Genomic DNA, 72089 nt, shown 5'->3' with positions numbered 1-72089 from the left:
CCCAGGCTGGCCTTGATTTACGATGTAGCCCAGGCTGTCTGTGGAGTTACTATGTAGCCCAGGCTGGATTTGAGCTTGTGATCTTTGCGAGTATTGAGAATATGGGTATGACTACCACACTCAGCTTTGTCTCTGTTATTATAAGTGACTCAGCTGTGGCCCCTCATTTGCCAGCCTCCCTCAACATCAACAACAGCATCCACAATCACCCACTAGGATAATCCCATCCTTTAACTCATCTGTTAAGGTCAGACTTTAGAGGACAAAGAGTCAGCAGGGTCCTCCTCCTTATTAGAACACATTTGTGTGGAGGGATTTGAGTGATTGTTTGAGTGAGACAGTCATACCTTAACCTGGTTCTGATATTATGAACAAGACGGAAAAAAAAAAAGAATAAGAAAACAAAAGTAAAGGAGATGGGTCCAACACCAGGACTTGAACCTTAGCAGTTGAGGAGATGGCTCACAGGTCTCAGGTAAATGATGGGTAGGGTTTGTGGCCCACATAGAATCCCAGTCCAGGGTGGTAGAGATAGGACAGATCCCCAGAGCAAGATAGCTGTCAAGACTAGTAATATTGGTGAACTCTGGGTTTGCTTGAGAAATGCTGCTTCAATGAATAAGGTAGAAGAAAAAATGGATTAGTTCCTACATTATACACTGCACATGCATGTATGTACACACACACACACACACACACACACACACACACACACACAGGAACAAAACAAAACAAAAGAAAAAAAAAAAACCTTGGACTTAAGGCATTGCCTCACTGTAGTAGCACATAATAGGAGGTGGGGATCTAAATAAGTGTTCCTGTCCACCCCCACAAAGACCAACATACTTATGAACCCTCAGCCCTGGATCTGTACAATCTGCTGAGGACTCCCAGATGTTTAGTTTAGTCTCCTTGCTCTCTAACATATTCTAGTGTTCTGTTTCAGGAATCCTGAGCTGGGGCTCGGCTCACTTGAGCCTCACTCCCAGTCTTGCATCCAAGACAACTTTCAGCTGCCATGTACTGATCCTTGGAATTCCCTGCCAAGGTACCCTTACTTGCATTTCTCACGAGGCCATGCCATGAAGCCAGAGAAAGTGCGGCTGTCTTACTCTGCCATTTATTAGCTTAGAGTATTGGGAAATTGGCTCGACCTTTAAACCTCACTTCCCTCATGTATATGTGAGCAGGTGAACAATTCCAGTTCATCAGATCTACATTAGGAGTGAGTTAGAAAAACACATCATAACGATTGGTGCCAATGTGTTTTATGAATGATAAGCAGTATTATTTATATGATTTGTAACATTGGAAATTATGGTACCTGGAATGTAACGGTTTTCATTATCTTTGCTCAGATAGTGCGAGGAAAGCATCTAGGATGCAGAAATGCATCCTTTTTTCTTTTATTTCCAAGAAGCATTTTTTTGTGCTCCAATTATTTTCTTAAAACTTACTTTCCACTCCATCTCGCCTTAGGTGATTGGGTTAGAACAGGGTTTGGTGAGAGGGGTTATAAAACATGTTACAGAATATATCTACAAGAAAAACTGTTGAGTTCAAATGGAGGCACCCTCCATGGATAAGCCATGCTCCCCCTGAAGGTATTGATTTCTTTTCTTTTTTTATTTTCATTGATTTCTTGTGATGGCTAGTCTTGGAGGAAAGAACCTCCCTCGAGGAGCTTCCTCCATCAGATTGGCCTTGCCTATGTCCAGGTGGTATTTCCTTGACTGTTCACTGATTTTGGAGAGCCTGGTCTACTGTGGGCAGCACCGCCCTATGCGGGTGGGTCTGGACTCTGTAAAGGTAGTTGAATGTGAGCTTAGAAGCAAGCCAGTGAGCAGTCTCTGTAGTTTCTGTTTCACAATCCTGTCTTGGTTTTCCTTGATGACGGGCTGGAACAGATAAGATGAAATAAAGTTTTCCCTTCCCAAGCTGGCTTTGGTGAGTGTATTCATCAGAGCAACAGAAAACCAAAATTAAGCAAAAATCACAGTGCCCGATGTGGGATGTCTTCCTGAAAGTTGCTGACCAGCGAGATCCCAAAAGCCCTCACAACTTTACAGGTTGTGGCCATTTTTCTTCGTAGCCCTCTACAACTTGATGGTAAGACCCTATTGCTGAGGACACTGAATCCTTTTGGTCACAGGTCACAGAAGGGTCAATCTGAAGCTGAGGTGGAAGCATCCTGTATAATGGAAAGCCTTCATGGTTCAAGAAAGTAGTATGTAGGCTTCCAGGGGAGAAAATCATCTACAACCTTACTCGGGGGTGAACCATTCAAGCTAAAATATCAGGCAAGATGTGCCCCTAATGTGTTAGTGGCATTGCAGTCATGGGAGTAACCTGTGGATTTCCAATTGGATACAAGGCATATTCCACACGAGGGAATACACACCAGGTTGTGTAAACTGGTCAAGAACCTATGGTTAGGGTGATATAGGTCCTATGAAAGAACCCAATGCTAAATACATTGTCGAACTTCCTTCCAAACATCCATATTTGTATCTACAGGTCAGCGTCGCACTCAGCTCTCATCAGAGAAGAAGCCTCTGACTACCATGGGCAGAGACGTACAGCTGGACAAAGTGCTGTGTATCAGTGGTGTTGGACTGTTCAGGTCGAAATAGGACAGCTAAGTTGTCTCCTCCACAGCTCAGAGAACATCATGAAAGAGTGGGTGGAAGGAATATAAGAACCAGAAGATGGGGAAGGGGACAGCAAAAGGATATCTTTTAGATTGTACCTAGTCATTGAACTCTTAACCTGATTGCAGCTATGGTCACGGGCACAAGACTGGGCCCCTCAACACTTCATTACAGAAGGGAGAGGCCATAAAGACCCTCCCCTCCTTTGGCAATCAACATTTACTGGAGGAGGGTTCTATCCTGGAGGCTTAGATTTTTCAAGACCTACTTTAGTAAGAGTTCTTAACCCTTTAACCTTCCTCTACCCCACCACCCACCAAAGGTAGTGGAAAGGAAAGGATAATATGCCAATCAAAGGACGATGTGGACCTTCTTACAAATAGTTCTCTCGGGCAATTTCAATCTTCATCATCAGGATATCAGTTCAGTGTACGTGAATCATCAGAAGTAGGTCAATCTACTTGCAAACACCATTCAAGAACCACCATGGACATTTCAACCCAGAACATATTGACGAGATCTTCCAATTGGCCTGGGTTCGAGGACGCAGCGAGAAGCCACCGCAATGTCACCACAAGAAGTTCTCTGGTGCTTTTCTCTGTACAAAGCCATGACAAACAATGGTCAGTGAGGAAGGAAAGGTGAACCAATGCCACAGCATGGTCCATGAAGACCAGTGTCATCAAAGTCCATTGAGCATCAGCGAAGAATGGCAAGGCAAGCCAATGCCGTGGTGTTGCCCACTGTTGTCCAGGGTTATACTCGTACCCTTTCTAAACATCACGTGCCCTTTTCCCAGGCAGCTACGAGAAACACCATGTGTTTGTTCTCAGTAAAACATCCTCCCCTAAGACAGTTTCCAGAACAACATCCATGACACAGTTGAGTCTCCAAACAAACCAGAAATTTCTGCTTCACTCCCTTCTTCATTCCTGTACCCTAGATAAGCTGTTCTGTCAAATTCCTCTGTACTCATGTAATTAATTAAACTTAGGGATTACACGCAGAAAGGAGACATGAAATAGGAGGGGGGATTTATTCAGAATATCGGTGCCAATTGGAGAGGGAATGGCGTGAGAGAAGGGGTTGACCGAGGGGATGACAGAGGAGGATGAGGCAGGAAGCAAGGGAGAACTGAATGATGGGATGGGAGAAAGAGGGAGGGGGATGAGGGAGGGGAATTGGGAAGGGAAATACAGAAAGGAAATGACTAAAACTCATTATATAACTATATGAAATTGTTAAACAAAAACATCAAAATCATCATTAAATAAAAGTTTAATGTTTCTCTTTATAGAAGGTCAATCATTACAGCTTAGGGCTTATTTTGTTGGATCAATTTTGTCTTTAAGGTTTTTTAATTCCTTGGAGCAAATTGTCAGATGTGAAGTTTTAGTTCGACTCAGTGCCGTCCAGGGTTCTGTGTGACTGAAAAATCAAGTCAATAAAAACTTTGTATTAATCGTCAAAATCCCAGTGAGTTCTCTCCAGTAATTTTCCTTTTATCATACTCCACCCACAGCCCTTCTCAAAATGCGGGCTGAATTAAGTACCTGCCACTGAATGGGACACAAGTTCAAACCAGTGGAATTGGGAAAAAGCAACTAAGAGCAAACGAAGTAACAAACAGCAAAACTTCTTTCCTCTGCATCTGGGATTCCATTTTATGGTTTTGGAAAGTCTACTACACTGAAGAAAATGAAAGAGCAGAGTCTGAGGTGGTGTTTAAGTTAATGAAGAAAGGCAGGCATAGCTGCAAATGGAGGGGAGGTGGGGGCAGGCTGACAGGGCGGTTCCTCTATAGATGATGTATGTAAACACCAAAGCTGAGAATGAAGAGAACCTCCAAGTGAAAACAGCGATGCCAAAATTTATGAACACAAGAGCGTTTGTATCACACTGACTGAACATTCACACAAATAAATCACACCCCACGTGTAGTATGCGTGTTTACACATATCAAGTGGTGCTGTGTTTGTGGGGTTGTATAAACAATGATTGTGTGTGACTGGAGAGGTGTCTTGGTAGTTGGGAACCGTTACTGCTCTTGCAGAGGACCTGAGAACAGACCCTGGCACCAACATTGTGGCTCAAAAGCATTGATTTCTCTTGTTCAGTTCTGTGCCCTGCTCCTGTCTCCTGTATTGATGAATACACATGTGGTCGTGAGGGAAACCGGCTTGAGCCCTGTGGCCTCCCAAGTCTTATTGACAGCTATACCTGCTTTTCTTCCCTAAGTTTCTTCTGGCTTCTGTATATGTATCTTTTATACAGATTCATAAAAGCAAGGGAAACACCCATATATGGAATTTAAAACAAGGATACAAAGAAAGAAAGAAACAAACAAAGAAACAAAGAAATAAAGAAATAAAGAAACAAAGAAATAAAGAAACAAAGAAAGAAACTAACAAAGAAATAAAGAAACAAGGAAAGAAAGAAAGAAAGAAAGAAAGGAAGCTGAACACCATCCAGGTCTGCAATGTGACCATCACACTCCAGTTGCTATGCTTTCCCCATCATGATGGATGCTACCAGCTCAAACAATGCGTCAAAATAAACACTTCCTGTCTCTTTTTTATTGGTATTTTATGTATTTAAATTTCAAATGTTTTCCCCTTTCCTGGATCCCCTCTCTCCCATTCTCTCTCCTCCTGCTTCAGTGAGGATGCTTTCCTTCCCACCCACTCCCATCTCAACACCCTGGCACTCCCCCACTTTGGGGAAATGAGCCGTCAGAGGACCAAGGGCTTCTCCTCCTATTGATGACAGACAAGGCCATCCTCTGCTATATATGTGGCTGGAGGGGCTTGGGATTTAGCTCAGTGGTAGAGCGCTTACCTAGGAAGGCCAACGCCCTGGGTTCGGTCCCCAGCTCCGAAAAATAGAACCAAAAAAAAAAGAACTATATATGTGGCTGGAGCCGTGGGACCCTCCATGTATACTTTTTGGTTGGTGGTTTAGTCTCTGGGAGCTCTGGGGGGGTCTGGTTGGTTGATATTGTTGCTCTTCCTATGGGGTTGCAACCCCCTTCAGCTCCTCCAGTCCATTCTCTAACTCCTCCTCCATTGGGGTCCAGGTGCTCAGTCTAATGATTAGCTGTTAGCATCCTCATCTGTGTCAGTCAGGCTCTGGCGGAGCCTCTCAGGAGACATCCATATCAGACTCCTGCCGACAAGCACTCCTGTCTTCGTTAAGTTTTTGCTTTGTATTTTGTCATAGCAACAACAAGAAGAATCAATATGTGACCTCTTCATGTCAGGGCCATGTGAGTTAGAGTCAATGCTTCACTGAGCCCTGTAGGGTTCTCTTGGCTCCATCCACAGAGCCTGGAGAGGGTGTGGACCCTCACACGGACCTGCTGTGGCCATGGACAGCATAGACGCTTGATGATCTATTCTCTTTGTGAGAAACAAAACTTCATGTCATTGATAAATACAATCAAGGAGAGTATCACATGCAGCTATTCTAGAGTCTATTTTTGCGTACTTATTCTCAACAGCCCTCGTTGGGAGTCAGGGACACTGCGAGGCGCCGAGAACATCTCAGTTCTATGGACCACCTTCTGCATTCCGTGACATCATAGACCTCGGCCCTGGAATGCAAATTCTTAGCTCAAATATCTAGCTCTTCCTTCCAGGTGTAGCTGTGTCTTGGGTCTATCACTTCTAACACGAATCAAAACCCTTAGGTTTGGGAGAAAAATGGTCTCATGTTAACGGGAAATGTATCTGACATGCATGCCTTCGATATAGTTATCCAAGTGAAAGTTATGGAAGGAAAGGTGTAATCAGACACCCAAAAGACAACCTAAATCCTAAATTCATATTCTTTGAGTATTTGTCCTAATGCAGCTCTCTGTGTGTGTGTGTGTGTGTGTGTGTGTCTACACATATTTCTGTGTAGTGCATGAGCAGAACAGAGGGAGACCCTGCACATCTTTTCATTCATCTTCCTCTTCTTTAGTTTTTGAGACAAAATCTCTTACTCAACTCATAACTCACTGTCCCAGGCTATCACAGGCATCCCACACATGTTATCCCCTTTCCTGGTTCTCCCCTTTCCCATTTCCCTCTCCCCTGCTTCTATGAGGATGCTCTTCCTCCCACCCACTCCCACCTCAACAAACTGGCATCCCCCACACTGGGGAACTGACCCTTCACAAGACCAAGGGCTTCTCCTCCTATTGTTGCAGACAATGCCATCCTCTGCTAGATATGTGGCTGGAGCCGTGGGACCCTCCATGTGTCCTGTCATTATCCCTCCAATCATGGGTTATGGCTGTCCTGCAGGGGCTGGTAATTTCACAGCAGGCCCTGCTTCCCACAAAACTATCTCCCCAGCTTGCATTTTATCCATGTTCCTGGCATGCTGGAGATCCTGTATTTTGTTTATTTGGCCCATACCTAGACACTCTTTCTTGGACTATAAGTCAGTGATCTACCTTCCTAATGCTGCCCCCTTTAAGACAGTTCCTATGTTGTTAGGAGCCTTGATGACACAATTATTCTTGTTGCTTCTTCATAGTTGTAATTTTCCTACTGTTATGAATCGTAGTCGGGAATCATTTTGGAGATTGAAGTTTGTCAAAGGGATCGTGACCCACACACAGGTTGTGAACCGCAGCTATAACCGGTTGGTGGCAAGATATATTTGAAGGACAACCTGGGGAAGACAACCACCAGCCCTGGGTCTTGAGGCCATCGTTTTATGGACCTAGCTCACCTCTTCACCTCCTTAAATATGGAGTCATGGGACGAGTGTTTGTCACTTTGATTAAAACAAACCTTAATAGAGACACACAATGGATCGTAGTTGCTTCCGTTTTGTAATTTCCTGCCCCAAAACCTCACATTTTAAACATCACCGAAAGCCAAGAAAATAGGCATAAAGATCTGTCTGTGTGAGGCACTGCCCAAAATTCATTTCGTTCACCTGGGCCTCAACTTTAGAAGACTGCAAGCATTAGCCTTTTGAGACATCCACTTCCTGCTTATATTTTGTTGAAAAAAAATCAAGCTAAATAGAACAATAGACATGGAGTGTACAGGACGGGTTGGATGTTTAGAGCTCTTAAGGAAAGCTCGAACAAAGTGAGGTATGTCAACACACCTCAGCTGACTCAGAAGCGAACAGGTGAGGACTGTAGGAAGCCTTGGGCATGCACAAAAGGGATGAAGGTGTCTTTCCAAGGCAGGGAGACAGAGCAGAGCATCCTTCTTGGACTAGTTGAAGTGAGGAATCTAGTGGTTCTCCACCTAAGTCATCGCACGCTGAGCCGGCTCATGAAGTTCTAGACCCGTCACTCTCCAGTGCCTGAGGTTGAAATGCAGACGTCCCCCCCAACCCCCATAGGAACAAGCACTTGTTCCAAGGAGAGGTGCTTGGAGACTTCATTCTTTGAAGCCATCTTCTCTGAAGGGCAGGTTTCCAATTCTTAGCAAGAAAGGCATCACGTCTTCAACCTTGTCGTCTTTCCAAATCTGCCATCTCTGTGAAGCCCCATCTCGAAATACTTGTCCAGGGCATCTGGATTTCTGAACTGATGTCTCCAACAGGTTTCCTAAAGTCTCAGCTTAGCATTTTTTGACCGATTAGCTGTGCCTTATCTAGAGTGGAAACAGGGAATCAATTCTGTCTTTTCTGAGTCCATGGAGGTAGTAGGTGCGTATAGACAGCAGGTGAAGGAATTAAAGACATGAAAGTGCTAATCCATTCTTCAGGTGCGAACTTCTCTAATTTTTTATACATTTTTTATCATTTAATAAAGTAAGTCAATATCCCATACAGGGTTAGTGTCTGGCTTGTGCACCAGCCTCTCTTTTCATCCTAACTCCTGGCTGCTCAGGCTGTGATATCCACTGGAAGGAGAGTCATTGCAGATGTTAGTGGTTATAATGAAGGCCACCCTGGAGTGTGCTGGGCCCCTAATCCAATATGATCATCGACCCTATCAGAATAGAAGCGTCAGTGGGCTGAATGGCAGGCAGGATGGATGGGACCCGATGTCAGGCTGTGGTTGACTGGGAGCTGGTTTTATTTCCCAACCAGGAGTTTGGGCTTTACCCTGAGGTTCTAGTAAGCACTGGAGAATTTTTATCAGGGATTCCCTTCAGGGATCCCTCAGGATGACCCCTGGGGATGTACAGAGGAGTACCTAGAGGAGGCTGCAAGGGCTGTCAGCTCAGGCAACACGGAAAGCTGTTGGCTTCGCAGGAGGCACATGCTGCAGAGTGCAGGCCAGCAGAGACAGTGACTGAGCAGTTAGTGCAATGTCCCTCTTTGCATCAGAGCACCCCCCCACACTATCCTTCTGCCATGACAGATTTACATGTTCAACAGACCGTAAAAACCCAGCCTGAGTGAAGGGACACCATTGCACTAAGGTACGAAAACTGCATAGTACAAGACACAATGGATGGTGAGATGTTTCACAAATGATGGGAAACTGAAATAATGTCAGTTAAGATGGTTTGCATTCCTCTCAGAGGTCCCGGGTTCAGTTCCCAGCAACTATATCAGATGGTGCCCAACTCTAGGGAGTCTGATGCCCTCTTCTGACCTCCGTGGGTCACTGCACGTGGGTGTACATGCATTCATACATACATACATACATACATACGTATGTACTACATATATACACATATATTACACACATACATACTATACACATACTACATACATACGACATATATATTATGCAAGTGGGTTACTCAGTGATCTGCTATCCTTGGTCAGTGGATTACTCATGCCCTCAGGAACCCTCAGAGGAAGTGGAACTGTCCATTTCTTCTTCTTTGTCAGTTCATTTCAGTGGTCTAGGGCCCTCTTATTGACTGAAGCCTTTATATGATCTTTGAGTTTCTGCAGCATTTCTGTAAGACGAGCATCAGGTTTTTTGAATCTCTGGTCTTCATAGGATTTTGAACATTTGAACTTGTGCCGAGTCCGTCTAAGTAGTCCTGGAGGTGGAAAGTCGCTCTGGTCTCTGCTTTTCAAGTGCTTCCCCCGTTGGGGTAGGATGTTATAATCCGGTTGGGGGACACTGAAGGTGGTCTCAGGGGGCGGAGGCTGGGAACCCTCAAGTTCTTCCCCCATTGGAGTCCGGGGTTATAATCCGCTTGGGGGACACTGAATGGGCTTCCAGGCTGTGGAGACTGGGAATCCTTCCACTGATTCCCCTGCTGCACTCTGGGGTTATAATCATCTCGGGGGACTCTGAAGGGGTTCCCAGGCCATGGAGGCTGGGAAGTCGCTGGTGCATTGTCAGAGGGTAAGTCCGGGATGAGGCTCTCTGTCCTCTCTAAACACTACCCCGTGAAGGGGCAGTGAAAGTACTCGGCAGTGGTAAGTCATGGTGAGCATCAGTCGAGCTGTATCCTTTGAGTATTTCTCTCTCTCCCGAGAATGTGGACAAGTCCGGAAGGCAAAGCAGGGAAATCTCGGGTGACCATTGATCTCAGGAAACAACCAAAGCTCGAGAGGGGCTGTCCTCGAATTTGCACGAGGCAGTAGCGAGGTCTGCACGGGCAGTCGTGAGGTCTGCACTGGGCAGTCTCGAGGTCTGCACGGGGCAGTCGCGAGGTCTGCACGGGCCAGTCGCGAGGTCTGCACGGGGCAGTCTCGAGGTCTGCACGGGGCATTCGCGAGGTCTGCACGTGGCAATCGCCAGGTCTGCATGGGACAGTCGCCAGGTCTGCACGGGGCAGTTTCGAGGTCTGCACGGGGCAGTTGCGAGGTTTGGGAATGGGGCAGTCGCCAGGTCTGCACGGGGCAGTTGCGAGGTCTGCACGGGGCAGTTGCGAGGTCTGAATGGGGCAGTCGCCAGGTCTGCACGGGGCAGTTGCGAGGTCTGCATGGGGCATTCTCCAGGTCTGCACGGGGCAGTTGCGAGGTCTGAATGGGGCAGTCTCGAGGTCTGCACGGGGCAGCTGCGAGGTCTGAATGGGACAGTCACGAGGTCTGCACAGGGCAGTCTCGAGGTCTGCACGGGGCAGTCGCGAGGTCTGCACGGGGCAGTTGCGAGGTCTGAATGGGGCAGTTGCCAGGTCTCCACCGGGCAGTTGCCAGGTCTGCACGGGGCAGTCTCGAGGTCTGCACGGGGCAGTCGCGAGGTCTGCATGGGGCAGTCTCGAGGTCTGAATGGGGCAGTCTCGAGGTCTGCACGGGGCAGTCGCGAGGTCTGAATGGGGCAGTCACCAGGTCTGCACGGGGCAGTCACCAAGTCTGCACGGGGCAGTTGCGAGGTCTGAATGGGGCAGTCGCGAGGTCTGCACGGGGCAGTCTCGAGGTCTGAATGGGGCAGTCACCAGGTATGCACAGGGCAGTCTCGAGGTCTGCACCGGGCAATTGCGAGGTCTGCACGGGGCAGTCGCCAGGTCTGCAAGGGGCAGTCGCCAGGTCTGCACGGGGCAGTTGCGAGGTCTGCATGGGGCAGTCGTGAGGTCTGACGGCCCAGCCAGGAGATGCCTCACTTGTCAGTTCTGCTTGTAGTAGCGGGCGATCATCCAAGCTTTCTGAATGAGGAGGAACCTGTCGACTGTCTTCCTTTGAGTCCGGAGTGCTACCTGTTTTGTGCACACTGTCAGGGGTCGTGACAAGTGACTCCTGAAGGAGCAAGATGAATGGAAAAGGCAAAGGGCACTTCGGAGACTGTGCTGTCAAGTGCCTCTTACACCAGCTTTGGTGCAGGGATGTGTCTTGGAACCTCATAACCGAGTGGAAAGACTGATCCAGACCCTTGCTCCTCAGAGACTGCAGGGACTAGAAAATCACTGGTGGACTGTGTTAGGGAATGAGCATGTGATAGGATGTGAATAGAGCATAGAATGCATGGGATTGATATTAGAATTCCATGTGAGTTCCAGGTGTTGCAGTGACGCTTCTGCCTTGATGTCTCACTCACTATTTTTTTCATAAAGCTTTTAATATTCATTCCGTGATATTTCTGAAATATTGAATATGATAAACAATGGAAAGTATTTTCTCTAGTCACATATATTGAAATTCTAAATGTCTCTTGACATCGTATGCAGTTGCCTGGCCAGAAGTCTTGGGATGCTTTCAATACTGGTAAGTTGATTGAACACAAACTGTTTGCGTTACAAGCTTTGCTTGTAAATAATTCTTTTGGTGACCCCCAATTAGATTGTAGAAATGCCTCCTGCCGTTTACAGACATATCTACAATCACCTTTGCTTGGAGAAAGGAGTTAAGTGAATGAAGAGGAAGATCTAAGTCTACACTCCTCAGAGAAACAAGATATCAGGTACTGTAGGAAGAAATACGCATCTAGGCAACAATAAATGTTCCAAGCTAACCTGTGCTGTAAAAAAAATGTATGGAAATTACCACTCCTTTATTTGTAATATTATTAACCATTGTATTTGTTTATATTTCATATATTACCCCCTTTCCATAAACCCCACCTCCACATATTCCTCCTCTTTGTCTCTAAGAGGGTGACTCCGTAAGCCCCATTCATTCTTTCCTCATCCCTCTAGAATCGCTCTTCTCTGGGACATCAAGCATCCAAAGGACCAAGTTCTTCCCCTTCCTCTGGTGTGAGATGAGGCCGTCCTCTGCTACATACGTAGGGTACCAGACCATGTATATTCTATGGTTGGTGGTTAGGGCCATGGGAGCCCTGAGGGGTCTGGGTAATGGATATTGTTGTTAATTACAGTCTCCTTCAGCTCCATCATCCCTTCCCTACATCTTCCATTGGGATCTCTAGGCTCAGTTCAATGGTTGGCTGTGAATATCTGCATCTGTGTCAGTCAGGTGCTGGCAGAGCCTCTCAGAGGACAGCCACACCAGACTCCTGTTTGCAAGCACATCTCAGCATCAGCAACAGTGTCCATTTTGGTGTCTGCAGATCTCCTGATGGCCTTTTTTACAACCTCTGCTCCATATTTACCCTGCATTTAAACTAGACACGAATAATTCTGATTTAATAAGAAACAGGTGAGTGGTCCCATCCTTACACTGTGGTCATCTCTATCTACTGCTGGTGGAGTTTTCAGGTTCAATTTCACTGTTGTTTTTGATGTTGGCTAACGTCATCACTCTTGGGTCCAGAGAACCTGATGCATCCTTAGTATCTGGGACATTCTAGAGGTTACCCCTATTCTCCAATGTACCTTCTTTCTATAATCATTCTCCTGGTCCTCTGTGCTTCTCTCCTGTCTCTTCCCACATCTCATCCTGCTCTCCTGTTTTTCTATTTAACTCCCCTCTCCCACACAGGGTCCTTCCTCCATCTGCCTCCCATGATAATTTTCTTCCCCCTTCTAATTGGGATTGAAGCTGTCCCTCTTTGTCCTTTCTTGTTAAGCTTCAGAGTGTATATGATTTTTTTGTGGATATTTTTAGCTCTTGGGCTAATTTCCACTTACAAGTGAATGCATTCAATGTGCGTTTATTTGTGTTTGTATTACTTCATTCAGGATGATATTTTCTACTTTCATCCATTCTCCTATGGCCTCCTTATGGTCTCCTGTAATTCTTTAAGGGATCTTTGTGTTTCCTCTATAAGGGCTTCTATCTCTTTACATCTGTTGTCCTGTATTTCTTCGATGTAATTATTTATTTCCTTTTTAAAATCCTTTAACATCATCATGTTAAGTGATTTGAAATAGAAACATTTCTTTTTCTTTTCTTTTGTGTTGAGGGTATCCTAGCCTTGTGTTGGCGTGAGAATTGGATTCTGGTCATGTCATGTAAACTTGGTTTATATTGCTTAGGCTATTATACTTACCTCTTGCCACCTCGTTATCTCTGGGGTTAGCTGGTTTTACTGTCTCTGATAATGGATTGATCCTCCTGTAAGCCTATGTGTCAAGACTCCAGGGACACTATTTCTCTCCTGAAGGATCTTGTGTACCAAGAGCTGTGGATCAGGTTCAGCGACAAGGAATAGATAGAAACCAGAAGTAAACTGTAACAGACTGCACCTCTGTTCCTGGATTCTGAGGGCTCCAGGCAGTTTCCCCTGAAAAGTGGTAGTCTCTCCTGTGATCTTGAGTGTGTCAGCACTCCTGGAAGTCAAGCCATTTCCTGGTGGGATATGGGGAGAGAGAGATGAGGTTTTGGGTCCTCTTGGTTTTTAGTATTTCACTGAAACAGCTCACGAATTAAATTTGTCTCCGTGACCAGTAAGCCCCTATGAATGATCATTTCTTTGTATTTTCAGCGATGGGACAACAAATGATTGGCACCAGAATTTTTACATGGGTGCTGTCAATAAATCTTGGTATCTTTTTCTTTCATGTCAAATATATTCCTAACTGAGATAATTGCTCAGTCAACAAAGCATTGCTATTGAATATGAAATAGACTATTGTTGACAAATAAAAATATTTAGGCAATGTCACCTAGGTCATTGAATTGTAATATATTGAAGAACTCACATAAATACTTAATGATGGTTTAACCAATGTATGGAATGCATATTCATTAAATCGAAGAATAGTATAAAGTTTATTTTTACAACTTACTGAATCATGCAATAAATTATAAGTCTCCAATAATGTACCAGGCCCCATTATAGTGGTATAGATCAGGAATGAATAAAAAATATTAGGAACTTTCTCTTAGAAAAATTGCATTATGATAAAAGAAAAAAGAAAGAAATGAATGCATAAATCAGTGCGTTGGAGTTGATTGTATGCAAATAATTGAAGAATCTATCTTAGAAATAAGGTCATGGGATGGAGAGATGGCTCAGCGGTTAAGAGCACCCGACTACTCTTCCAGAGTTCCTGAGTTCAATTCCCAGCAACCACATGGTGGCTCACAACCATCTGTAAAGAGATCTGATGCCCTCTTCTGGTGTATCTGAAGACAGCTGCAGTGTACTTATATATAATAAATGAAAAAAAAAAAACAAATAAGGTCATGGATATTGTCCTAAGGAAGTGACAGCTAAGTTAAATTAGGTGAAAAATAATTGAACTATATTTTTGGCAATATTACTATAAATATAAGGTCAATAAAAGGAAAAGAGCTTGACATATACAAAAAGTAAATGTGAAAGTAGTTTGTATAGATTAAGTGATAGAAGAGAGGACCAAATAAAGCTGAAGCTTATATATCACATATGCGCATACAGAAACAATATGAGAGATGTAAATTTTATGGAAAATGTCTAAGAAATCATTGAATAGTTTTAAATAAGTTTGTTTAACTGTCTCCGTAAATACTAAGGTACTCTGGTTACTTATGTATTATGAAATGATACACAGAATGATGTTTTTGAAGTCAATCTGGAAGTAGTGTCAGTGATAAAGAAAAAGATTCATATCAGACAGCTATGTCAAAAATTCATGTATTTGGTAGTAGACTGATTATGGGGAGGGCCGGGAGAAAGAAAGACAATGTCTTGTTTTGAGCAAATGAAAACATGTTGGAGTTATATACTGTGATGTGGAATATTTCATGATAAGTGTATTTAGGAGAATTTTAAAGTAATATATATTAGATCGATTTACTTGAAGATGCTTGAGAGAACCTCTAATTCACTAGAAATTCTTTTTTACTGTTCAAGGTTTGGTGATTTAAGCCAATAAACAGACCATGAATTAATAGCTGTTATATAACAAAAAATTCACTTTAATAGATGTATTTTTTTCCCATTATACCTGGTAGTTCTTATTTCATTAAGAGCAAACCTATGCTTACATTAGATACTTGTTTAGGACATGCGGACAAATAATTTGCCCATTTACTAACTGCATATATTTTGGATTGCAATTAGCATTTAATCCAACTTTATGGGAGCTGACACAGCACTTTGATTATATAATATAATAATAATAATTATAATAGCTCATGAATGTGAATTTCACAGAAAGAAGTGATTTGCTCATATTTTGTAAAGTTACAAACTCTAGAAGAGTAAAAATATTTAATAAATATCTAGCTCTTCTACGTTTTCTCTTTAGTATTTTAGCGTGTTATGATATTCATGCAAAAATTCCTTATCCTGATGATTTTTAGCTATAATATCCAGTACTATTACACATTTTCACAGCATTTTACAACTATGAATAACATATGCTTTCAGAAAATCTTCATTAAATGAGCCAGAAATTCTTCATGATTTCAACACAACATGGCCATTGGGAACAGAATAAACAACAAATAAGGAAATGCCGAAAGTGATTGACACACGCAAAATTCTTGGCTTTAAATTTAATAATTATGCTAGTTATGGGATAGAGCTTTGAAAATAGAGTCAATGACAGGATGAAAAACACTGAGGAAGAGTATTTAAATTGAATTTGTACTAAATAAAAGAAAACAGTGGATCTGAAGGAAGCTACATTTAACAAAATGACCCTGTTCTTCTGCCACTATTTATTCAACGCTTTGTTTTTTGTTCCTATATTATGTTCCAGAAACATCTCAATGATTCTGGTTATTCTTAAATAAATGAACATGCAGTTCAGCTGATCTAATATTCCACGTTGTCTTAATGTTCTTCTGTATCTTTAGATATTAAAATTATAGAGAATTATTTTGACTAAAATAAAATTTTATTGATTCCTTGTCATATGAGAGAAACAATTGTTTAGAGAGAATGGACACCTGATATTTTCTAAGTAATCTCAATAGAGGTTTAAACCATATATATTAGATCAATCATTCATACCTTCTGCAAATGAAACTCATTAAATGTTTCTACACATTTCGTACGTAAACGGAGTGATATATAGAAATAAAAACATCACCTGTGCAGACACAACCATCTATTTTCCCCAAGATGAAAGCCAGTACTAGGAAGAGAAGATTGTCCAGACACATTGCAGGAAAGATCAGCATCATTCAAAATGAAGATTGAGCTGGAAAGTGATTTGAAACAAGTATAGTTAAGAATAATGTAAATAAGCTTAATATTATGAGAACTAGTTTACCAGTTATGCTTGCCTTATCACTTCTTAACTTGGGCAGTCACATTTCTGCTCTGTGGAATGAAAGAGTCTCCACCTTCTCAGCCCTCACATATTTCAATTTGTCACTTGGTCCTCAGGACATCCATATACCTGGCGATGAATTTTTCTTCTTGGAAATTCGAAATGTTCATATTTCCTGAGTTCAGCGATAGGGTTAAATGCAAATGGGAAGTGAGTGAAATACCATAACACTTCTGTATTATTATCAAAATGGGGTTTTTTTGGGGGATGGGATACTTGAGGTGAGAAGAAAGGAAAGGTGCTGCTTTATTTGAAATACGTTCTTACCTCATTCTGTGCCCCTGTAAAGGGCCCAGCCTTATCTGTCAGGCCTGGCCATGTTCCTGTCACTACTCCACTGTCTTCCTCATGCAGTTCTTAATTCTGGATCCTGCTTGTCACTCTAGGTTTCATCTTGACAAGATTCATCTCATTTCCCTGTGATCCTGCTCTGAAACATATGAATGTTATTTTTCTTTTGTTCCATTTTCAAACATTTAAATGATTATATTAATTTTTGTTTAACCTGTTTTATGGAAGCCTTAGAGGAGAATTATTCATGGATGTCTGTTTTGATTGAATGAGAAAATAATGAAAAAAAAACTCTTTTTAATTTTACAAGACATTTTCATTTCTAAGTATTTCTCTTACATAAACCCACCATGCTAGTTTATCTCCCTGTCTTGCCCTGAGTTCTTTCTTTCCATTGCTACTTGAATACTGCCTCTTGGGACTTACTGCAGAACTGTAAATGCTAGCATATATGAGGAAGGACTTGATTCTTCTACACTTTTCTAACACTTTTTTAGATGTATATTCCTACTCTCTTGAGCTATTTGAATTAATTTGGAACACTGTTCTCAATATTATAGTACTGTAGTGCTTGGGCCTTGAAAATATCTGTTATTATTGCCTTGTCATAGTTTTACAGCTCAGGGTTGGACCTAGTTACATTTTGGAACTTTAGTCCAAGATGTTTGTGAACTTGGAAAAAACCTAGAAAGCAGCTATCAATACTTTCAAATGGTTTTTTAATACATGAGGGCTATAAAAACCTTTAATAAATCATGGAAAAGCAGTCGGAGATTCCTTTTTCTGTAAACTACTTGAAAAACATGAAAGGAAGAAAGACCATGTCCCAGTTACTTTTGTCTTCACATAGGGTGCTCAAATGTGACTTTAGTTTTGGTGCCTTTTCTGGTTATAATGTAAATTTGTTTGTGGTAGTTTGTGTTAATGGTTTGCTCTATTAATATACACTTTTGTTATTGTTTTTGTTTTTTGTCTTCATCATTCCCATTAGGGCAATGGTTCCTACTTTGTACAATTAAATGTGGGTTCAGTCCAGCTATTATTGTCATGGGGAACAAACCACAATTTTGGGAACAAAAGTTCACAATTATATAGTTGGCCATGGTTTAAAATTCTTCCTTGCCATCACTTTCTTGTAGCAACATAATTGTTTACTTCTGCTCAATTAATTGTATTGACCACCCTATAATCCCATTATGTATCTGTGTGTAGGGGGAGAGGGATTCTTTAAATTTTCTGTGGTATGTGGTTTTATTCTTCCATAAATTATTTCCTACCACCACATGAGCACAGCACACTACCAGGAATTATTGCATGCTGGGATCATTGGGGAAGGGTAGTGTGAAATTCATCAGAGTTCTTTGTTTCAGAGATTCTTATTTTTAATAAGTAATCCATCCTATTGAAATAGCTAATTAACTCTTGTATTCTCCTTCATATATGGCTGCTGCTGTGAATAAATTGCATCTTTCCAGTGATAAACAATAACAAAATCCCATAAAGGCACGAACATACATAAAGAGGGGAAAGTATTCACAAAGAAAAAATGCATTTAAAATGGAGAAAAAATATGAGCAAAATGAGATCAAAAGTTATAGTCAGATATTATGAAATTAAAAATTTCATTATAAAATTACAAATTTGTAAGGCTAGATAATAAAAACATATACTCAAAGAAAGAGGAAAACATTAAATGAAATGTATGCACAAAGAGTTAACTCAAAATGTAGTATATAAACCAAGATTGGAATGGAGTACTCACTCTTGCTACTGTGGATGCAAAAATGGAAGAACTACCAATAGGTTTAACCCAGTCTTTATTGCATAGTAACAAATTATCGAGAAAGATGATGTTTCAAAAATACCACATTAATAAATCATCGATAATTTCAACAAATTCAAAAAATAATAAAATATTGAAGAGTAGCCCTAGTCCATGGTGATCTGATAGGATGCATAGAATTACTTCAATATTCTGGTATCAATTGAGGCCTGTTATGTGAATGAGTATATGGTCAAATTGGGAGAAGTTACAATGAGGTGCATAGGAAAAGGTATATTCTTCTGATTTAGGATGAAATGTTACCTAAATATCTGTTAAATCCATTTGGATTTTTTAAGTTATTAAAATAACGTCTGTTATTTTAACCATATCTGTTTAGTTTCAGTTTCTATAAACTGTCTGTTGATGAGAGTGCAGAATTGAAATCTCTCACAATTTATTCTGTGTGGTGCAATATTTGCTTTGAGCTACAGTTTTGTTTCTTTTATGAGTTTAGGTGTCCTTGCATTTGAAACATAGTTGTTCAGAATTGAAAGTTCATCTTAGTATTATTTTCGGTTTGACAAGTATGATTCCCTTCTTTATCATTTTTGTTAACTTATTTATTTATTATAATTATTATATTTATTATTATTTTATTTTCACTTTAATAATAATATTATATTATTAATATTTATTATATTATTATTATTATTATTATTATTATTATTAGTGTCTACTTGATATTTTCTATGATTCTAGTACTTTAACAGGTTTCTCTTTCTGGTTTGAGGAATATTGTTCCCAGAAAATCACATACAAATAGTTATTGTAGTTAATTTAATCTCATGCTTTTCATAGTGTCATGAACTTAAGAATCAGGGTCCCAGCTTCAGTTGGTTCTGATTGGAAAATAGAGATATTAATAGTCAGTGTCTAGGCAGGGCATACAGAGCAGGGATTTCAGGATGCTTGGACAAAGGTCCAGAGAGGGAGAAGGCATGGAGATTCTCCAGGACAGACTTTCAGGACAGAGAAGCATCTAACATAGAAGAGCATGAGAATAAGCACACCCAGTAGAGCTCCTCAATGTTGTCCAGAGCAAGAAGGATGGGATATAGATTTTAGCAAATAACAACGTGGGAATATCAGTGGGGGATAGTTTAGCCACTCGGAGGTTCGGAAGTGGCATTGCCATTGAGCTGTTAAAGGCAAAGAAAAATATAAAGACTGCATGTGTGTGGCCTCCATCCATAAGCCCCCTATCCCTATCCTCTTCCGCTGCCCTGTCTTCTTCAAAGGTGTTTCCCCCTCCACAAAAACATCCCCTTGCTGCCTCCCCAGCATGCCATTCTATTTACTGGAATGTCCAGCCTTGGCATGACCAAGGGCTTCTCCCGTTGGTGCAGAGCATGGTCATGCTTTGCTACATATGCAGCTAGAGCTACCAGTCTGTCCATGTGCATTCTTACGGAAGAGCTTTAGTCCCGCGGAGCTCTGGTTTGTGACCACTGTTGTCCTCACTGGGTTTCAAGGCACTTCAGCTCCTTTAATATTTTATCTATCTTCTCCAAAGTGGACCCTGTTCTCAGTGCAATGGTTGGCTGGAAGCATCAGCCCCGGTATTTGTCCCGATCTGTAAGAGCCTTTCAGGAGACAGCAATATCAGGCTCCTGTGAGCATGCAGTTCTTGGTATCAGCAATATTGTTTAGGCTTGGGGGCTGTATGGATGTGGGCTGGATCCCTGGTGGTATAGGCTCAGAATGGCTATTCCTTCAATCTCTGCTCTAAACTTAATCTCCATATCATGTCCTATGAATATTTTTGTTTCCCCTTTAAGCCAGACCACCTCACTTGTTTCATCCTTCTTCTTGAACTTAAAGCGGTATGTGAATTGTATGTTGTGTAATTCAAGGTTTTGGGGTACTGTGTGTGTGTGTCTTTTATTTTTGTATTTTTGTGTGTGTGTGTGATTTGGTTTCCTCTTTCAGGATGGTATTTTATAGTTTCATTTATTTGCTTATGTATTTCATGATGTCATGGTATATGATTACTGAGTTGCACTCAATTATGTAGATGAACCACATTTTCTGTATTCATTCATGCGGTCAAATCATCTGGGTTCTTCCTAGCTTCTGGCTATCATGAATACAGCTGCTATAAACAGAGTACAACGTGTGTCCTGGTTCTATGTTGGGGCATCATTTGGGAATATGCCCAGGAGTGGGGTAGCTAAATCCTCAGCATATACCATGTCCAATGTTCTGAGGAAAGCCCAGAGTAATTGCCGGAATATAGTACCTCATTTCAATCCCACCAATAATGGAGGAGTTTTACCCTTTCTCTACATGGTGACCAGCATCTGTTGTTAACTGAATGGTTGATCTTAGCCATTCTGCCTGCTGTATCTTTTGATTTGCATTACCCTGATGAATAATGACGTTGAACATTTCTTTATGTATTTCACAGCCATTCAAAAAATTCTGATGAAAATTATTTGTTTAGATCTGTACCCCATTTATAATGGGGTTATTTGACTTTCTGGAGTATAACTTCTTGAGATCTTTGTACATATTAAATATTAGTTCTCTTTCAGATATAGGATGGCAAAGATCTTTTTTCAAGATATTAGTTGCCATTTTTAATGACAGTGTTCCTTGCCTTACAGACACTTTGCAATTTTACAAGGTCCAATCTGTTAACTCTTCATCGTAGAGCATAAGCCACTGGTTTGATGTTCTGTTCAAGAAATTTTCCATTGTTATCATGTGTTCAAGCTTTTCCCCACTTTTTCTTCTATTGGTTTGTGTTTATCTCTTTTTTCTGGATGCCCTTAATCCACTTGGTCTTCTGCTTTGTACAGCGTGATAAGAATGGATGGATTTACATTAATTTAAACTCTGACATCTAAATGAACCAACACAGGTGTTTACTTGCCTGTCTCTGTACCAATACCATATAATTTTTATCACTATTGGTGGGTATTTAACTTGAGGATAGGGATGTTGATTTCCACAGAATTTCTTTTATTTTGAGAATAGTTTCAACTTCCTTTTTTTTTTTCTTATTCTAAATGAACTTGCATATTTCTCTTTCTAACTGTATGTAGAATTTTGTTGAAATTTTCTTGGGGATTGCATTGAAACTGTAGATTGCTTTTGGCTAAGGGCCATTTTTGCTATATCAATACTGCCAATCCATGAACATGAAAAGACTTTCTATCTTCTGAGATTTTCTTCTTTAAAGAAATTAAGTTCTTTTCATACGGCACATTCCCTTGCCTGATTTGAGTTACACAGAGATATTTTTTTTTTCTTATTTGTGATTAGTGTGAAAAGTGCCCTTTCCCTAATTTCTTTCTTGGTCTGTTTATTCATGGAATGTTACTGATATGTTTGAGTTAATTCTATACCCAGGACTTTGCTGAAGTTGTTTATCACGTGCAGTATTTCTCTGGTGGAAATTATGGAGTCACTTAAGTATACTATCATATCACCTGAAAATAGTGATATTGACCACTTCCTTTAATATTTGTACCCTTTGTCCTCCTTCTGTTGTCTAATTGGTCAGTCTAGCACATTGAGTACTATATTGTATAGGTAGGGAGAGAATGAAGAGCCTTGTCTAGTCCCTGATTTTAGAGGGAGATCTTCAAGATTCTCTTCATTTATTTTGATTTTTGGCTAATGGTTTGCTGTACATTATCTTACTGTTGTTGAGTATGGTCCTTGAATTCCTATCATTGTAAGACTTTGGCAATGAAGGGATGTTTTATTTTGTCAAATGCTTTTGCAGCATCTAATGAGATGAAAATGTAATTTTTTTCTTTCAGTTTGATTATCTAGTGGATTATGTTGTTGGAATTACATATTGAACTATCCTTGCATTCCTGTTATGAAGTCTCCTTGGTAGTGATGGGTGATCATTTTTATGTGTTTATGGATTTGGTTTCCAATGATTGGATTGACTATTTTTTGTCAATATTCATAAGGGAAATTGGTCTGAAGTTCACTTTCTTTATTGGGTCTTTGTGTGATATACGTATTAACATAAATGTGGCTTCATCGATGGAATTGGGTAATGTTCCTCTGTTTGTATTTTGTGGAATATTTTGGACAATAGTGGTACTTGGTATTAGGAAGTGCTGATAGAATTTTCCACTAAAATCATTTGGTTCTGGGATCTTTTCCCAATTGGGAGCATTTTAATAAATGTATCTATTTTTTTTAGTATTCATAGTACATTTTAGATATTTTATCTGACCTTGACTTAACTTTGGTAACTGCTCCCTGTATAGAAAATTCATCATTTGATCCAGATTTTCTACTTTTCTTGAATATAAATTTCAGTAATATGGTATGATGATGTTTTGAATTTATGCAGATACTGTTGTTTTATTTCCTTCTTATTACTGATATTGTTATTTGGATACTTTCTCTGTGTCCTTTTGTTATTCTAGCTCAGGTTTATCTATCATGTTGATTTACCCTTGGATCCAGCTCCTGGTTTTATTAATTTTTTTTGGTAGAGTTCTTTTTGTTTCTCCTTAGTTTACTTCAGAGCTGAGATTGATTATTTCCTGCCTTCTGCTCCTCTTTGGTGTATCTGTTTCTTTTTGTTTTAGACTTTTATATTTGCTGTCAAGCTGCTAATGTATGCTTTCTCCAATTTCAATTTGGATATTCTCAGAACTTTAAGTTTTCCTCTTAACATTACTATCATTGTGTCCCATAAGTTTGAGTTTGTTGTGCCTTACTTTCCCTTAAACTCTAAAACATTCCTTTTCTTTTTCTTTAGTTCTTCCTCTACCAAGTTATCACTAGTAAAATAGTGTTCGACATCCATGTGTATTTGGGCTTTCTGACATTTTTGTTGTTATTGAAGTCCAGCCTTAGGTCATGGTAGTGTGAGAAAATGCATGAGATTATTTCACTCTTTTGTATCTAATGATGCCTCTTTTATGACCAACTGTATGACCAGTTTTGGAAAATGTGCCATGAGTTCCTCAGAATAAGGTATATTCTTTCGTTCAAGGATGAAATATACTATAGATATTTCTTAAATCCATTTCCATCAAAATCCGTTAATTTCTCTGTGTTTCGTGTTTCCCATTCCATGATCTGGCCATTGCAGAGTGTGGGTTGTGGAAGTCTCCAACGACTATTTCATTAGCCTGAGCTTTAGTATGGTTTCATTTATAAATTTAGGTGCCCTTGGATGTAGCGTATATATATTAAGGAAAGAGAATTGACCCTGGTGGAAATTTTTCCTTTGATGAAATGAATTGTCCTTCCTTATCTTTTTTTTTGACAACTTTGGGTTGAATTAGATACTGGAATGTGTGCTCCAGGATGTTTCTTCAGAACATCTTCGTGGAAAATTGTTTTCCAGCCTTTTATTCTGAGATACTATTTGTCTTTGTCACTCAGCTGTGTTTCCTTTATTCAACAAAATTCTAGTTCTTCTTTATGTATGCAGTCTGTTAGTCTATGTCTTTTTTATTGGAGAAATTTGCATTGATGCTAAGAGATATCAAGGAATAGTTATTGTGGTTTTCTTTTATTATTTTTTGGTAGGGTGGAATTATGTTTGTGTGACTCTCTTATTTAGGGTTTGTTGAAAGAGGATTATTTTCTTGCTTTTTATAGTGTGTAATTTCCCTCCTTGTGTTGGAGTTTCCCATCTATTATCTTTTGTAGGGCAGGATTTGTGAAAATATAGTGTGTAAATGTAGTTTATCATAAAATATTTTGGTATCTCCAGCTGCGTTGATTGAATGTTTGCAGGGGATAGTAGCCTGGGCTGGCATTTATTTTCTCTTAGTGCTTTAAATATCCAATCTGGATCTGAGTTTCATAGTCTGGTGAGAAGTCTGGTGTAATACTTATAGTTATGCCTATATATTTTACCGGACTTTTTCACTACTACCTTTAATATTCTTTCTCTGTGTTGTGCATTTGGTGTTTTGACTATTATGTGAAGGGAGAAATTTCTTTTTGGTCCAATCTATTAGGAGAAATGTATGATACTTTTATTATTATGGGCATTTCTCCCTTTAGGTTAGGGAAGTTTTCTCCTATAATTTTTGATGATATTTACTGGCCCTTCTTTATGGCAATCTTCGCTCTCTTTTATACCCATTATCATTCGGTTTGATATTCTCATTGTGTCCTGGATTTCTTGGTTGTTTTCCATTAGGAGCTTTTTGAGCTTTACATATTCGTTGATGGTTGTGTAAATGTTTTCTACATTATCTTCTGCCCCTGAGATTTTTCTTTTATCTCTTGTATTCTCTTTCTGATTATTCTGTCTATGACTTCTGCTATATTTATTGCTTTTATTTCCAGTTATTGATCCTAGATTTTTTTAAATTCCTTCATCTGTTTGACTGTATTTTCCTGTAATTCATGGAGGAATTTTGTGTTTCCCCTTAAGGGCTTCTACTTTTTTACCCGTGTTGCCCTGTGTTGCTTGAAGAGTATTATTTGCTTCCTACTCAATAACCTCTATCATCATCATGAAAAATGATTTTGTATCTACATCTTGCTTTTTCACTTTGTTTGGATATCCAATATTGGCTTTCTTGGGATAAGGAAGCTCTGATGATAACAAGTAATTTTGGTTTCTGTTGCTTAAGATCCTGTGCTTGACACTTGTTACCAGGTTTTCTCTGGTGTTTCGTGGTCTTGCTCCTTTTGACAGTGCCTTGACCATCTTGTAAAGCTCTTTGTCACTGTTCCTATAGACTTCTTTTCTCCCACCAAGATGTGGGTACAGAGATATGTAGGACCAGATCAGCAATGGGTGCAGGCAGAAAAGGAAGTATCCTGTCCCAGAATGCTCTTGTTTTCTTTGTCCTGAGGCCTCCAGCCTGGTTGCTTGGAGCACAAGGGTTGGTCTCGCCTGTTTTCTCAGTTGTGTTACTTTTCCTGGCCACTGGCTTTCATCTCTGGACACAGGTAGATACTGGAAGGATCCCCTCCCTTACTCTCCCAAGGTTCCTGTATCCATAGGGCTCTAGGCAGCTCCCTCTCAGCAAAGGAATGTGAGCAGAGGTAATGGTTTCCCCTAAGTTCTCAGAATTGTCCATGATTCTGGGGGTCCAGCTTTCTCCCCCACCGAATTTGGGTACAGTGTGCTATTGTACTATGTCATCTCTGGGCGCAGCCAGAAACAGGAAGCTTTTATCTTCTTGATAGTATCATCCTAATAAATGGAAATATCAGGATAGGTATTTCCTGTATATGAAAGATATATTGAGGGGGTTGTCATGGGGAGGTGGATACAAATAGATACAAAATACACTTGAATAAGCGTGGTGTACTAAGATACATCCTGACTGGAATCTATTGAGAAGAATGACAGAGTCTGTATTATGTAAAATGGATTATGATATTGAGTGGAAAAATCCTTGTAATAAACATAATATAATTTTAGATTGAATATTCTTCATCACTTATTTATATAACACATCTTCACGAGGCATCTAGAATTTCATTGATTATGATACATTAAGGATACTAATAAGAAAAAAAGACTCATCTTCCATAAACCGGCATTCTAGATTTTTCGTTGCATCTTAAACAGAACCATGGATAATTCTCAAACTTAGGGAAAACCATTGCCTCTACTCCCTTAATGTAAAGAGAGAGAAAGAACTAAGAGTGCTGTCAAGCATGTTCTCACAGGTACTTACTTATATAATGGGTCTATGGTCTTTATTTTCAGTGAGCTGGGTGTTTGGTGGGGGCAATCTGAGTTTGAATTATAGGAATTATTTCTGTGTTTTATAACTTATCTTAATATATCATTTATCTTTTATAAAGATTTATATTTTATTCAGTGAGTTTATTTAATTTATATTGCATTTCAGCATTTCTGCTGAGATTAGATCTCTCCAAAGTAAGTGAACTAAAGAAACCCATTTTGATATTTTACTAATATACCAGATTACCGCAGACGATGTGGCTATATGATTATAGGAGTGCACTAACTATGCTTCCTTTGGTAAAGAATATGAAGATGAAACCAAAACACATGTTAAATAATTCAAATATGGTATTAGATATAATGGTTAATTTTGTAATTGGATGGATTCACTATCATTATAATTAGTCCTGATATGATGTAGAGAATTACAAAGAGCTAATATGTGACTATTTCAATACAAATACCTAATATACAGTGACTAATTTCAGTTTCATTGACATTTTTGTTACATCACAAGCCTTTAACAGCTGAGGTATTTTTGAAGCCACTAATGTGGAGTTCTCATGCAAACTAAACATATTTACTCTATAGTATGCATGAGAGTTCAGAAAGCACATGGCTAAAGTATTACATCTAGGTATTATAAGCATAGAAAAACTAGTGTACTAAAATAATTTTAATTAATTTGCTAATTAATTTTTTAGGTAAGTAAGAGTAAATACTAGGATGAGAGAAGCTTCTTTGTATCTTACAATGAAATTAAGTGATAGATAAAAAGAATACAGGTAATCAATAGTTTAAACACTGTTTGACTTTTGCTTCACTAGAGATTACTTTCCGCCTCACCATAAATAGTATAGTCAAATCACCAGACAAATGTATTCAGTATAAATGTAAATATATGAATGTTTGGTGTTTGTGTCCTCAATGAAATAATAGCAGGGAAATAACTATCATCCAAAGCCAAAACAAAAGGGTCTCCATGATGTGCCTCATAAATATAAATTAAAGAGAAATCAGTATGCCAAAACAGTGAGCATAATATGATGTAGAGACATAGCCATCAACATAAGGGAGCTTTATATTATTATCAGCAGAGGTTGTGCTTGTTGGCTTAAGCAGGGTTTTTTTTTAAACACATATACAAATGTAATGAGTAGTGCATAAAATAGAAGAATGGGTAGCATTATAGCACGGTGGCTATAATGTACAAAATTAATTCCTCATAATCACTTTCCACTAAAATAATCCAGTTACTAATTCTGAAGTCATAGAAATGCTCAACCCTGACAAATTACTCTTTAGAAAGAACTTTATGAGGAAAAGGTCAGCACCACAGACTACCATTACAGCCATGATCAGGCCCTGAAGCAGCAGTGAAAAACCTCTGGCCCTGATGGAGAACATCCTTAGGAGAGATGGTCGCCAAAGGAGCTGTTTTGTCCTCACTCTTTCGCTTCAGTGTCTCAGCATGGGCAGCAACAGCATTTGTTCTGGGAAAAGTGAGGTCTGACAGAGGCCCCGACGTGGCTGTACTGGATCTTACACCCCCTGGAAGACCAGTTTTGCAGCTGGTCCTAGTTGGCCTCTGCTCCCTGCTGGGGACAGTCTACTGAGTGAGGCCCAAGATGTGGAATCTAATCCCCCATCAATTATTTTAGACGTGTTTTCTTTTTCTCATGCATCGCTTTAGAACAGGCCTGTTTATCAAGTACCACTGGTCGGTGTAATTCATCAGCTAAGGAAAATGCTCAAATGGCTTTCTTTCAGACTAGCAGAATTTTAAAAGGCGGTTTTTTAATTACAGCTACCCATGAGAGGGACAGATAAGACCAATAAAGCATTTTATTTAGTGGGGGAATGACACCTGAGGCACAGCAGACACGTCTGAGTGTGTGTGTGTGTGTGTGTGTGTGTGTGTGTGTGTATTTGTGTGTGTGTGTGTGTGTGTGTGTGTGTGTGTGTGGTGACAGCAGTAACACTGTCAATTTCTCCCTGTCTACTCTTCAGGTTTGATGCTAACTTGGAACTTTTAATGTGACTTCAACCTCAACCCTACACCTTTGCCTCCTTCTCTTTCCCTCATCCTTCTGTCCTTTTCTCCATCCTCCAGGGAGGGACACCAGCTTTCAGTTCACAGGGTAAGAGAGCCCAAGTCTTGAAGATGCAGGCAGTCTTCTCTGTACCTCACGGGCTACAATGAGAACATGTCCACCTCTGAATTAGTTCTCCTGATAAAAGAGACACTCTGTTCTGGGTGTAAGCACAGAGGCATGTGGGGGTGGAACCGTTTCTGTGAGAGAATATCCCTTCGGACACTGAGAAACACACACAGCAGAAGGCAGGGCATGAAGGTTGTGATAGTCCATATCCTGATGGGGACTGGGAAGACAGCTCAGTGGGCAAGAGCCTTGGCTCTGCAAGCCCAAAGAGTTCAAATTCTCTCTGCACCTTTGTAAAACTCCAGGCATGGCTAATCATGTCTGCAACATGGTAGGGTGGAGGCAGGTGGATTGCAAAGAACATCCTGGCCAGCCACACTAGTCAAAATGGTGGGCTGTGGTTCACTGAAGACGGAGAGTAGTGAGGAAGAGAATGCACATTCTACTCATCTCTGCACGTATGTACGCACGCATGTGCCCTCGCACTTTGGAACAGGCACTCAACTCATACACACACATGAATCCCCCAACCACACCCCTGTCGAACCCTGAATTAAGTGGCTCTATAACCTATGTGACTGAGTATTCTAGCAACACAAAATTTTACATTCTCCTTGTCTTGTAAACCCCATTTTCTGTTCAGTTTACAAACACAAGAAACTAAACTTATGATTTCCCAGGCTTGGGATGGTGTGTCATAGCTTTTGGTCTTTCTGGAACAGCGTCTGTCTATCAACAGAGGGACTTCAACAGAGGGGCTTTCCAACTTACCCTCAGTGTCATGGAGCCATTTGAGGGTTTTAACTGGTGACTGGTTTGCTCATTTTTCCTTTTGAGAAGTAGATTGTACAGAATGTACAACATCACTCGGTTACGGGATGAACAACACATCAGAGCCTGGGAACAGTGAAATGATTGTCACTGCAGTTTTGTGTATGTGGAGTATGTTAAGACAGTGGATCTGAGAGAGAGAGAGAGAGAGAGAGAGAGAGAGAGAGAGAGAGAGAGAGAGAGAATGAGCTTGATCTTACAATATCTGTTCAATGTATAATGTGATCAGAATACTACACCTCATACTTCAAATGTATACAGTCTCCATTTGTCATGCATACTCGATAAATCTCAAAAAGAAAGGTAAAGGGGAGTCGGGACAGAAAGTTCTGGAAGGGGCTAGGGAGAGAGTCTAGCAGTTAAGCTCTCGCTCCCCAGAAACTTACATAGACGCCCCGTGGATGTGGGGACCATCCTATAAGTCCACCTTGGAAGGCAGAGGCAGGATGCCCAGAGCACGCTGTCTGGAAAGGTGACCCACAACAAATGGAGCTTTGCCTGTGAGTGAGAGTTGCTGCCACAGTGAACAAGACAGACAAGACATTAAGGATATTTCCTGAATGTACCTTGGTCTTCCACATGTGTGTGCATGCACATGTGTTAACTGGGTGACTAATTATTTCTCTCTCTCTCTCTCTCTCTCTCTCTCTCTCTGTCACACACACACAGAGTCTCTCTTACACACACACACACACACACACACACACACACACACACACACACACACACACTGAACAAAAAAGTTAAGATCTGGAAGAGGGATGCCCAGACTGGATGGATAAAATCAGAAATAACAAATTGTGTTGGAACTCACTGTGAAGGAAGAGGGGGAACAGAGGGAGAGATGTGAGTGTGGCTGTCAGCTTGTGCCAAAGTGTAAGGCCAAATAAACCCAGTGCCACCTCCTCCAGGATCTCAAAGTCACAGCTCTAGCTGAGGTATAGTTAGTCAGTGATGTCAGCTGTGTGTGTGTGTGTGTGTGTGTGTGTGTGTGTGTGTGTGTGTGTGTTTGTGTGTGTGTGTGGTCACTTTTGGGGTGAATGCGACCACAAGCCCATGCTCATCAGTTCAAGATCCTGAAAGTGCTTTGGGCCCCATCTTAAGTCAAGACACCTCTCAGTGCCTGAGGTTAACTGACTTCCAGAAAGCATCTTAGTGGGCCTGACTAATGTGTCATTACATCACAAGGACGTTTTCTACTGTAGATATAATAAACACATATACTTTAGAATGGACAGAGACTTGAAAAATGGAAGTGGAAAAAATATCACTACCGAGTTTGCATTAAAAAACACATTTATTTAGAATTCTCCAGGATAGTTGCAATTTCCCATATAACCTACACATGATATCCGTATATTAGCATCATACATAATCATATGAAAATAATTAGGAGAAATTAACCTTTGGAAAAAAAAGTACTTTTTTCCTTCCCAGATCCCGCTCCCACAATGACAACTATGAAACTGATTATTTATTAACAAATTCCTGAGCCACAAACTATGGCTCATTCCCGGACTAACTTATTTAACCCATTTAAACTATTCTGTGTCTTCTACATGGTTATTTACTGCTCTTTCATCCCCTTTCTTAGCATCTCCCTCAACATCTCCTTTAGCATCTGCCGCAGCGTCCCTCCCTGGGTCTCCTTTTATACACTATTTCCCAGAATCCTCTCTTCCTGCCAGTGTTCCGCCTTCTATTTCCTGCCTCAGCTCAAAGGTCATAGAATTTTTTTTATTGACAGGTGACGCTTAGAAGAGATTCTCTCTACAAACCTCGGTGCATTAACCTCAACTAAATGACTCATTTTAAGTTCTCGTTTTGACTTTTGTTCGTGGGTCTTTTTTGTGTTATATCATGTGGCTGCAGAACCTGCAAAGGCCAGAAGAGGGAGTCAGATCTCCAGAGCCAGAGTCAGTTGTGAGGATGCTAAGGGTTCTGAGTAGCTGAGCCATCTCTCCAGCCCCTAAATGACACAATTTTGTCACATCAAGGGGAAAACTGGACACTACTACTCCTATGCCTTTTCACACTGTAGATTCCAATCCACACTGTATTTAGAAGCAAAGTGTCCTGTAAATGTATTAAAGTTTTTTTTATTCCCACTTCGGGGGGTACCTATCCCTGCGTTTCCCCTAGACTTTGAAGGTTGTGAAGGTATGAATGTCCCGTTTTCCAGGCTCTTTGCTTATGGTCCACCTGTCTGGACTACTGAGCATCCCTAAACGATCCTGTAGGTCTTCGATCTCTGATGACCCCCTCACCCTTGTGGATTTATGCTTTTGAACCCTGATTTCCAATTTTTCTTGTGCAGCCGTAGGGAGGTTTGGCACCATCTGATTTCGTTCAGGCTGTGCTATTTCACAGATAAATGTCCGCTGAACTTTACAATATTCATTTGAATAATTTAATTTTATATAGATAGTATTATGATCTGGTGTGGAATTCAAATATTTTGCCACCAAGGGACTGAATTTAGGACGTTGTGTAACTTTATAAAAAGCATTCTCTCGTTTTAAAATTTGGTGTGTGTGTGTGTGTGTGTGTGTGTGTGTGTGTGTGTTCATGTGTTTCACAGTGTCCAGGATCCCATCTACAAAATCTGCACAGATACATCCCAGAATAGACAGGTGGAGACTATGGAAGCTCCCCTCCCCCAACTGAGGAACTACAGGGAACTGATGACTGCAGGGCAGAGGGCCCGTTTTCTTCATGGATTTGGCCCCTGATGGCTGTCCATGCTCCCCTGGATGTTTGTACTCACCCCACACATCTAGTCAGAATGAAATGGACTCAGCAGTTTCTATTACAATACAGATGGAAATTAGGAGGGAGGAAAGGGGAGGGATCTGAGGGGAGGGGATGGGGATGGATTTGCTCAAACACATTATGTGTATGTACCAAGTTCTTAAGGAAAAAAAAATTAAAACAAAGTAAATAAATAAGTAAATAAATATGATCATGTGCGCACATGTGCATGGTTTATGTGAGTGTGGGGAGGGTTGCAGCACCCTGCTACAAGAGGATACCATGCAGTATCTTTCTCTATGTCTCTCTGCCATTTTCTTTTGATGCACTGTGGTGGTTTTAACACGCTTGACCCATGGGAAGTGCCACTAGTAGGAGGTGTGGGCTTGTTGGAGAAAGTGTGTCACTGTGTAGGACAGCTCTGAGGGCTCCTAGTGTTCAAGCTCTGCCCAATGAGGAAGAGAGATGTTCTTCCTGGCTGCCTGTGGCTGCAAGTCACTTTCTGGGCTGCCTTCGGATTTAGATATAGAACACTCTCCAGTACTATGTCTACCTGGACTCTGCCGTGCTTCCCACCATGATAATAATGGACTGAACCTCTGAAACTGTAAGCCAGCCCCAATTAAATGTTTCCTTTATTAAGAGTTGCCTTGGTCATGGTGTCTCCTCACAGCAATGGAACCATAACTAAGACAGGTGGTGTATTTGCCTGATCCCAAACTCTCATATTTTCATCCGGGCTGGAACCCAGCAGACCTTAGTGACTCTGTTCCCCCTTCCTGTCCCTGGGGTTACAGGTTTCTCCTGCCTGTTTCATGGTGACTGGGATCTGATTTTGGGTCTGCTTAGGCAGCAAGCGGTTTCACCCACCGATCCTCCTAAGACACATCGTGTGGTTTTTAAGGCTTACCAGACGACTACGGTCAACATGCAAACACAAATTAGAGATGGCAAGTGCATCTTGACTTTTCCTTGTTTCGGTATATTTGAGTTGTTTCAGTGTCATGACTTCACCTTGTTTTGGTATATTTGAGTTGTTTCAGTGTCTTGATTTCACCTTGTTTCAGTATATTTGGGTTGTTTCAGTGTATTTGAATGATAGCTGAGGATTGGGAGACTTAGCCTGAGATGGGAAGGGGAAAGTGAGGATGCAAAGATCTATGGGATCCCTGCCACTTGCCCTTGCATTCAACATTTCATATTTACAAACAACAACAACAACCACCCCCAATGACAATAGTCAACAACAAGGCATGCATGCAACAGACTGGCAGAGAAGACACTAAAGGACATTACATACTTATAAATTCACTTTCTCCGCTAAAGCCTCATGTATTGAGCCGATGGATTTTGTTGTCAATCCCTGATGATTAATCCCTAGATAGGAGCCCCCTAACACCGAGATGACTGACACCGTGGTCGATGGAATAGGCAGAGCTTGTGATTTTCTTTCCTTGTAAAATCAACCCAGTAGGGAACTAATAACGACAGCTCACATATATCAATAAAAGAGCCTTTCACACTGACTATTGGAATTGTTACTATATATCCCAGATCTTTGCATTTTATTTCCTTTAGTGTGTTGTTTTCAGTGCCATGCTTGCTACATAGAAAACTGTGCATTTTCTACACTATGTATCTTTTGCGGGTGCACTCTGTAAGGTAAAGACTAAATCAATCCATATCAAAGTGTTGCTCCCTGTCCTGTTTACAGAACTGAAATTAAACTGTTTTCACAAAACATTTCGCACTTGCCTGGCTCAGTGTCGTTGGGGCTTGAGTGTGAAATTTCCCCAGGGTCTCAGCTGTGGGAACACTTTGTCTCAAGCTGATGGCACTGTCTAGGAAGGTGGAGGAATCTTTCAGGCTGTGCCCTAGCAGAAGTAGTTCACTGGGGCAGGAAGGAGGGAGCTGGCTGGTTCAGACCGAACTCTTGGCTGCCTGATCCACCCAAATATAAGCAGGGCTCATGCGGGCACTCAGTGACACAGATCAATACACCTTTGCCATGTGGTCATTGCCACGACAGTCTGAACCCAATGACTGTGACTGTGTGCCCTAAACAATCCTCTATTCCTTCATATTGATTGTGTCATGAATTTTGACACCTTGACATAAAAATAATGTAAGTGTGCATCTGCGTGTGTGTGTGTGTGTTTGAGAGAGAGAGAGAGAGACAGAGACAGAGACAGAGAGACAAGAGATAGAAAGAGACCGATAGAGGGAGAACGTGCATTATATTAAGTACGTATAATTTGCTCCTTGAATCATAAGGCAGTCAATTGGTTTGATTTATGTTCAATATTTGAATTCTTTAGAGTCATACAGCCTTATATTACGTAGCTAAAGCAAATAGTCTAAATTATCTATTAAATAATAAATTGTCTTTATCCTTGAGAATTTCATACACGTATACAATGAAACATGGCCATAACCTCTTCCATTTCACCCTCTGCTCTCCCCAAATTCCCTGCTAATAACCATCCCTCAAAATTCATATCCTCTTCCCAACCTATAACCACTAAGCCCAATTAGCATTGGTTATGTACATATGGTTTTGTGACCATCTACAGTACAGGCATGTGGGATTTCTACCAGTGACCAAACCCTCAGAGAAGAATGATTCTTTTACCCCAGCAGCCATCAGGACCCGAAAACCTCCTCAGTAAGGGATTCTGTCTAGCTGGTGGTCCTTTATAGACCTATGCAGGCGACCACAGATGCTGTGAGCTCACGATTGCAACAGCCACGTCCTGTCCTGAAGGCAGCAAACCACAGCCCTTCTTCCCACACTCTGGGTCTTACACTCTTCCCACCTCCTTGTCCAAGATGTTTCCCGAGTCCCAGGAGTTTAAAGAGACTGAGTGCTCATCCATAAATGGGGCATCTTTATTGCTTCCCACGCTAAACTGCTCTCTTAAGAAACTTTATTTTAGGGCTGCAGAGATGGCTCAGTGGTTAAGAGCCCTGACTGCTCTTCCAAAGAGGCCTGAGTTCAATTCCCGGCAACCACATGGTGGCTTACAGACTTCTGTAATGGGATCTGATGCCCTCTTTTGGTGGTGTGTCTGAAGACAGTGACAGTGTTCTCACATACATGGAATAAATAAATAAAGCTTTTAAAAAAAGAAACTTTAATTTAAATTTTTACTGGAACCAGAAACTTTCTTTTTTTTTTTTTTTTGGTTCTTTCTTTCAGAGCTAGGGATCGAATCCAGGCCTTGTGCTTCCTAGGCAAGCGCTGACCACTGAGCTAAATCCCCAACCCCCAACTTTTTCTTTTTTTAACTTTTCTAACATTTACACACACACACACAAACACACACACACACAGTCACACAGAGGGAGAGAAAGAGAGAGAGAGAGAGAGAGAGAGAGAGAGAGAGAGAGAGAGGGAGAGAGAGATCTAAAGGACTAAAATATACTCCTAAGTCAAAGATAAAGGCCAGACACTTGTCCACAGGATGGTGGAGAGTTAATGGTGGAATGACCGTGGAGCCTCCAGAAGGCAGGCGAATAAATAAATAAAGCTTTAAAAAAAGAATCTTTATTTAAATTTTAACTGGAACCTATAACTTTCTCTTTTTATTAACCTTTATAACATTTACACACACACACACACAAACACACACACACAAACACTCACACACACAAACACTCACACACACAAACACTAACACACACAAACACTCACACACACAGACACTCACACACACAGACACTCACACACACACACAAACACACACACACAGAGAAAGAGAGAGAGAGAGAGAGAGGGAGAGAGAGAGAGGGAGAGAGAGAGAAAGAAATAGAAAGAGAGAGAGAGAGAGAGAGAGAGAGAGAGAGAGATCTAAAGGACTAAAATATACTCCTAAGTCAAAGATAAAGGCCAGACACTTGTCCACAGGATGGTGGAGAGTTAATGGTGGAATGACCGTGGAGCCTCCAGAAGGCAGGAACCAGAGACAGGGGCTCTACCAGGTAGGGCGTCTACTCTTTTTCGATGCCTTCATGACCAGGATTAGTGATTGCAAACTAGCCAGGTGGGTGTTAGCCTGCAAAGTGCACTTTGTATGAGACTGAAGTGTGATGCCCAGGCTGCCTTGGTTCCCTCTCACGTCTAGGATTCCTAGGAGAGTACGAAATGTTTCACCAGGTTCAGTGGTATTATACAAACTGCAGTCATGGGTCACTTTCTATGCTGTTAACTGTCTGTGGAGATTGGCACCAAAATTCTACAGTAGCCTTGAAAGGGTTTCTGTTTAACTCATTCTAGGTTGATCTGTCTTTGTTTTCTATAAAGGTTCTGTGAGATAGATAGTGATCTGCTCCCAGGAGTGAACCAATGTCTTGAGCTTCTGAAACTTACGAATGGAGTCCTTGGATGAGGTTTGTTAAAACGTCAACCTCCTCCCAACACATATCTGTGCCTGGAAACTAATCCTTTATGTAGGTCTATTCTTCTGGTGTGTGTTTCTGTGTGTGTGTGTGTGTGTGTGTGTGTGTGTGTGTGTGTTTGTGTGTGTGTGTGTGTGTGTGTGTGTGTGCATGATGGAATTGCAGAGAAGGCTGTCGAATCTGTCATTTATTTTTTTACTGTGTGTGTGCTTTCCTATTAAAATTGTTCTTAAGTTTCGTAAGAGTTTCCCTACAAGCTTCATTTTTAGGGAGAGGACCTTCCAAATGCTTCTTCCTCTGGTCTCAAGAGATGAGAATGAGTCATTAGCATGGAGGGCTGAATGAGAGCTGCTGGTTGGGTCCCAGGGATGCTGTGGGCCCTAACTTTGTAAGCTCGGCACTGTGCGCCAGCCAGAGCCTCTGTATTCTTTGAGCCCCTCCTTTTGAGGTGAAGTATGCATTGTTTGTACTTTTTGCCCTAGCAATGGGCCTCTTTTGAAATTGTTTTCCCTGCCGCCCTAGACACAGTGCAGTGTGAGGTCCTTCCACATGGAAAACCGCTGGCCACATTGAACGGGGAGAACGGAGATTCACAGTAAAATACAAATGAAGAAAGCAGGAGTGACAGCCATGTATGCAATACCCCGACAGCTAATGGGGTGCGGAAACATGCAGGTGGCTACAGAACGTGCAAAATTTGGTTGGCACTCATTCCTCCACAAAGCTCACATAATTTAGCACCAAATATTCGAGTCCTTTGATGGCTATCTTTCTGTAAATCCTCATTTGGGCTGTGTGTGTCTTTGTGTATATCTCTGCATGTGTGTGTCTGTGTGTGTGTCTCTGTGTCTGTCTCTTTTTCTGTGTCTGTCTCTGTCTCCCTTTCTCCCCCTTCCCCTCCCCTTACCACTCCCCTCCCCCCCCCTCTCTCTCTCTCTCTCTCTGTGGACATTCAGGGATTGTCCTCAGGGACAAGTGGCAATTTTGCTACCAGTCTTTGGCAATTTTGCTGTGATAAACTCTGAAAACGAAGATGGTCTTCCGAGCCATTCCCTGTTGCTGGCATTTCCAGTACAAGTCTTTTGAATTATCCTTTCTTGGTTTTACAGATTTCCTCTAGTTCGTTTTACCACAACCCACCTATATGCTTTTCTTAGTTTGCAGTCATATAGTGGGAACCTGCGAAGTTCCAAACTCACTTCTTGCCGCGTTCTTCTGCCTTAGAAAATACATAAACTGGAAGCTTGTGCTAAAACTGGACTCTTAAAATTACTAGTTATTAGAAATTGTGTTTAAATTTAAAAATCATTTCCTTATTTGTGTGGACTCACCCGACATGTTTAGGCAGTGCTTACTGATTGATCATGGCACCCTACACTTCCGACCTCACACAGACCGTGACAAGGATAACTTCCGGTGCTCTGTGACTTATTTTTTCTCCTTCCAATGAAGGTGCAGAGTTGAGCCATTTCCGTTGTCAGTACTTAAATGACCTACTTCTGCTTTTTCACAGGCTTTCGGCATCTAGGTTGAGTCCTTGACATGGGACATCCTCCGCAAGGCACAGCGTTCCGTTGGGCTGACCAAGAGGGATCTCTGGTTTGGATTGATTTCTCTGCCCAAAGTACATGAGATTAAATTTGCAGACCCCATGAGTCTATAGTCGCTTCTGTGAACTCTGTGTGTTATTATCTTTTCAAATCCTCTTAGTTCTTGGCCGAGTCGCTGACAGCTGCCTCGCTGTGTGAACTGGCTGCCGTCGTTCTACTACAGCGATTTGATCGATATGTCGCCTTCATTTGTTAGCTCTCCCAGCTCCATTTTCTGAGAAAGTCTACTTCACTCTGTGCGCATGCCTCAGGTGTTGAACGCTACCTCTTAGGAGGTCTCGGGCCCTTCCTCTGAGGATCTGCATCCCTGCAGACAAGGAGCTAAAGTCTTTGAAACAAAATCCAGTAACTCCACGGTGGCTTTTTCATGCCTTTTGAGAAATCCGAGGATAAGTCTTTCCACTGGCAGCTGTTCACACACGTTACACTCTCTCTTTTTTTTTTTTTTTTTGGTTCTTTTTTTCAGAGCTGGGGACCGAACCCAGGGCCTTGCGCTTCCTAGACAAGTGCTCTAACCACTGAGCTAAATACCTAGCCCCGCACGTTACACTCTTAAGTCGAGATATCCAACCTGCGTTTTCAACCTAATATCAACAAACACATGAGTTACCGGAAATTTATTGAAAGAATCATGTATGAGTTTGGACACCCCTTTGTCTCTCTCTCTCTGGAACACAATTTTTCCCCTTTGAAAGCTAAAATTTCTAATTTTGTTCAAGTCCATTAACAATCCACATTGTTCTTAAATTTTTGATGGGAATGACTTTAGTTATCTACAGAATGACCTGCTCCACCCCCCTCTTTCCATGACTAAAAGGAAGGCTATTTGAAAAACAGTTCTGCCTAATGGAAACCTAGTTTTTTCTCTTGTCAAATATTATTTCTTGACTTCAAGATTTTTTTTAAATACCAATAAGGCACCAACTATTCTGTAGATGTCTCCCCCGACCCCATATTCTTTATTCGTTGGTAAACATGGGGTGAGCCCCCTCTATACTCATTATCAAATGCTTCTGATTCGATTTGTGGACAAAAGCAACCTACCATCTGTCTTTTTCTGGTGGTTTTCCTCTTCAGGGAAAGAGAAATACCAAAGCCTGCCTGAGAATTAGGATTCTTCAAAAGTCTCATCTCATTGCGGATTCCAATTTCCAAAGTTGACATTCATTAAGGGGAACGGATATGAACTTCCCATCACGGTTTGGATGTGTATTATTATTTCTTGTTATATTTATTTTCCCTTTGTGACTTGAGATGTAAGCTACCCACAGACAAAAAGAGCTATCGAACCAAATTCCCATCTTCCCCTCTTTGTAAGCTGAGATTTCTAAGGCTGAAGAGGAGAATAAAGGAAAATGAAGTGAGTCTGCAGATGTTGTCCACGTACTTCCTAGAACAAGAAACAGAGAGAGACATGTTCCATGAACACGTGTATCAGATGGACCAACGAACCTGCAGGGGCCCTGGCTAGATCTAAAATCCCTGTAAATGGTGTATGTGTGTGTGTGTGTGTGTGTGTGTGTGTGTGTGTGTAAACCTAGGTGTATATGTATATGTATATATGTATGTATGCCTTAGGGTTTTACTGCTATGAAAAGAAACCATGACCAATGCAAAATCTTACAAGGACATTTAGTTGGGGTTGGCTTACAGGTTCATATGTTCAGTGTATTATTATCAAGGCAGGAACATGGCAGCATCTACGCAGGCATGTGCAGGAGGAGCTGAGAGTTCTACATCTTCCTCTGAAGGCTGCTAGAAGACTGGCTTCCAGGCAGCTAGGGTAAGGGTCTTAAAGCCCATGCCCACAGTGACACACCTACTCAAACAAGGCCACACCCACGCCAACAAGGCCAAACCCCCTAGCAGTGCCACTCCTATTTGTTACTATTTGTCTTTAAACTTGAAACTTATTCATAAAACTGTTCAATGGACAACAGGTAACTTTAATAAAATAAACACAGAAGTATTAGAAAAATAGACAGGAAGATGTGTGCCTTAGTTACTGTTCTATTGCTGTGAAGACACACCGTGACCAAACCAATTTATGACAGGAAACATTTAATTGCCGTCTTACAGTTTCAGAGGGTGAGTCCGTGGACCATCGTGGTAGACACCATGACAGCAGGCTGGCAGGGAGGCAGGCATGGCTGGAGTAGTTCCTGAGAGACCACATCCTGCTCCACAGATGAGAGAGAGAGAGAGAGAGAGAGAGAGAGAGAGAGAGAGACAGAGAGAGAGAGAGGGAGAGGGAGAGAGAGAGAGAGGGAGATGGAGAGAGAGAGAGGGAGAGGGAGAGAGAGAGAGAGAGGGAGAGAGAGGGAGAGAGAGGGAGGGAGAGAGAAAGGGAGGGAGAGAAGGAGGGAGAGGGAGAGAGAGGGAGGGAGAGAGAGGGAGAGAGAAAGGGAGGGAGAGAAGGAGGGAGAGGGAGAGAGAGAGGGAGAGAGGGAGAGAGAGGGAAAGAGAGAAGGAGGGAGAGGGAGAGGGAGAAGGAGAGAGAGAGAGGGAGAGAGAGAAGGAGGGAGAGGGAGGGAGAGAAGGAGGGAGAGGGAGGGAGAGGGAGAGTGAGAGTGAGAGGTAGAGGAAGAGGGAGAGGGAGAAGGGGAGGGAGGGAGTGAGGGAGAGGGAGAGGGAGGGAGGGAGAAAGAGAGAAGCCTGGTTGGCTTTTGAAATCTCAAGGCCCCCACCTCCCATTGACACATCTCTTTTAACAAAAACACAACTCCCAATCCTTTCTAAACAATCCACACACAGGAAACCAAACACATTCAAGTATTTGAACCTCTGAGGGTCACAATTATTCAAAATCCTAAAGTATGTTTTTTTTTTTTTCTTTTAGAAGAGTAATGAGTGTCCATCCTATTTGGTAGTATATTTTATCGTGACATTTCTTTTCTCAGAGGTTAGGGTTATTTGCATAACAAGTTTCCAATCAAGCCATATCTCTCCCATAAGCCAAAGGCATCATACCTTCCCCCTTTCTACTTGATTATCCACATAGGGGTTACGGAAACATATCCCATCATCCTGATTTAGTTCAAAGCATGGGGAGCTATTGATGTGCAATTAATTGCTATTATTAATGGGATAAAACAGGAGCCAACATGATTGAGTCTATTGTTACTGGGAGCTGAAGATTTCCCTTCCATTTAATAAAACGTGATAAATATAATTTTAATGCAAGCCTAGAAACGCCAACAAAGCCTTTAGTTTATATTTTTTTCAGTATTTCCAGATCATTCTCTGTGATACACAGGAACCTAGAGGAGGAGAACTGTGTGGAGTCACTGACACACACTCAACAAAGGAGTCGTTTGCACAATAAGGAGATATATCGTGTCCTCTGAGAGTTGGCCCCAGGACTCCCAATGATCTAAAAGTCCTCAGGTTCCTTGGATAAAACGACACTGCATTTGCATATAACCTATGCAAGCCTCTCCTATACTCTATTCATATTTATATGTGTGTGTGTGTGTGTGTGTGTGTGTGTGTGTGTGTGTGTGGATAGAGAGATGTAAGTTCAGAGGCTGGAGGAGGGTAGAGCGTGTCCTGCTCCTTCACTACCTAACTTATTCCCTTGTGACAGGGTCCCCTGCTGAACCTGAGGTGAGGCTCACTGTCAGGAAGCCCCGGTCATCCTCCTGTTCCCATACCAAGCACTGGTGTTTGCAAGTGTGACCACACACTTGGCTTTACACCTCTGCCATCTGCCCAGACCCTCCTACACTTTAAATAATCTCTGCATTACTTTTGTACTTAATGAAATGAAATCATGGGGGGCTGTTATTTAGGAGATGACAAGAAAAAATGGTTTGTATGTGTTCAGTACAGATATGGTATTTTAAAACCACTTTTATTAGTTCCTTGAGAACTTCGTACATTATATATTGATAGAATTTACTTCTCACGTCTCTTCCTAACTCCTCCCAGATCCATCCCCACCTAATCCCTTCTCCCAACTTCAATCTCTCTTTATGCCATCTGTAATAACCCACTCAAGTCATTTATGCAGCCCATAAATTCATGGGTCTTGGGCAAGCCCCTGGAGCCTGGCCAGCTTATCACCAGCCTTATCTTTGTAGAAAACTGACCCTCCCTTTCCTGTCAGCTAGGGCTGAGGGATAGTGTTCCTGTCGTGTATAGAAGACACTGCTTTGTTCTGGTTCTCACTAACATCTGTATCTTATATTTCCACTCCCTCTTCCTTGAGGGTTCCTAAGACTAAACTCCTTCCCTTTTTGCATGTCTCTGCGAGTCTGTGTTTATGCATGTGTGTCTATATTATAGATGTCCCATTTTACATTCAGGCACACACATGGTGGGGGGCGTCTTTATAATTGACTGCCGACGGTATTTCACCCCAGACTAATGCTACAATGCAGACATGGTGTAGCTCAGTCACAGAAAGAAATAGGAAATGCTGAGAAACCTACCCAGCTGATTCTAGTGTGAGGTGACGTTTAGAACTCTGACACAACCTTCTGGCCCTACCGTATGGGTTTAAGATACACATTGTCCCAGTACAATGTTCAAAGGTGGGACTATGAAAATCTATTGGACCCTGTAGGCTGTAATCAATGAGTTCATCTTTTGATGGATGTGTATGAAGGTGGCAGGACACGAGGATATAGGAAATTAAGGGACATGGTCATTTGGGACGTGTCTTGGAGGGTGATTTCTTGTCCTTGGTCTCTTCCTGTGTTGGTGCTTCTTGGATGCCAGTGAGGTCAGCAGTTGACCTCTATCTTGCCCCTTTCATGGTCATGTGACCATGGACCAAAACCTATGAAACCATGAACCAAAATAAGTTTGTTTACTATGTGAGTTGCTAGGCAACTTGTAAGAGTGATGAATGGGATTAACATGAAAGTGGCCAAAAGTGATGCTGACCATATCAGGTGAGGTTTGGATTTGATGTAGGAGGACCCATGACTTAATCCTTTAAACTCTTTGTCTGGAGGCTGCACGCTAAGAGAAGATCCATTGTTTCCCAAGTGGTTTTATCCAGACGATTCTGCCAATGTATCTGTCGTCTTAGCAAATCAAGAACCTCATGCTTCCCGCTCTGGTCCTTCTCCTGACTTCACTTCTGTGTTTTTAATAGACTTCGATATCATATGAATTAGTGGGAAATGAGTATTAAAAAAAGGAAGGAAGCTATAAATTTTGCTGCAAAATCATTAAATTAAGCACTTAAAATAAATGGATTTTTTAAGTATGTAAATTTTATTTCAATAAAGCTGCAGAAAAGGCTTGGCCAACTGTGATGATTGTCATGTGATTTGCTATTTGTCATAGTTCCTGTGACTTTTATCTTAATAGTAGTGGGTTTTATTACAGATGACTCAGACACCGGGGTAACCATGCAGGGAGAACACTCCGTTCCTTCAGGGAAAAAAATCATGTCAAATTCATTGACTTTCTTGATGAGGGTTTTTCTGGTCACAGCTGAGTTGGCTGGAAGTTGGACAGCTATAGGCTGAGAGCAAAGATGGAGAGAGCACAATGTTTACGGGGATAACTGAAGGTTGTGCTCACGAAAGGGGCTGAGTTTCACGGAGTGAAACTGCAGAAGCTCCAGCTGCTGATGAGGCTGAGGCCTAGGAGCCTTGCAAGATGGGCTTTATATGATTTGTGATGTCACGGACGAGTGTGAGATGAGGCTAGATGAAGTGGAATAATTTTGGTTTCTTTGGAAACTCACTTGTGTCACAGGATGTTTCTCTGGAAGCTATGTTTTGCTGAAGCAGACACATGAGAAGGCATGTGATATTTCGCTGGAGCACACGCTTGAAGGGGGACAGGATGTTTATGGAGAACATAAATGTAATCCCACAGAGAGGGATAGGACATTTTTACATTGCTACATCTTGCAAGGCTTTGATGGTCTTTGCTGGTCTTCGTTCCGTAATGAGAAATGGACAAAAGAACCTGTTGTATCCGGGCTGCTTCTGGCTGCTTCTACTGCTTCTTGTTGGTTTGTTAGAGCCTTGTGGTCTCTGCCAGGTCAAGGCACTGCTACTGACTCGTGTTTTGCGTTTGCTATTGGGCCGTACTGCACAATGAAGATTGAAGTTACCCCAAAGAATTACTTCTAAATAGGTCCACAACTCTCTCCCTTTTCCTATCTACTTTCACTCTCTGCTACCTCTGGTTGGTGGGCTAGAAAGTTTAAGAATCCTAAATAAAGTAGGTTTTGAAAAAATCTAAGATTACAGATAAATTCATGGGTTTTGAGAAAGGGCTATGTATCCTGCTGAGAGGAGATGGTATGTAGGTTGTGACTTTTTGGTTCTGTGGTCTACTGTGACCCATTAAATGGCCAGTGACTGACAGTCTCCCAGTAAGTGCAGCACACACTAAAATGCTTTTGCTTGGCGTTGGGAGCTGTCGAATGTATTCATTTCTTGTCACATATCCTCGAGTATTCATGTTGGTGACTTTAGTTACTCTTCAGTTCTGCCATACAGGGAAGTGGGTCTGTACACTGAGAGAAGAGAGTGGCTGGTGGTGAGTATGTAACATGGAGTAAGATAAACATTACGGTGCAGGGTCTCTCTCTCTCTCTCTCTCTCTCTCTCTCTCTCTCTCTCTCTCTCTCTCTCTCTCTTTTTTTTCCCAATTTGACAATCTGGAGTCAACTGAGAAGACAGAACAATTCAAGAACTGCCTCCATTAGATTAGTCTTTGAGCAAGTCTATGGAACATTTTCTTGATTCATGATTGTTGTGGGAGGGCCCACCATTGTGGGCAAGTTCATCAGTAGTCATGTGTAAAAAGAATAGCCTTTTAGGCTGTAAGAAATAGTAATGGAGCAAGCCATGGGGAGAGTGGCGGTTTGAATAAGAAAGGCTCCCACAGTCATATATTTGAATATTTAGTTAACAGGGAGTGACAGTATTTTCGAGGACTGGAAGGATTAAGAGGTGGGCCTCCTTGGAGGAAGTGGGGGTGTTGACAAGGGTGGGGTTTGAGTTTTCAAGAGCCCCATGCTTTCCCAGAGTTTCTCTCTCTCTCTGTCTCTCTGTCTCTCTGTCTCTCTGTCTCTCTCTGTCTCTCTCTGTCTCTCTGTCTGTCTCTTTCTCTTTCCTCTCTCTCTGTCTCTCTGTATCTCTTTGTCTCTCTTTCCCTCTCTCTCTCTGTCTCTCTCTGTGTCTCTCTCTGTCTCTGTGTCTCTCTCTGTGTCTCTCTCTGTGTCTCTCTCTGTGTCTCTCTCTGTGTCTCTCTCTGTGTCTCTCTGTGTCTCTCTCTGTCTCTCTCTGTCTCTCTCTGTCTCTGTCTCTCTCTCTCTCTCTCTCTCTCTCTCTCTCTCTCTGCTTACAGAGCAGTATCTCTCTGTTGCTCCCGTGTTATGCTCCCTGCCATGATGATGGACCAGACGTCTGAAACTGTAAGGGAGCCTCCAATTACATGCTTTCATTATAGTAGTTCCTTGACCATGGTGTCTCTTCACAGCAACAGAACAATGACTGAGACAGGGAGCAGGCCAACAAGCAGAGCTCCTAGTTACCGCTTCAAGCTCCTGTTCTGGTTTCACTCAGTGATGGTCTGTAACCTGTAAGGTAATAACCCTTTCCTCCCCAAGTTAGTTTTGATCATGGCATTCATCACGGAGAGAAGGAAGCAAACTAGAACGTCACAGGTCAGTACATGAGCAAGTCTTACCTTTAAATTAAAACAAAGCGTCTATACGTCTCTATTTGTGGTTATGAGTTAAGTGTCTATGGCTCTACTAGACAAACTGTTTCTATAAGAAATTGTCTTACTTAGGGTTCCTATTGTTGTAAGGAAACACGGTGACCAAAGAGCAAGTTATGGAGGAAAAGGTTTATTCAGCTTACACTTCTACATTGCTGCTCATCAGCAAAGGAAGTTGGGAGAGGAACTCAAACAGGACAGGATCCTGGAGGCAGGAACTGAGGCAGAGGCTATGGAGTGACACTGCTTACCGTATTGCTCCTCATGTCTTGCTTAGCTTGCTTTCTTATAGAACCCAGGACCACCAGCCTAGGAATGGTGCCGCTCACAGTGGGCCGGGCCCTCCCCACCAATCACTAAGAAAATGCCCTACAGCTGGATCTTATGGACGCATGTTTTCAACTGAGGCACCCTCTTCTCTGACGACTCTAGCTTGTATCACGTTGGCATAAAATCAGGGCAGTGGTTAGAATGTGATTTCCCCAAGGGAAGTGTGGCACAAGTAGGAGGTGTGGCCTTGTGGGAGTATGTGTGGCCTTGTTGGAGGAAGCATATCACTGTGGGGGTGATATGCTTCTTTTCCAGCACCATGTCTGTCTAGACACTTCCATGATTCCTGCCTTGATGAAAATAGACAGAACTTCTGAAGCTGAAAGCCTGCCCTAATTAAATGTTGTCCCTTGGGTTTGGGGATTTAGCTCAGTGGTAGAGCACTTGCCTAGGAAGCGCAAGGGCCTGGGTTCGTTCCCCAGCTCCGAAAAAAAAAGAACCCCCCCAAAAAAATGTTGTCCCTTATAAGTTGCCTTGGTCATGGTGTCTTTTTGCAGTAAATGAAACCGTCAGCCAGTATAAAAACAACCAAATAGCAGAATTAATCAACGATAGAAAATATTTTCAAGTCCTGCAGTGAGAAACGTATTCTTGAGAGAAGAAACAGCAATGAATGTGTCCAAGATAAGGTTGTCTCCAAAGACACTCTTGGAGTGTAGATGTGGCTCAGTGAGACCCCACGGAGTGCACAGGGGCTTCTCAGGAGGAGAGAGCTACATGGTCAGGAACCACAAAGCATTTTAACGTCACGGCAAATGGCATAGGAAAGAGCTCAGCACCTCTGCATTGGAGGCACCGTCAAGAGTTTTCTGAGGATAAGCTTACATGTGAGTAAACGACGAGAACTTCCGGGGGCTAGATATGGTAACAGGGCCCACAGGTGTGTAGGAAGCCATCCAGTCGAAGGAGAGCCAGGCAAGGCAAGCCAGTGCAGGAGCTCTTTGAGGTTATCTAGGGGCATTGAGAAGAGACCTCAAAAAATATTACAGGATGCAACAGAGTCTAACGTGCTCAGGGAAGCTAAACACAGGATCCTCGTAACACCTGACAGAAGCTCACAGCATCCTCATCTTCTCTTTTAAATTACTTTTTACTGATCATACAAAATAATGGGCTTTATGATACTTTCAGGAATCGATAGATATAAACTGAGTTTGGCATTCACTACTCTTGAGTTATCCTCGTCAAAATGTCCTCCGGGGAAGCCTCCCCCTCACTTCCACCTTCTGTAGTGATGGTTGGCTGTTCTTTAAGGAACCAAAGAGACCAATATGGATGCGGCCCAAGTTCAACTCATTCTAGATACATTCTGTTCTTCCTGGTCTCCTGCTTCACTTTTTGAGAACTCCATTTGGAATTCCTGCGTCCCTCAGTTTCCTCTACTCCCTCATGTGTTCTTTAGTCTTTCTTCCACATCACCATCAATTTAATCTTTCTTACCCTCATCCTGGTCTCTTCTCTGCATGTGAAGGTTGGATTTATTTAAAAAGATGACTTTAGGGGCCTGGAGACATGACCAATGGATCAAGAGCTCGTCTGCTTTGAAAGAGGATCTGGATTTGTTTCTTTGAGCTCATTTCCAATGGCTCCCAATCACCTTTAATTCCACCTCCAGGGGACCTGACTATTCTTGTCTCTGTGGTCTCCTGTGTTCATGCCCTGCCCCCACCCACATAATTAAAAATAATACATCTGCAGATGAGAAACAGGTTTCATTAGGTTTGTTAGTCAAACAATCCCCGACCTTCTCTGATTCTGAGTCTGCCTGGATCAGTTTATTGGGTTTCCCCTTGAGTTCCAAGATCACCTCCCTGTTACCTGCCACTCTTTCCCCAACTGTCTGTTTCTCCCTCAAACTTCACCTCAGAGAGTCTATCTATGTCTGGCCCCTCTCCACTGCTTCCTAAACATCCATCTTTTTTCCCCCGTGCCATCCCTGATCCTCTAAGCGTCATCTCCAGTTCTTTTCTCTCCCTAAAGACCAGACCAGCTCAGTCCTGTTTGTTTTAGTCTACATGACATTAGACTTACTGTTCACAGCCTTGACCTTTCCGGCTTCCTCTCCATGTTCCATCCACCACAGCCCGTCTCCTCCACCAAACTGTTCACACAGAACACGTCACATCGCACATTTTAATTTTTAGAGCAAAAACAAATTCCACTGGAAAAGATACTGGAGTTGTCAAAGGCCCTTGTGTATCTGAGACACAGAAAAACAAACATTTCCCCCCAATCCTCTAAATTCCCCATCTATGTCCCCCTTACTTTGTGAATTTCACCTTAACGGATCTTTTCCACCAGATTATAGACGTAGATGTGGACGTCGCCATCAAACTTCATGAAGTACACGGAAGGCTTGGCTGGAACTTGGTAAATGACTTTGCCGATCTTTTTGGACCCGTCGCTTCTGGTGAACTGCACACATTGACCTGCTAAGATGTCGCTGTGAATGTCTGACTTCATCTCTGCTGAAGGAGTCTCTGGAATGATAAGGAGGTTACCTTCTGCGTAATCATCCAGGAGCTGGTAGATGTATAGGATGGATCTTTCTCGTATGTGATGTAAAATCTGCCCTTCATGATGGGTACCTGGGCTAGGACCACCCCCCTCCAGTTGTCCTTAGAGCCATGTTTGCCCTCAAATTTATGCTCCACTGCTCGGCCAACCATGACCCTTGCGAGATGGGCGTCTTTCACTTGAGGAAACACATTTCTTCAGCCCGAGGCACTTTGCCTCTACTGAGGAACCTCTTCTTGAATGGGTAGGTCAGTGTGGGATTAAGTATCCCTGTCTCCACTTTAAGCAAGCAGAACAGAGAAAGGATAGCAAAGGAGCCAGAATGGTGGCCACACTCCTCTTCTACCCTCTAACTATGAACTATGTGGCAACATCCACAAGTGTCTGCCCAGGGACACAGCACACCAGTCCACTGGCTTTCTGTACTGTGCATCCTGACCCAGCCCCAGGTTTATTCCGCGAAGCTGTTGCATCTTCGACCGCAACAAGAATCTTTTGTGTAGGCAACAACAGCCACTTAGAAATAATATCTCCTGTTGTTGGGATTTAACTCAGTGGTAGAGCAGTTGCCAAGGAAGCACAAGGCCCTGGGTTCGGTCCTCAGCTCCGAAAAAAAAAAAAACAACAACAACAACAACAACAACAACATCAAAAAGAAATATTATCTCCTAAAATGCACAGGCACAGAAAGGAGCTTTGGCATTTTAGTAGAATTATGAATTAGATATTGTTAGCAAAGGATAATAAACTCTTAGGCTGACTAGCCTAGACCATCCGCCGAGCTCTCAAACGTGGAAGACATCAGAACATACGCTTACTCACTGCACGAGGGAAAACTTTTAGCTTTCTGGGCTACAAGGGTCCCCGTTATCTTCATAAACATATTTACCGAAAGAAAATGTCCTACTCGTCCAGATTCTGTCTTCGGAAACCGGTCAGGCACCAAAAGCCTGTTGAACAATTGTGGGGTTCAGGAGCTGAACTGGCTTTCACACCCCGCTGGGAAGATAGTGAACCCACTTTCAAGGAGTCAAGTGCCCCCAAGTGGAAGAGAAGTGCAACCTCCGCCCTTCTCTCTGTGACATCATCCAGGCTCTGCTTACGTCATAGAAGCCCTCTCAGCCCAGTTCCTTCCCTAGTTACGCTTAGACACTTCCAGCATCTAGGTTTTAGCTTCTCATGTAGCCTCGTGGAGACCCAAAATAAAGTCCCCACCAAAATATTCTGATGACTGGAGTCACAATCTGCCCATGTAGCTCTTTTCATGCTTTTTTTTTTCTGAAAAAGTCTTTGGTTTCTGATTCACCAACATCCTTGGTGGTTATTTTCCCAGCTCCTATCTTTCCTTTGGTTATCTTTAAGCCATTCTCCGTATCAGAAATGTTGGTATCCTCTCTCTCTGAGGCAGCCCACTGGATAGCACCCCAAAATTAGCTTTATCAAAACCCACAATTACAGGAGGGCCATTTTTTTTCAAACAAAGCTGGAATTTGCCAGGATTAAATGCCTTATATTGAAGTAAATGGCAATCATGAATTATGGATTTTTTGCAAAGAAGGAGGAAAAATTATCTCCTGACCTGCTTCCAAAGTAAGGATAAACTGATGACAAACACGACATCGACCAGTAATTTTTTTTAAATCTTTAACATTTACCAGCACTTCTGGTTACAAGGAATTTATTAGATCAAATGCAGCAAAACAGGATGAAATAGATGAGGTAATTTTATTTTTGAAATATGGGTAGACAGAATACTGGATGAAGGTAAGGATGGAATTTACCTGTAAATTACAGGGCACTTTAATTGTTTGTGTCACATAGTTCTTCTGATCTTCAAAGTATTCTTTTCAGAACCCTCCCCTGTCCCCACTACACTCTGACCCTCCCTTCCCTATTCCCAATAATTCCCTTCCACTTTAACATCATAATTTTTTAAATGTACTTAGAGCTTAACAACTTATTGCAGCTTTTAAAATCTGTCCACTTTTCTAAGTGCACCGTCTTCCTTTTCTCCCTTCTATCGTAGTTTTAAGCACATTTTCCTTCACTCTTTGAGTTTTCCTCTCTGTCTGCTCTCATGACTCCTCTACCATTATGTGACTGTTGTCCACTATGTGGCTGACCTCAATGTGGGGTTAACTCACATGACATTAATTTTTCCCCCTTTTCTCCCCTTCATCTTCCTTCTCTAGGCACCTGCTGAGATTTACAGCCTTGGGGATTTTTTTCAAGCCTGGAAAGCACACACACACACACACACACACACACACACTCACACACACACACACACACACACACATACACAGAGAAACACTCATACATACCCAAACACACAAACACACACATACATACAAACACAAACACACGCATATGCACACCCAAACACACACACAAACATACACATATACACACTCAAACACACAAATACAGAGAGAGACAGAGACAGAGACAGAGAGAGACACAGAGAAAGAGAGCCCATGAGAAAACATGTAATATCATCTTTCTAAGAACAATGAACAGAGACAACTTTCAAAAAAGGGAAGAACAAGTAGACAACAAGAAGAACAATCTCATCATAGTCGTCAACTTGAGGAGGAAAGAGTTTGTCTCACTCTATCTTCTAGGTTCCCGTCTGTTACTGAGCGACGTTGGGGCAGGAACTCAGGCAGGACTCTGGAGGCAGTAAAGGAAGCAGAGACAACTTAGAAATGCTGGGTATTGGATTGCTATCCATGACCTACTCAGCTTTCTCTCCTTCTCCTACAACCCAGGGCCACCTTCATAGGGGATGACACTCCCCATAGTGGGCTAGACCCTTCCACATCAACCATCAAAAAAATTCCTTACAGATGTGGCCAAAGGCCAATCTGATGGAGGCGATTCTTCAGCTGAGGATCCCTCTTCCCAGGTTGAGTCAAACTGACAATAAAACTAACCAGGACCCAGAATGCACATGCATTCTGATTGCCACACTGTGTGCAATAGACAAGCCATTGGAATAACCTTAGCTGTTGAACACTGGATGAATGGATTAAAAAATGTGATATACTTTGATGTGATTCTCATCTACGTGTAAGAGGAAAGGGTTTTGTTCTCAGAAAAATGGATGTGAGTGTAAAATACAATATGTTAAGTGAAACAAGCCAGAATCAAACAGATGATTGTGAAATTTAGATTTTAATAAGGGATATTATGTGAAAGGGGGCATTTAGGAAGAGGAAGGGGAGCAGTAGGGTGTGTGTGTGTGTGTGTGTGTGTGTGTGTGTGTGTGTGTGTGCAGGTGGAAATGGAGGTGAGTTGTGAGGATGAAGATGGCTAATGTACAGTATAAACCTGTACAAGGAGTCACAGCAAGCCCACTGACTTGTACATTTAAAGAACATCGATATAAGAGAACTGAGCCTAAAACAATGTTTTGATTAAATTGGGGGTTTATAGTTTAGAGATACCGTAAAATTTACTCATCTTTTCCTTCCCACACATGGCTCTTGCTGTTTCGAGCTTGATACTGGTGCCAGGATATGGCAATGAGCTTTGGTGTCTGTACCTCATCAATCTCCCGGAATTCACGTATTCAGTGAGGCTAGCATGGGGAAGGAGGTAGTTAGAGATCTTACGGGTACACGACGTGGGAAGAATAATGCCCACCACCACTATAGATTTCCAAATATTCACCGTCATCTCTGGTTTGAATGTTTTCTCCCAAAAGTAATTTTCTGAAGATTAGTCCCCAGTGGGAATGTAGTTGTGAAGAATTGATTAGGTCAAGAGGGATGCGACCTACAAATAAAGATCCATTAATGATGTTATTGTGGAAAAGGTTAAATTATGAAAGAGAGTTTGGCTCCCTCTCTTGTCTTCCTAGCCCATTGGATCCCTTTGTGGTGACAACATCCCACAAGAACTTTTTCCTCTGCAGATGGTCTCTTCATCTCCGATTTACAGGCTTCTGAATCAGAATCATACAGAATCTGCGTCATTATAGACTAGCCAATCGGTACCATTCTGTTTATCCATACAAGCATGAACATGCCTCAGAATTGTGAGCAGCCGGGTCATATGGGAAAGCGAAGCTGGCAGAGAGGACGAGGTTGTTTGTGCTGACTGAAGACAAGATGGGTTCAGGGTTAGCGTGTGTGCTCTTCATGAAAGAAACAGCACAGAGGAAGAGTGTAGATTGGAAAGGTGCAGCTTGGGAGGCATCAGACATCTACTGTTGGCCTTGTGGGGACAAGGAGCCATTAGGTAAGGGAAAGATCACCAGGGATACCTTCAGCCACTGCTTTTGGCTAGCAGAACCCTTTTTAGAATCTTCATCTTCGAGGATGTAAAAGAAAACTGCCTGGAGTCAGATGATCCATCAGTAACCATCAAGAGTGTGTCCACTATTCCAGAGGGACCCAGGAAAAAGCCTCATCATGGAAGATCCTTTGCCTTCCAGAGATGGAGACGTCTCCCCAGCAACACTGGGCAACCCATCTACGTCGGTAAGGGCCTCCCACTAAGTCCAGATCAGTGGTCGTTAACCCTTGGATTGAGACCCTTTTATGAGCTCAAATGGCCCTTGCACAGGAGTCACATATCATATATCCTGTATATCAGACATTTACATCACAATTCATAACTATAGCAAAATTATAGTTATGAAGTAGCAATGAAATAATTTTACAGTTGGTGGAGCTGTATGAAAAGTTTAGGTTAGGAAGGTTGAGAACCACTCTTCCTGACCCTTCTAGGATATGCCTGTCGGTGTGGACTGGAGGTATAATCCCTTTTATTCAATCAGGCAAATCCAGAAATACCAAAACACCACGAAAAGGTTATGAAGGATAAACAGCCACTGCACCACAGTGTCAGGACTGCTGACATCTTAGACAAACGATGTCAAAATGGAAATCACGTCACACCATGACCATCCCCCTGAATGAAAAGCAGAGGAGAAAAACCAGTTCCCAGGTGGTGGCACCAAGAGAAAACCATTGTCAGAATCGTCAGCAAGGATTTTACAGCCAGGATTCAAGCGTCGTCAATGAGAAACTTCCAAAACAAAAGGATACACGTCATCTTGGTGAGGTAATAGAAGAAACAAGAGAAAATTGAATAGGAACTCACTGAATTAAAACAAACACTAAGAGTAGGAATTAAAGGCATGTCTGGGCAAGATGAACAATGAAGTGGAGTTTAGAGCAGGCAGAAGGGGCTGGGGAGATGGCTCACTGGTTAGGAACACTGGTTGCTCTTGCAGAGGATCAGGGTTCAGATTATCTGATGGACTCTTTGGTCAAAACACCCCCACACACATACACAAACAAACACACACACACACACACTCACATACACGCACACATACACACACACAAACACAGACACACACACACACTCACATACACACACATAAACACAAACACACACACTCACATACACACACAAACACAAACACACACACACCCACTCACACAAACACACACATACACACACAATCACACACAAACACACACACACTCACATATACACACACACATACACACAAACACAAACACACACACACCCACTCACATAAACACACACACATACACATACACAAACACACACAAACACACACACACACACACCATAGAGATACATTTAAAAAACAAATTAAAAAAAGAAGGAGCCAGGTATGCCCTTTAATCCCAGCACTCAGAAGCAAGATGATCTCTCTGAGTTCAAGGCCTACCTGGTTTATACAGTGAGTTTCAGGCCAGCCCTACCTACATAATGAAACCCAGTGTCAAAATAAAACAGAAAAGAGTGTTCTATTTTTTTCTGATAATGTAGGCAACAGAGAAACTATTTCTACAGAGAAAGAACTTATTGTTGAGAGAACCAGTGGGCTGGAAGGAGACCCCAATTCTTTGTGTAACTAACTCCATCACGGCTTCAGCAGGAAGCAAGAATGGGTACAGCTAAAAGGAAGCAGTGCGATTATGAGTAAAGCTGTGGACACGCATCAGCCCATCAGCAACAGAAGCAGGCAGAAAACCTGCTCGGATGAGATGACGTCACCAGCCAATGTCTCTGACTGACAGTCCCTAGTAGCACCTGGATGTTCTTTTCCTTCAAGTACCTTGGACTTTTCAGACACTCAGAAACCACAGAACAAAGTGTGGCAAATGCCTAAGAAAGGATGTCTTCTGGGACATATTTGTATATACAGGTTTGATGTAGCCCAGGCTGGCCTCAAACACACTATGCACCCGAGGATGATTTTGAACTCCTGGTTCTCCTCCTGGTAATGGGACTCTGGGCATGGACCACCACACCAGGCTGATGAGGTACTGTAGGTGGAGCCCAGAGCTGTGTGAGAGCCAAGTGAGCACTCTGTCCACTGAGCTGCATCTCCAGCCCCTCGGGATGTGTTCTGCTAATACAACAAAACTAAAATGGACGTCTTCAATGAGAGAACAGGAGTCTCTCAGTCCAGAAACATTCAATTACTCATTCACAAGTAATACACATATCAAGAAACCATTAAAGTATGTAACAGTAATAAAATAAACTAAGATAAGAAACATACTATCAAAATGTGTGAGACATAACTATGGAGGTGCTAAGAGGAAACTTTATTTACAACACTAATTCTTAGATTAGAAACAAAGACCAGCAACCTAAATTTTTATCTATACCAGAAAATGAGAAAATAATTAATTCAATGAAAAAATAATTGTTAAAATTAACCCCAAAACACTAAAATAAAAAATTAACAAAAAAAGCCAATGAAACACAGTTAGTTTTCTTTTTTAAAGCAAAGAATGATATTTTGTCTTCTCGATTAGACCTTGATAGAAAAATATAAGGTCAATTCTGTTTGGCGATTAAAAAAAAAAAAAAAAAAAAGAAAGAAATTGCCGTGTTTTAGAGTTTATGCAGAACACTGAACCTGGTACCACAGACAAAAATTTAAAAAAAAATTCATGGTTTAAACCCTTTTTAATGACAGTGTTTATACTCAACTTGTCTCTCCTATAATCTGTTTAATATCAGACAAGATTTGCAGGGTGGCCATATGGAGATTATGCAGTGTTGAAATGAAGCACAGCATTGTATTCCCAAAACAGACTCTGGTTGAGAACATCATTGTTTTTCTCACGAGGAAACTAGCACAAAATCAAAGCTCAGTCTCCCGAGGCGTTGTCCCATCTTAGAGCCATTTCTTCAGACAGCACTTCCCATGTGTCATATTTTTCTTCAAAATTCGAAACAGACTTGTTTGCTGCACTGTTTGGTTTGCCGTGCTGCTTGGCAGATCCTGGACCATCAGACATGATGAAACTTCTCACCCACACCCCCAAACTACAGCACTGGTATCAGTGTAGAGGAAATAGGAGAGACAGAAACCAAAAAGGAAAAAAAAACCTGTTGTTGTTTGGAGAAGAGTCATGTAATAGGCCAATCAGACCTTGGACATTCTATGTAGCCCAGGTTGGCCTTGGACTTACTATGTAGCCCAGGCTGGCCATGGACTTACTCTGTAGCCAAGGCTGGCCTTGATTTACGATGTAGCCCAGGCTGTCTTTGGACTTACAATGTAGCCCAGGCTGGATTTGAACTTGTGATCTTCGCGAGTATTGAGAATATAGGTATGCACTACCACACTCAGCTATGTATCTGTTATTATAAGTGACTCAGCTGTGGTCCCTCATTTGCCAGGCTCCCTCAACCTCAACAACAGCGTCCACAATCACCCACTAGGATAATCCTGTCCTTTAACTCATCTGTTAAGGTCAGACTTTACAGGACAGAGAGTCAGCAGGGTCCTCCTCCTTATTAGAACACATTGGTGTGGTGGGATTTGAGTGATTGTTTGAGTGAGCCAGTCATACCTTAACCTGGTTCTGATATTATGACCAAGACAGAAAAAAAAAAGAATAAGAAAACAAAAGTAAAGGAGATGGGTCCAACACTGGGACTTGAACCTTAGCAGTTGAGTAGATGACTCACAGGTCTCAGGTAAATGATGGGTAGGCTTTGTGGCCCACATAGAATCCCAGTCCAGGGAGGTAGAGATAGGGCAGATCCCCAGGGCAAGATAGCTGTCAAGACTAGTAATACTGGTGAACTCTGGGTTTGCCTGAGAAATGCTGCTTTAATGAATAAGGTAGAAGAGAAATGGATTAGTCCCTACATTATACACTGCACATGCACGTATGTACACACACACACACACACACACACACACACACACACACACACAGAAACAAAACAAAAAACCTTGGACTTAAGGCATTGCCTCCACTGTAGTAGCACATAGTAGGAGGTGGGATCTAAATAAGTGTTCCTTTCCATCCCCACAAAGACCAACATACTTATGAACCCTCAACTCTGGATCTGTACAATCTGCTGTGGACTTCCAGATGTTTAGTTTAGTCTCCTTGCTCTGTAACATATTCTGGTGTTCTCTTTCAGGAATCCTGAGCTGGGGCTCGGATGACTTGAGCCTCAATCCCAGTCTTGCATCCAAGACAACTTTCAGCTGCCATGTACTGATCCTTGGAATTCCCTGCCATGGTAACCTGACTTGCATTTCTCACGAGGCAATGCCATGAAGCCAGAGAAAGTGCGGCTGTCTTACTCTGCCATTTATTAGCTTAGAGTATTGGGAAATTGGCTCGACCTTTAAACCTCACGTCCCTCATGTATAAGTGAGCAGGCGAACAATTCCAGTTCATCAGATCTACATTAGGAGTGAGTTAGAAAAACACATCAAAACGATTAGTGCCAATGTCTTTTATGAGTGATAAGCAGTATTATTTATATGATTTGTAACAATGGAAATTATGGTACCTGGAACATAACGGTTTTCATTATCTTTGCACAGATGATGCGAGGAAAGCATCTAGGATGCAGAAATGCTTCCTTTTTTGCTTTATTTGCAAGAAGCATTTCCTTCTGCACCAATTATTTTTTAAAAACTTACTTTCCACTCCATCTCCCCTTAGGTGATTAGGTTAGAACGGGGTTTGGTGTGAGGGTTAAAAAACATGTTACAAAATATATCTACAAGATCAACTGTTGAGTTCAAATGGAGGCAGCCTCCATGGATAAGTCATGCTCCCCCTGAAGCTATTGATTTCTTTTCTTTTTTATTTTCATTGATTTCTTGTGATGGCTAGTCTTGGAGGAAAGAACCTCCCTCGAGGAGCTTCCTCCATCAGATTGGCCTTGACTATGTCCATGTGGCATTTCCTTGCCTGTTCACTGATGTTGGAGAGCCTGGTCTACTGTGGGCAGCACCGCCCTATGCGGGTGGGTCTGGACTCTGTAAAGGTAGTTGAATGTGAGCTTAGAAGCAAGCCAGTGAGCAGTCTCTTTAGTTCCTGTTTCACAATCCTGTCTTGGTTTTCCTTGATGATGGGCTGGAACAGATAAGATGAAATAAAGTTTTCCCTTCCCAAGCTGGCTTTGGTGAGTGTATTCATCAGAGCAACAGAAAACCAAAATTAAGCAAAAATCACAGTGCCCGACGTGGGATGTCTTCCTGAAAGTTGCTGACCAGCGAGATCCCAAAAGCCCTCACAACTTTACAGGTTGTTGCCATTGATGTTTGTAGCCCTCCAGAACTTGATGATAAGACCCTATTGCTGAGGACACTGAATCCTTTTGGTCACAGGTCACAGAAGGGTCAATCTGAAGTTGAGGTGGAAGCATCCTCTATAATGGATAGCCTTCATGGTTCAAGAAAGTGCTATGTAGGCTTCCAGGGGAGAAAATCATCTACAACCTTACTCGTGGGTGAACCATTCAAGCTAAAATGTCAGGCAAGATGTGCCCCTAATGTGTTAGTGGCATCGCAGTCATGGGAGTAACCTGTGGATTTCCAATTGGATACAAGGCATATTCCACACGAGGGAATACACACCAGGTTCTGTAAACTGGTCAAGAACCTATGGTTAGGGTGATATAGGCCCTATGAAAGAACCCAATGCTAAATACATTGTCGAACTTCCTTCCAAACATCCATATTTGTATCTACAGATCAGCATTGCACTCAGCTCTCATCAGACAAGAAGCCTCTGACTACCATGGGCAGAGACGGACAGCTGGACAAAGTGCTGGGAATCAGTGGTGTTGGACTGTTCAGGTGGAAATAGGACATCTAAGTCTTCTCCTCCACAGCTCAGAGAACATCATGAAAGAGTGGGTGGAAGGAATATAAGAACCAGAAGATGGGGAATTGGACAGCAAAAGGATATCTTTTAGATTGGACCTAGTCATTGAAGTCTTGAACTGATGGCGGATATGGTCACGGGCACAAGACTGGGCCCCTCAACACTTCATCACAGATGGGAGAGGCCATGAAGACCCTCCCCTCCCTTGGCAATCAACATTTTTTGGAGGAGGGTTCTATCCTGCAGGCTTAGATTTTTCAAGACCTACTTTAGTAAGAGTTCTTAAACCCTTTAACCTTCCTCTAGTCCACCAACCACCAGAGGCAGTGGAAAGGAACGGATAAAAGGGCAAACAAAGGATGACGTGGACATGCTTAGAAATAGTTCTCTGGGGCGATTTAAACCTTCATCATCAGGATATCAGTTCAGTTGACATGAATCAGCAGAGGTAGGTCGATCGACTTGCAAACACCATTCACGAATCACCAAGGACAGTTCAACCCAGAAGAAATTGCTGAGCTTTTCCAATTGGCCTGGGTTCGAGGAGGCAGCAAGAAGCCACCGCAATGTCACCACAAGAAGTACTCTGGTGCTTTTCTCTCTACAAAGCCTTGACAAACAATGGTCAGTGAGGAAGGAAAGGTTAACCAATGCCACAGCATGGTCAATGAAGACCAGTGTCATCAAAGTACATTGAGCATCAGCGAAGAGTGTCAAGGCAAGCCAATGCCGTGTTGTTGCCCACTGTTGTCCAGGGTTATACTCGTACCCTTTCTAAACATCACATGCCCTTTTCCTAGGCAGCGACCTGAAACACCATGTGTTAGTCTCATGTGATCAGCTTTACGTGTGACTTAGTCTTTTTCCTTCACACTTTTTGTATTTTTATTTCTCTGTTAAGTTAGGCTTTGATGATGATGATGATTATGATGATGATTATTTCATTTTTATCATTATTTATTATTATAATTTTTATATTTAGTATATTTATTATTATTTTATTATCACTTTTATTATATTATATTATTATTAATACTTATTGTTGTTATTATTGTTACTATTACTATCATGTATCTATTTGATATTTTCTATGATTCTAGTACTTTAACTGGTATCTCTTTCTGGTTTGGGGAATATTGTCCCCAGAAAATCACAGACAAATAGTTATCGTTGCTGATTTTATTCTCATGCTTTTCATAGTGTCCTAAACTTATGAATCAGGGACCCTGCCTCAGTTCGTTCTGATTGGTAAATAGAGATAATGATAGTCAGTGTCTAGGCTGGGCAGGCAGAGCAGGAGTTTCAGGACGCTTGGACAAATGTCCAGAGAGGAAGAAGACATGGAGATTCTCCAGGACAGACTTTCAGGACAGAGAAGCAGCTGACATAGAAGACCATGAGAATAAGCAGACCCAGGAGAGCTGCCCAATGGAGTCCAGGGCAAGAAAGATGGGATATAGATTTTATCAAATAATAACGTGGGAATATAAGTGGGGGATAGTTTAGGCACTCGGAGGTTAGGAAGTGGCCTTTCCATTGAGCTGTTAAAGGCATAGAAAAATATAAAAGCTGTATGTGTGTGGCCTCCATCCATAAGCCCCCTCTCCCTATCCACTTCCTCTGCCCTGTTTTGTTCAAATGTGTTTCCCCCTCCGCAAAAACATCCCCTTGCTGCCTCCCCAGCATGACATTCTATTTCCTGGAAGGTCCAGCCTTGGCACGACCAAGGGCTCCTCCCATTGGTGCAGAGCACGGTCATGCTCTGCTACATATGCAGCTGGAGACGCCAGTCTGTCCATGTGCAGTCTTCAGGAAGTTCTTTAGTCCCGTGGAGATCTGGTTTGTGACCCCTGTTGTCCTTCCTGGGTTGCAAGGCACTTCTGCTCCTTTAATACTTTCTCTCTCTTCTCCAAAGGAAACCCTGTTCTCAGTGCAATGGTTGGCTGCAAGCATCAGCTTCGGTGTTTGTCATGATCTTGGAGAGCCTCTCAGGGGACAGCTATATCAGGCTCCTGTGAGCATGCACTTGTTGGCCTCAGCAATGTTGTTTAGGTTTGGGGGCTGCATGCATGTGGGCTGCATCCCCAGGTGGTGCAGGCTCAGAATGGCTATTCCTTCAGTCTCTGCTCTAAACTTAATGTCCATATCATGTCCTATGAATATTTTTGTTTCCCCTTTTAATACAGACCATCCTCATTTGGTTCATCTTTCTTCTTGAACTTAAAGCGGTATGTGAATTGTAAGTTGGGTAATTCAAATTTGGGGTAGTGTGTGTGTGTGTGTGTGTGTGTGTGTGTGTGTGTGTGTGTGTGTGTGTGCGTGTGTGTGTGTATGTGTTTGTGTGTTTTATTTTTGTATTTTGTGTGTGTGTTTGTGTGTTTTATTTTTGTTTTTGTGTGTGTGTGTTATTTGGTTTTGGTGTGTGAATTGTATGATGGGTAATTCAAGTTTTTGGGGTACTTAGTGTGTGTGTGTTTGTGTGTTTTATTTTTGTATTTTGTGTGTGTGTGTGATTTGGTTGCGGTATGTGAATTGTATGTTGGGTAATTCAAGCTTTTATGGTAGTATGTGTATGTGTGTGTGTGTGTGTGTGTTTTATTTCTGTTTTTTTGTGAGTGTGTGTGTGTGTGATTTGGTCGCCTCATTCAGGATGGTATTTTATAGTTTCATTCATTTGTTATGAATTTCATGATGTCATTGTATTTGATTACTGAGGGGCTCTCCATTACGTAGATGAACCACATTTTCTGTACCCATTCCTGTGGCAAATCATCTGGGTTCTTCCTAGCTTCTGACTATCATGAATACAGCTGCTGTAAACAGAGTACAACGTGTGTCCTGGTTCTATGTTGGGGCATCATTTGGGAATATGCCCAAGAGTGGGGTAGCTAAATCCTTAGCATATACTATGTCCAGTGTTCTGAGGAAAGCCCAGAGTAATTTCCAGAATATTGTACCTCATTTCAATCCCACCTATAATGGAGGAGTCTTACCCTTTCTCCACATGGTGACCAGCATCTGTTGTTAACTGAATGTTTGATATTAACCGTTCTGCCTGCTGTATCTTTTGATTTGCTTTACCCTGATGAATAATGACATTGAACATTTCTTTATGTATTTCACAGCCATTCAAAAAATTCTGCTGAAAATTATTTGTTAGATCTGTACCCCATTTATAACGGGGTTATTTGACTTTCTGGAGTATAGCTTCTTGAGTTCTTTGTACATATTGAATATTAGTTCTCTTTCAGATATAGGATGGCAAAGATCTTTTTTCAAGGTATTAGTTGCCATTTTGTCATAATGACAGTGTTCCTTGCCTTACAGACACTTTGCACTATGTCAAGGTCCAATCTATCAACTCTTCGTAGTAAAGCATAAGCCACTGGTTTGATGTTCTGTTCAAGAAATTTTCCATTTTTATCATGTGTTCAAGCATTTCCCCACTTTTTCTTCTATTGGTTTGTGTTTATCTCTTTTTTCTGGATGCCCTTAATCCACTTGGCCTTCAGCTTTGTACAGCGTGATAAGAATGGATGGATTTACATTAATTTACATGCTGACATCTAGATGATCCAACACAGGTGTTTACTTGCCTGTCTTTGTACCAATACCACATAATTTTTATCACTATTGGTGGGTATTTAACTTGAGGTTAGGGATGTTGATTTCCACAGAATTTCTTTTATTTTGAGAATAGTTTCAACTTCCTTTTTTTTCTTATTCTAAATGAACTTGCATATTTCTCTTTCTAAATGTATGTAGAATTTTGTTGAAATTTTCTTGGGGATTGCATTGAAACTGTAGATTGCTTTTGGCTAAGGGCCATTTTTGCTATATCAATACTGCCAATCCATAAACATGAAAAGACTTTCTATCTTCTGAGATTTTCTTCTTTAAAGAAATTAAGTTCTTTTCATAAGGCACATTCCCTTGCCTGATTTGAGTTACACAGAGATATTTTTTTCTTATTTGTGATTAGTGTGAAAAGTGCCATTTCCCTAATTTCTTTCTTGGTCTGTTTATTCATGGAATGTTACTGATATGTTTGAGTTAATTCTATACCCAGGACTTTGCTGAAGTTGTTTATCACGTGCAGTATTTCTCTGGTGGAAATTATGGAGTCACTTAAGTATACTATCATATCACCTGAAAAAAGTGATATTGACCTCTTCCTTTAATATTTGTATCCCTTTATCCTCCTTCTGTTGTCTAATTGGTCAGTCTAGCACATTGAGTACTATATTGAATAAGTAGGGAGAGAATGAAGAGCCTTGTCTAGTCCCTGATTTTAGAGGAAGATCTTCAAGATTCTCTTCATTTATTTTGATTTTTGGCTAATGGTTTGCTGTACATTAACTTACTGTTGTTGAGTATGGTCCTTGAATTCCTATCATTGTAAGACTTTGGCAATGAAGGGATGTTTTATTTTATCAAATGCTTTTGCAGCATCTAATGAGATGAAAATGTAATTTTTTCTTTCAGTTTGATTATCTAGTGGATTATGTTGTTGGAATTACTTATTGAACTATACTTGCATTCCTGTTAAGAAGTCTCCTTGGTAGTGATGGGTGATCATTTTTATGTGTTCATGGATTTGGTTTCCAATGATTGGATTGACTATTTTTTGTCAATATTCATAAGGGAAATTGGTCTGAAGTTCACTTTCTTTATTGGGTCTTTGTGTGCTATACGTATTAACATAAATGTGGCTTCATCGATGGAATTGGGTAATGTTCCTCTGTATTTTGTGGAATATTTTGGACAATAGTGGTACTTGGTATTAGGAAGTGCTGATAGAATTTTCCACTAAAATCATTTGGTTCTGGGATCTTTTCCCAATTGGGAGCATTTTAATAAATGTATCTAATTTTTTAAGTATTCATGGTATATTTTAGATATTTTATCTGACCTTGACTTAACTTTGGTAACTGCTCCCTGTATAGAAAATTCATCATTTGATCCAGATTTTCTACTTTTCTTGAATATAAATTTCAGAAATATGGTATGATGATGTTTTGAGTTTCTGCAGATTCTGTTGTTTTGTTTCCCTCTCCTTTCTGATTTTGTTATTTGGATACTTTCTCTGTGTCCTTTTGTTATTCTAGCTCAGGTTTATCTATCATGTTGATTTACCCTTGGATCCAGATCCTGGTTTTATTGATTTTTTTGTAGAGTTCGTTTTGTTTCTCCTTAGTTTATTTCAGAGCAGAGTTTGATTATTTCCTGCCTTCTGCTCCTCTTTGGTGTATCTGCTTCTTTTTGTTTTTCACCTTTATATATGTTGTCAAGCTGCTAATGTATGCTTTCTCCAGTTTCACTTTGGATATTCTCAGAGCTTTGAGTTTTCCTCTTAGCTATACTATCATTGTGTCCCAAAAGTTTGAGTTTGTCGTGCCTTTCTTTTCCTTAAATTCTAAAACATTTTGAATTTTTTTCTTTAGTTTTTCCTCTACCAAGTAATCACTGAGTAAAATATTGTTCGACGTCCATGTGTATTTGGGCTTTTTGACATTTTTGTTGTTATTGAAGTCCAGCCTTAGGTCATGGTGTGTGAGAAAATGCATGGGATTATTTCACTCTTTTGTATCTGGTGATGCCTCTTTTATGACCAACATTATGATCAGTTTTGGAGAATGTGCCATGAGTTCCTGAGAATAAGGTATATTCTTTTGTTCAAGAATGAAATATTCTATAGATATGCTTAAATCCATTTGGTTCAAAATCCGTTAATTTCTCTGTGTCTCCCTTTTCCCTTTCCATGATCTGGCCAATGCTGAGTGCGGGTTGTTGAAGTCTCCCACTACTATTTCATTAGCGTGAGCTTTAGTACAGTTTCCTTTATAAATTTAGGTGCCCTTGGATGTAGCATATATATATATATATATATATATATATATATATATATATGTATATATATATATATATATATATATATATATATATATATATATATTCAGGATAGAGAATTGACCCTGGTGAAATTTTTTTCTTTGATGAAGAGTCCTTTGTAATCTTTTTTTTATAACCTTTGGTTGAATTAGATACTGGAATATATGCTCCAGGATGTTTCTTAGACCATTTTCTTGGAAAATTGTTTTCCAGCCTTTGATTCTGAGATACTATCTTTGTTACTCAGCTGTGTTTCCTTTGTGCAACAAAATTCTAGTTCTTCTTTATGTATGCAGTCTGTTAGTCTCTGTCTTTTTTATTGGTGAATTTAGCATTGATGCTAAGAGGTATTAAGGAATTATTATTATGGTTTTCTGTTGTTATTTTTTGGTAGAGGTGGAATTATGTTTGTGTGACTCTCTTCTTTTGGGTTTGTTGAAAGTGGATTATTTTCTTGCTTTCTATACGGTGTAATTTCCCTCCTTGTGTTGGAATTTCCCATCTACTATCTTTTGTAGGGCAGGATTTGTGAAAATATAGTGTGTAAATGTAGTTTATCAAAAAATATCTTGGTATCTCCAGCTGGGATAATTGAAAGTTTGCAGGGGATAGTAGCCTGGCTGGCATTTATTTTCTCTTAGTGTTTTATAAAATCCACTCTGGATCTGACTTCCATAGTCTCTGGTGAGAAGTCTGGTGTAATACTTATAGGTATGCCTATATATGTTACCTGACTTTTTCGCTTACTGCCTTTAATATTCTTTCTTTGTTTTGTGCATTTGGTGTTTTGACTATTATGTGAAGGGAGAAATATCTTTTTGGTCCAATCTATTTGGAGAAATGTATGATACTTTTATTTTTATAGGCATTTCTCCCTTTAGGTTAGGGAAGTTTTATCCTATAATTTTTGATGATATTTACTGGCCCTTCTTTATGGGAATCTTCGCTGTCTTTTATACCCATTATCCTTTGGTTTGATCTTCTCATTGTGTCCTGGATTTCCTGGTTGTTTTCCATTAGGAGCTTTTTGAGCTTTCCATTTTCTTTGATGGTTATGTAAGTGATTTCTACAGTATCTTCTGCCCCTGAGATTTTTATCCTTTATCTCTTGTATTCTCTTTCTGATGCTTCTATCTATGACTTCTGCTTTTTTATTGCTTCTATTTCCACTTATTGATCCTAGATTTTTTTTAATTCCTTCATCTGTTTGACTGTATTTTCCTGTAATTCTTGAAAGAATTTTGTGTTTCTCCTTTAAAGGCTTCTACTTTTTTACCCATGTTGTCCAGTATTGCTTGAAGAGTTTTATTTGCTCCCTACTCAATATCCTCTTATCATCATCATGAAAAATGATTTTGAATCTACATCTTGCTTTTTCAGTTTGTTGGGATATCCAATATTTGCTTTCCTGGGATAAGGAAGCTCTGATGATGCCAAGTAGTTTTGGTTTCTGTTGCTTAAGTTCCTGTGCTTGACTCTTGTCATCAGGTTTTCTCTGGTGTTTTGTGGTCTTGCTGTCTCTGACAGTGGCTTGACCGTCTTGTAAAATTGTTTGTCACTGTTCCTATAGACTTCTTTTCTCCCACCAAGATGTGGGTACAGAGATATGTAGGACCAGATCAACAATCGGTGCAGGCAGAAACAGGAAGTGTCCTGTCCCAGACTACTCTTGTTTTCTGTGTCCTGAGGTCTCCAGCCTGGTTGCTTGGAGAAGAGGGGTTGGTCTCGCCTGTGTTCTCAGTTGTGTTACTTTTCCTGGCCACTGGCTTTCATCTCTGGACACAAGTAGATACTGGAAGGATCCACTCCCTTACTTTTCCTAGGTTCCTGTATCCATAGGGCTCTATGCAGCTCCCGATCAGCAAAGGAATATGAGCAGAGTTAATGGTTTCCCCTAAGTTCTTAGAATTGTCCGTGATTCTGGGAGTCCAGCTTTCTCCCCCAACAAATTTGGGTACAGTGTGCTATTGTACTATGTCATTTCTGGGCACAGCCAGAAAGAGGAAGCTTGTATCTTCTTGATAGTATCATCCTAATAAATGGACATATTAGGTTAGGCATTTCCTGTGTATGAAATATATATTGAGGGGATTGTCATGGGGAGGTGGATACAAATAGATACAAAATACACTTGGATAAGCGTGGCATATTAAGATACATCCTAACTGAATCTGTGGAGAAGAATGACAGAGACTGTATTATGTAAGATGGATTATGAAATTGAGTGGAAAAATTATTCTAATAAACATAATATAATTTTATATTGAATACTCTACATCATTTATTTATATAACACTTCTTCACTAGGCATCTAGAATTTCATCGATTATAATACATTAAGGATGCTAATAAGAAAAAAACCGAATCTTCCATAAACAGGCATTTTAGATATTTGTTGCATCTTAAGCAGAACCATGGATAATTCAGAGAACATAGGAGAAATCATTACCTCTGCTCCCTTAATGTAAAGGGAGAGAAAGAACTTAGAGTGTTGTCAAGCTTGTGCTCACAGGTACTTACTTATATAATGGGTCTAAGGTCTTTATTTTCAGTGAGCTTGGTTTTGGTGGGGGTAATCTGAGATTGAATTTTGTAATTTATTTCCGTGTTTTATAACTTATTTTACTATTTCATTAATCTTTTATAAAGATTTATATTTTATTCAGTTTGTTTATTTTATTTATATTTCATTTCAGCATTTCTCCTGAGAATAGATCTCTCCAAAATAAATGAACTAAAGAAACCGATTTTGATATTTTACTAACATCCCAGATTACCGCAGACGATGTGGCTATTTGATTATAGGAGAGCACTAACTATGCTTCCTTTGGTATAGAATATGAAGTTGAAACCAAAGCACAAGTTAAATAATTCAAATAAGGTATTAGCTATAATGGTGAATTTTGTAATTGGATGGATTCATTATCATTATAATTAGACCTGATATGATGTAGAGAATTACAAAGAGCTAATATGTGACCATTTCAATAAAACACCTAATATACAGTGACTAATTTCAGTTTCATTGACATTTTGGTTGGGTCACAAGCCTTTAACAGCTGAGGTATTTTTGTAGCCTCTTATGTGGAGTTCTCATGCACACTAAATGTATTAACCCTATAGTATGCAGGAGAGTTCAGAAAGCTCATGGCTAAAGTATTACATCTAGATATTATAAGCATAGAAAAACTATTGTTCTAAAATAATTTTAATTAATTTGATAATTAATTTTTCCATAAGTAAGAGTAAATCCTAGGAAGAGAGAGACTTCTTTGTATCTTACTTGAAAATAAGTGATAGATAAAAAGTATACAGGTGGTCAATTTTTTAAACACTGTTTGACTTTTACTTTACTAGAGATTACTATCTGCATCACCATAAATAGTATAGTGAAATCACCAGACAGAAATATACAGTATAAATGTAAATATGTGAATGTTTGGTAACTGTTTGTGTCCTCAATGAAATAATACCAGGGAAAAAACTATCATCCAAAGAGCCAAAACAGAAGGGTCTCCATGATGTGCATCATAAAAGTAAATTAAAGAGAAATCAGTTGCCAAAACAGTGAGCATAAAACGATGTAGAGACATAGCCATCGAGCTAAGGGTGCTATATAATATTATCAGCAGAGTTTGTGCTTGTTGGCTAAGCAGGGTTTTTTAAAACACATATACAAATGTAATGGGTAGTGCATAAAATAGAAGAATGGGTAGCATTATAGCACTGTGGCTATAATGAACTAAATTAATTCCCAAATAATCACTTTCCTCTAAAATAATCCAGGTACTAATTCTGATGTCATAGAAATGCTCTCAGATAGTATTGGGATATATTAAATTTGGGGATTGCATAACGGTTCCCTGGCTAAGGGTTGTTGTTTGCCAAGCTGAGCTTGACCTGCTGAGATCAATCCCTGTGACCCACATGGCAGAAGCTAGTAAGTCACTTCTGAAAATTGTCCTCTCAACTAACTAGAATACTGTATCATTTGAGCACACAACTAATGAATAAACAAATGTAAGGGGAGAAGAAAAGTAAATGAGTAAATACTATCACTGTGGGGAACGGAGAAAGGAGATGTGGGAGCAGTCACAGAGAGCATGGAATATCTCGTTATTTCAGCTGCATCAATACATGAGACCTCTTGCGGAAATATGTTCACAATATACATTTTCTTATGCTTGTTATTCTCTATAAATTGTTAATTTTAATTATTCCAGAAAAACTAAAAAAATGAAAAGGTAAGGATATCATGTTATTCTAGAAGTTATGATCTCTGCAAATTTCATAAATACCAAAAAAATAGAATCTATACACTTAGACATTGAAAACTAATAACTCTATAGAACAGCTCATACACGAGAAACAGTGATGAGCAATACCCAGGTTCCATGCAGGTGGAAGAGCCTTGGATCTACAGAAGACTAAAAGGAGTAAAAGTTAAAATAAGAAGAGAAAAGTATGCAGGCATAACAATGAAGGAATTGTAGAATGAGAACAGTAAAAAACTCAACCAAACAAATGTCAGGCATGATAAATAAAAAGAAATCTGAACCCAGTTGATCAAACTGAACCCGGCAAACAGCAGAAACACAGTTCCTAGAAGCATCCAGAAAAGAAACAGCAATTTCTTACGAAAGAGGGATGGCAATTGACATAAATGCCAAAATAGTCTTCAAAAACATCCTCCAAATATGAAAGAATGTAGCTATCTAATGAAAACTCCATGAATTATGGAAACTATCTTTCAGGAATGTGTTTAAGGAACATGTATGGCTTCACATTGGAGAAGGATGTCGACAGTATTGTAATCCACACACAGTCTTAGCCACAGCTCAGCAACAGCTCCTTATGTCACCTGAAAGAGGAATGATAAATTGTGTGAAAGAACCTGTGAAGGTCTGACCCAAAGGTTCTAAGTTTGTATCTGCTAATATTCCAAGGAGGTAATCTGTAAATCCCAGGAATACTATAATGATATAAAAGAAAGCCATTTAAAATAAAAATATACAACATATAAGGCCAGATATATCAAATGTTACTATGCTTTTTCTGGTTTAGAAAGTCAGAGATAAAGGTTAGAGTTTAGGAGATTTACATTTGAACACAAAACGAATTCTAAAAACTAATCACAGTTTGCTTATTTGAAAATCATTCAATAGAGAAGTACCTGAAATTTGAATGAAAAAATTCAGTTGTGAAGATCAAAGACATAACCTACTGTGTGCCAGGCAGGCCCTGATCTATATTTCAATCTCTTAGGATTTTGAGAAAAGTTCTCACGTTTTTCATGTTAAACTTGTACTAACTGCTCTGAAGCTCTCACATGTGAAGTTCTGGCCTCGTACTTGTCAGCCCTTTCTCAGATTTTATGGTATAACTAAAGGCATGTGTCATTACTAGTAAATGAAAGCAAAGCAAAGCAAATAAAACAAAACAAAACCACCTTTGAAATTATATATTTTTTGTAGTGTGTGTGCCTTCATGTATGAATGTGTGCATCTCTATGTTTATTTGCATATATGTCTGAAGATGTATATGTTACACTTCACAGGTGGATAACTAGAATCCAACTTTCCAGCATCGAGTCATGGACCCAATGATGTCATGAAACTTGCACAGCAGTTACTCTTAACTTAAATCCATTTGAATTCCCTTCCAACATTTCTTTTAAAAGCAAATTAATTTACCACTAAAGAAATGATGTGAAGTTTAAATGTATCAGTATATTTTCCAGGATGTCTACATAGTTTATATTAAAAAAAAAAACAACTGAGACACTAATTTCACTTTTTTTTCATGTCCGTACATGAAAAATCAAGCAATGGTGTCTATAAATCAGACCTACAGATGAGAAAGGATGATGATGCATCTTAGTTCAGAGGAGACACTCAAGCTTAGTTTGCCTTTCACAGTAAGGTAAGTTCTTGTCCCAACTTTATATTTATAACAGACTTAATTTCTAATCTACATACAGACACAATAATTTTACCTATACGCTATTTTATTCCTCATGAAAATGTAGAATATTCAGGGTTATGTTTCAGAAAGTAAGTTATTTTATTTCCTTGGAGTTAAAGAATAATACATTCTATTTCTGATTCCACATAATCAGAAATTAAAACATGGCATAACATATTGAGAAATAAATAAAAATAAATATTTGACATAAAAATAGTGGTGATCATTTCAGGACATATCAGAGCTAAGTTGCATGGTTAGAAATATTTATGTCCCGTTTTTCAATATGTATATTTTTACGTTTATTGTTTTCTTAATTATCAAATGGTAACATCCTCTGCCCTTCTGTTTCTTTATAAAGGTTATATTTTAAAATGCTGAAATGTTTAAGATGAATTCAGTAAATAATTGGCCTACAATAAATATTGATTTGAAGAATAGATCACAAAACTTGATAGTGAGAAACTCAAGGAGAGAGGATGGGGATTCTTTTGTATTTGGAGATGCAACATTGTGATTTGCTACAGAACTGGACTATTGTGAAACCTCTGTCCAGGTGCAATGCAGTAGGGGACACTGAAACAACACAATAACAGTGCGATTCATGTCTGTATCAGTTAGTTGGAACAGACATTCTTTGTACGAATGATCAAAATAATAAAAGGCTCATTGGGTTCCTTAACCCAATGCATATTTTACATATAGATTTGGAAGTTCTTGATATTATAGTTGACATAAAAGACCTTCTCTGACCTAGACTGAAACATACCTTATAAATCTAAAATCTTGTCCCGAGTCTAATGACAGAATAAAGAAAGTCATGAAATGTAGTTACAGTGCTGGCCATTTGTATAAAAATAAATTCCACATTCTGAAGTGCATTGGAAGAGCCGAGGCGACATGCTAGATTATGAATGGTTGACTGTAGCAGAAGGTGATTGCTTGTCAACCCAAGTCACAGTGACTCTCTTTGGAAATGTCTCACTGCACATCACACATCAGAGGAGGTGCTATGTCTAAACATCGTAGGGCAACTGCCTTCCTGAAATGCAGAAAAATAAGTGAGAGAGGTTTCCATTGCACAGACATACTCTGGCAAGAGACAGAAGAACAGTATGTCACAGATCAAAAAAAAAAATTCCTCCAATTATCAGTTACCCTAGTCTATGTCACAGGTGAGAAAATGTCCTCAATTATCATTCTGCCTAGTCTAAGTCACAGATGAGAAAATGTCCTCAATTATCAGTGTACATACTCTATGTCACAGATCAGAAAATGTCCTTCAATTATCAGTGTACCTAGTGTATGTCACAGATCAGATCAGCCTCCTATGGGGCTCTAGCATTTATATGTTCTCTGAAAAGTCTCCAGCATTCCAAATGTTACACACGTGCAAAATC

Source organism: Rattus norvegicus, chromosome 11, assembly GCF_021556685.1.
Source record: "Rattus norvegicus strain SHRSP/BbbUtx chromosome 11, alternate assembly SHRSP_T2T, whole genome shotgun sequence".
In the NCBI taxonomy this organism is placed as follows: Eukaryota; Metazoa; Chordata; class Mammalia; order Rodentia; family Muridae; genus Rattus; species Rattus norvegicus.
This window is presented reverse-complemented; position numbering follows the sequence as displayed.